This window comes from Falco rusticolus, chromosome 4 (genome assembly GCF_015220075.1).
Source record: "Falco rusticolus isolate bFalRus1 chromosome 4, bFalRus1.pri, whole genome shotgun sequence".
Lineage (NCBI taxonomy): Eukaryota > Metazoa > Chordata > Aves > Falconiformes > Falconidae > Falco > Falco rusticolus.
The window spans coordinates 21,923,891-21,995,979 of NC_051190.1; the positions used below are offsets into that span (position 1 = coordinate 21,923,891).

The 72,089-nt window shown below is 44.5% G+C and overlaps 1 protein-coding gene across 4 annotated transcripts; it reads left to right on the plus strand.

Moving 5' to 3' along the window:
* The first annotated feature begins 24,116 nt into the window (after positions 1-24,116).
* Positions 24,117-48,482, plus strand: LRRN1 (leucine rich repeat neuronal 1). 4 transcript variants are annotated; one of them, XR_005104033.1, is made up of 3 exons: positions 24,117-24,331; positions 40,626-48,042; positions 48,137-48,482. XR_005104033.1 is itself a non-coding variant. In XM_037386443.1 (2 exons), exon 2 carries the CDS (start codon positions 40,858-40,860, stop codon positions 43,006-43,008), a length of 2,151 nt encoding a protein of 716 aa, XP_037242340.1. In that variant the 5' UTR covers positions 24,117-24,331; positions 40,626-40,857; the 3' UTR covers positions 43,009-48,482. The 4 variants fall into 4 exon arrangements, 1 of the variants encoding a protein (XP_037242340.1); XR_005104034.1 differs by having other exon boundaries at positions 40,626-47,786; XR_005104035.1 differs by having other exon boundaries at positions 40,626-47,632.
* The last annotated feature ends 23,607 nt before the right edge of the window (positions 48,483-72,089 follow it).

Below are 72,089 nucleotides of genomic sequence, written 5' to 3' on the forward strand. Positions count from 1 at the left end.
AAGACACAGATATTGAAGGAAAATTTGTAAAACCCTATTATAACTCAGCAAAGAGACACAGGGTCAAGGAAGCAACACAGGAATGCAATAAAATAGACTAAGAATTAAATTACTGAAAGCAATTTCTGCTTCTCAAGAACTGATGTAATGACAAAATCATAGGCATGCACCAATATTACACAGAAGCTAAAGACTCTGATAATACATCTTCATCTTTAATTTCTCTTAGATTTACTAATCTGAATGAGGAAATTCTTGGAATTTGGCCCAGAATTTCAAGCCAAGAAAACCTCAGGCTGCAGAGATGAGCGGCTCTCAGCTGTGAACTGTGCATCCTCGAGGAGATGTGGAGCAACTGCAGGAGGTCAGGAAACATGAGAACCCCCCTGAAATTCCTTCTAGCCTTTGTTCTCATACTTCTCCTGTTTCCTCCCTCTTCCTTCTCCCCTCATTTCCTGCACCCAACTCCTCTGCTCAAACAAATGCAAAGCCCGTCATTACTGTGAGGCCCTGAGGATGAGCAGGAGTGAAGTTGCAGCACCAGCGAGCCATGGGGCAGTGGGCAGAAGGACATTCCCGGGGGAGCTTGGCAGGCTTGAGCTGCAGGGACCTTGGGCTTGGCTTAAGGCTCCGCTTCAGAAAGGGGCAATGCCAGCAGGATTATCACCCAGCCAGACAAGGCTCCCAGGGCTAGGATGCCTTCCAGAAGGAGAAAATGTATAGGGTGAACTCAAAAGAGAAAACAGATTTAAAATTGGGTTTGAGGTTTCAAAAAGAGAGTGGACTAGCTTGTTTTATTGGGCAATATCTGAAAGCCGGCAGGGTTGTAGGGCTAAAATATGTGCTGCTACCTTCCTTGACAAATGGTTCATATTTCCTTCTGAGTTGAGTTTATGCCAACAGTTCAGGTACCATAGAGTTAGGCTTCAAAACAAAGAGCTGAAAAAAATGGTTTCCTGGTGGTTCCTTGAAGACCTATAAAACGTGGGCCAAGATCCACCCATGAATCAAGTTCCTGAGCACTTTGTTCCTCTGAAAATTCATCTAACATATGCACCAAACCTGGGCTTAAAAACAGCTGAGGGAGCCATCGCTATCATTTGATAACTAACTATGAGCCTTTTATCCCCAGCAGGGATTTAGAGGATCAAGAGTTAAATGGGTTCCCGAGGATGCTAGTCTGAACCCTAACCCAAACCCTAACCTTAGCCCTAACAATAGCTCAGTGATTTACAGCTCACATAAAATCCAGTATAAGCCTTCTGTCTTTAGGGACACAAGATTTAATCTTAACTGAAGGCTTTCCATGGTCGGCCAAAAACCTGGTTTCTAAGCCTGGAGCTGTGACGATTGTACTGTCCCTAACACAGCCACACCACAGTACTGAGCATCACCCGCTCGCCCACGTGGGTATCATCCTTCGTCCTCTGTCACCAAACCCACATCCAAAATCCTCTATCTCCGGCCATGTGATTTCCCAACCAGAGGTCTGGTCCCCACTGAGCTGCAGGATTCCCTTACAGCAGAGGTTTACGCGTCAGCAGTCCGTGGGATGCAGCCCTGGCCGTGCCCCACAGCCCTGCCAGGGCTGGCTGGGAGCTGGAGGCATCCAGCTCCTCCTGGTACACCCCAGCCCCCTCCACCACTGCCACCGCTGCCCGGTGAGCCCCGTGTCCACAACTGACTGAAGACCTTCCTCCTCTGGACAGCCCAGCTTAGCCCAGCTCTGTGGTCCTCGAGGAACAGAGCTGCTTCCCTGCTCCCCGCCTCCTAAGCCCTGACTCCCACTGACCGGAGCACTAATCCTGACCCACAGCTGTGTCAGAACTGGCTACCAGCAGCCCTTCCCCAGTTAATCCCTGTGGCTCTGGAAAGAAGCAGTAATAAACATTACCCATCTATATGTGATCTTTTCCGAAAGAAATGTGTACGAATTCACAGAGCACTCTTCCAACAAATGTTTTCTGTGCCTTTGTGGTATTTTTATAACCTGCATCTCAAGTGCATTTCTAGTGCATCATCCCATATATAACGAAGAAATACCAGACAAGGATATAACACTGCAACAGATGCTTCTACTACCCAAATGAATAATTTCAACATTAATTCAAAAATCTTTGAAGCAGTCATGAGACAACATGCAGAGTCTTATCAGCCAAGCAAAGAGAAATTTAATGTATGCAGGTGAAAGCTTTTTTTTCTTTTTTTTCATGAGCACAACATACTAAACTGAGTTTTTATAGGTCTAATATACAGTCGGTATTTCTTATTACAGGTGTGGTGGATACTGTGTCACACTTAGGTTTTGGTATCTGAAGCTAATTCATGTAAAAGTCATTAGATTTGGTGCCCTAACTAAATTAATCTGAGTTCAAATAATAAAATCTTTTTAATCAAATGCTGAAAGATAAATAGGTAAGCAAGCATTAGAACTAATGAAACTCATAGAGACTCCAAACCACGAAGGATGGAGCCCTTGCAGCCAGCCTGGTGGCTTACGGAGTTGCTCCCCTGGCTTCTCCTGAAATCTCTCAGCCAACACGTTCAGGAAGCCCAGGACTGATCTCTTTCCAGCAGTTTGCTTCCACCCCACTCAAGTTTTCAAGGAGATTATCACACTGAAATTTTGTTTAAGTCATCCCCTTTTCATTCTCCAGATCAGATAAAAAGCCTAGACAGATATTTGGGATACACATGTGCTCCTCCTCCAAAGGATGCCTTTTTTTCCTCTCCTTACCATCTTTCCCCAGCCAAGTACAAAACTATCATTAACTGCCCATTATCCCAGCACAAAATCAGGGGAAAATTACTGTCGGGTCCTTCAACGGGCTCGTGTTAGGTTCCAGGGAGAAAGGATTTCATTAAAACCAAAAGGATGGACAAAGGCGACGCTCTGCCACAGCACAGCCCTTCCATCACCATCCCCGCTGCATCCCCGCTCAATGCCAAGCAAAGTAACCCAGCAGACAACGGCCCTGAGGAATCATCCCAGCACCAGGGAAGAGCACGAGGCACAAGGATACTCCCTGCCCTCGGTATTTTGACAAGGGACCAGAATTACAAAGAAGCTTTTGATTATTGGCTGCTGTCAATCAATGACAGACACAATTATAATGATACCAATGATAGCATGTGGTTACCAATAAAAATTACAAGGATTGATTTTTACATACTAGTGCAGCAATAAATATAATATGGACCTCATATTCAAGGATACCTTATTACCTAGCTGGTCTACGCAGTAGTAAAACATGAAATTGCACTGAAACAGAAAAGCAATCTCCATGGATCTTCTCCTTCCCCACAAAATCCTAGATCAGCATTGATTTTTTCATGTTGAACAAACATATTGTGAGGCTGAAATAAGATAGGTGGATTCATTCTGAGCTTTTTTCTGCTAAAAAAAAACATTCTAGAAACAAGGTGAAAGCACCCTATCATTACAGACCCAGGACCAAGCAAGCTGGATCACCTGCCAGAGTGTCACCCATCCACCATGCGGGTCCCTCCTACTTTCCCCCATGCCAGCCGCACCAGCGTGCTGCAGGCAGCAGCTCGGTTACTCCGTCTCTGACGGGGCAGCAAGTTTCAACAGAGGCATGAACTGGAATTGGAGAACCTGCCGGGTTTTTTTTCTGGTGTCCCCTTTAAGCCATGACATGAGTGTGAAGACGTGGTTTCGCTCAGCCCCTGTGGCCTCCCCTCTCCCTCCCACCACACCGTCATCAAAGCACAGGCAACGGCCATTTGGCACCATGGGACCACGAGCTGGGTGAAGAAAGGGGCGCTGCGTTTCTCCCACAAAATCCTGAGCAGACGATGCAATACCGCATTTGACAGCACCTTTACACTGTTCTGCCGCCAGCAGCGAGAATGTGCTGCCTGATGTACCCCCACGGCCCGTGTCCGCACGGGGAGCAGGGTACACCATGCAGGGCTGTGCAAAGTCACTCCTTGGTGACTATAAAATGCACTTGGGTCCAGCTTACTGCTCTGCTCCCATTTTGCTTTCGCACTGCCCAGATGCCAGCAGTTACTGAAGGAAGAAGACGGGGGAGAGTGAAGCCCAAAGAGTCACAGCCAGCCTCCGAGCGCTGGTGCTCCAGATGCTGTACGTCTTCCACCAGCCAGAAGCAATCACTGACTAATTTCAGTGAGATAGGTCCCCAGGCTTTTTTTATTATTTTTTATACTCCAGTGAGTAAATTCATCAGGAAAAAGAAGCAAACCCTAGAAGGCACCACACATTTCTAACCTGAGGAGTGAAAAACCTTGAGCGCTGTGAAGGCTGTAATACAACCAGTGGGAAAAGGGTGCAGGGACGCAGCGCAGAGGAGCTGGTGGCCGGGAGCAGCCCTAATGTCACTGAAGGCTCTATGGGAAATTGGCTGGATTTCAACCAATGTTTACCTAATTTTGCAGTTTCAATTACTGCGAATTCTAGAGCAAGGCAAAGCCCTCGTTATTATTCATCCACAAACATATCTCCAGCTCGCTGATATACTGCACTTACAGTTGAACCAACAAAACCAGCTGGGCTGGAAGCACTGCCAGAGCTCTGCTCTCGCTGCCCCAGCTAGGTTTCAACCACTGACCATGACAGGAATGACCCCACCCCACTACAAAGCCCCCGCACCATCCCATCACCCCACCTATCTTAAAGTAAAGGCTCCAGCAGCAGCATCTTCCGCACACTCTGGGGGTGCAGAGCAGCCTGTGGGCGCAGGTGAGGATTGGGGATTCCGTCTCCCCCAACAAGCAAAGTGCAACCAGGCCAGGCATCACAACATGCCACTGAAGCATCCCCCTTCACCACCACAGACAGGCTCTATTTAAAGTAGAGCAAACCTTTCTTTTGCTATTGAACTGGAGTTTTCACACGTCTCTCTTGTAAACGTGCCAAAAATAAGAGCATAAATTATTAATTTCCTCTACATGCATTTTGTTCCTAGTTACCTTTCCAACTATTTGACTGCTGCAAAAAGTTAAAAAAGAAAAAAAAAAAAAAAGAAAAGGAAAAAGCATCTCTAAAGGTTAAAACTTTGAGCCAATTTCAATTTCAACATAACGTCAGAGTAGTGTATGTTTCATTCATTCCTCCTGGTGACATTTCAAGCTTTGTTACAAATCAATCAGCAATTCCAAAAGCATTTGGACAATCAGGAAACTATACTGGATACAAATCCTACAACATCTATTATTCTTGCTATTTCACTCATTTTGATGAAAAACATTTCAAAGGTTACTTTAAAAGAAGCAAAGATGTATCTGAAATTTCCGGACAGATAAAGGATTTATGTGCAATGTTTCAACAGCAGAATAAACTTTAGCGGTATACATGGGATTTTTTTTTATAATTAATTTGGTGTAAAAGGATAGAGCTTATAGTCAACCTGGTAAAAGATACATTTAATGCTGTGTAACACTACCCAGTATGATGTAGAAATACTGGGTAATATGTAAACTACACAAAAGTCATAAAAGATTTAAGGTGGTCATTCTGGAAGCTTCCTTTAATATGTTATTTATCACCCAAAGCCACGACGCTCTGTTGAGGCGAGTTAAAAACCCAAAGGGCTACTGTTTTGATGGAAGGCAGCTGCTTTGATTTGAGTACCAGGAGAACTGTACCTCTGCCTCATGACCCATGCTGACACCCAGCCCGTACATCCTGGGTGTTGTAACTTCAAAGTGATGGATCAAGCGGTGAAAACAACCAACTGGGGCCAACTGGTTCCTGTCCCATGAGCAGGTACCTGGCCAGCCCCGACACCTTCTGGGCTGCTGCAACCTAGACAGCATCGTCCTCTACAAGGTCCCAGAAGGTGAGAAGAAGTGGGGGTGTTTCTCAGACATTTATGTTGTCCTCCCCAGAGGCTCAGCAGCTGCATCACTTCTCCAGACACGAGGAAGATGAAAGCAGCAAGCACAGACCTGCCCTCTGCCACGCAGGGCAGCACCGCGTTGTCCTCAGGATGGGGCACTGATGGCACAGTCACCCCTGGGTTCCTGCTACAAACCCCAATGTTCACCTCCAAGAGCTCAGTCTTGTTTGAGAACAGATGGGGTTTGTATTCCAATCCATTCAGTCTTGCACTTTATATTAATCAAGGACATCTTTCCTGAGGCATGTAAATGCTGTGAAGGGTGTATGTGAGTTAAATGAGTACACACTGCCTCCCCAGCCTTCTTGCAGGGCCAGAGGAGAGCAGCAATTTTTAAGGGTGATACTGAAGATATTTTTCTTCTAGCCAAGTGTGCTCGCTAGTTTATTTTAGTGCCCAAGGAAGGAGTACTTCAGCTTCTGATAGCGCTGTTGATAGCCCCAGAAGTATTGTGTTAAGAGTGCTCCTCTTGAAATAAAACACTGACATCTGTTTTATCTTTCCAGCGCAATGAGGAGCAGTGGCAGGCGTCCTGTGGGATGGGACACAGGGAAGGGCAGTCTAGCACATGGGTTGCCCTCAGCTTGAAGCCAAATAATGCATCAGAGAGAAATGGTCGCTTTGGCTGTCATCGTTAACCTAGGCTCTGCAAAAGCACATTACGTGCAGGTGACAGGCCAGCGCTGCCCCTCTCCCTCCCAGTGCCTCAGCCCTTATCTCCTGTGGCAGACCCACAGGCATCCCCTGCCCTTGCCGCCCCCTCTCACCAGCCCACGCTGCTGCAAAAGCAAATACTCTGCAACCTGAATGGAGGCTGAGCCTAAGCCCCCATGGGCAGACAGGGAATAGTTGCAGATAAATGGTTATCTTGGTTTGCACACACCATGCTGCCCTGGCTTTTTAATCAGAGACCATTATTGCTCTTCTTTGTTTGGGAAACTCACAGGGATCAAGCATCAGTCAAGCTCAGTGAGAAAACTGTGCTGGGGAGATGACAAGAGGAAGAAAGAAACCCTCAAAACTGCACACTGCCAGCCCTGCCACACAGCACTTGCTGCCATGTACCCATCATGTACCCACCACATACCTGCCACACACCCATCATATACCAATCAGTCAGGTACCCACCACATAACCACCGTGTACCCACCACATATCCCCAACGCCGCGTGGGCACAGAGAGCTGCTCTGCAGCCAGGCTGATGCTGGGTGGGCAGAGCAAACCCAACAGTCCTGCAGAGTGGACAAGCCCTCCCAAATGGACATACCTCCTGATTTTCACCGCTTCAAGGCAAGCAGGAATCAATGCTCAGTTCCTGGGGGCACCCTGTGCCCAGGCTGACCAGCCGTGCACGGAGGTGCCACATGGTGGGTAACTGACAGCTCGCAGCTTGTCATGCCCAGTTACCATTATTCCAAATGATGAGAAAAATATGCACCTCTGAGCACCTCTGAGTAACATTGTTCTCTATCTGGGCTCACGCAGTGTCTGGGGAGCACAAGGGAGGTTTCACAGGAGAGCATTGCCCACGAACAACAAGCAACCCTTTCTTATTTTCCATTTGCCACCAATCTTCCCAACCCCGGCTGCACATAAAGCTTTCCTCAGCCCTCAGATGATGATTGATAATGAAGCATAAAGTGACACAAGATCATATATAATGATGCTTTAAGTTGGAAAATGGGAAAGCTATGCTTGTATTATTTTTCATGGCCTTCCTTGCCCTACGGCAGCTCCTTCAACCACTGCCCCGTGAATGGTTTTAAAAAATGGCATCAGAAGGGAAGGCAGGTAGATATTGCTGTGGAAATCGAAAAAATCCAAAGCTCTAAGCTTTCTTTAACCTCTCTGAATGTATGCTCTCATTTCCTAAGCTGTCTTTTCCCCTTATTCAAACTCAACGTGAGAAAGAAATTCAAAGTTCAGGCAGGGAAGCTCTCATTAATTTTCTTGGTGATGCCAGACCATTTTGAATTGGTAGGATGTTAATATGCGATGAATTTGACATTTAAATGGTTTTGTAAATATATCTTTTAGAAGAGATGTAAGATTATATTCCTTAAAGAACCTATATGGTCCTTAAGGAAACCATAAATGCTTTTAATCAGGGTACAAACGTTAAAGCCACTACCCTCACTTCATTTGCCTAATTACATACCTCCCTAAAATTCTCTTTATAGTTTTAACTGCATATGATAATTTCTTCCTATCCTTTCCTAAAAATGCTGTTAATTGTCCTTATGTGATGTTAATCAGCTGCGGCATCCAAGCCCAGCCTAATTTGTAGCAATCGTTTACTTATCTCAGAGAGGTGTTAATACTGCTACATTGAGAATTTAAGATGAAATTCAAATTTTTAATGTAAATTAAGCTACAAGGCAGAGATGAAAAAGCTCAGTAATTGTTAAAAGCTCATTTTAGAAATACCCAATACCTGAATTCAGCTATTTGAAATTTAGATTCAGTGACATCATACATTCGGTTAAATGAGATGTGGAACAAATCTCACATATATATTTTGAACACTCTGATTTCATTTGCAACAAATAAGGAAACGAAGCGAGGGTCTCTGCTCCCGTAAGAAGCCTGCTCTTCACCCAACAATGAGAAGAGCAGAAACAGGGCTCCAGCTTTCCGAGGAAGCATCTCAAATAACCCAGCACTCTTCTGGCAGGGCAAGGGCAAGGTACGGGCACGTGTGTGAGCAGCTCCACCACCACAACAGGTAACAGCTGTTCATGGTGTGGAATTAAGTGGATTCTTACTCTCTGCTAGGCGTGAACCCAAATTTAAAAACTCTGCACAGATGCCTCCAGCAAGCTCCTTCTTTGTCTTTATGGCTTCATCAGAGCTATTTCTGTTCCAGGATGTTATGTACATAATAATTTTTTTATTATGCAGGAAACAGCTTATTTGATCAATTTGCCCTATTTTTTCTGTTCATGAATTTAGTGAGACGTTTATCATTTTCCTGAGATTACTAGAAATTACCTGCCAGATATAATTGTAGTAAATAAAACTCGCTCAGGAGCTCAGGCTTGTATGGCTCAAAACAAATGCCTGCAATTACTGCATTTGTGGAGCATGAGCTCCAGAGAGGTAAGAGTGCAGTGGAGGAGATTAGTCCGGGATCTTCAAAGGCACCTAAGGGCTGCAAGCGCCTCTGTCCGCTGGGAGCTGACCACCAAATTCCCTAAGGCCACTCTAATAAATGCTGCCTTACTTTACCCTGTTCTGTCCTGGAGAAAAAGCAGTGGCTGTGATGCACAGGGGGTCTCAGCTGGCCTCTGCCTCCCCCCTGCAGGTCCCAGGCTGCTGGGGGCAGCAGGGGTGTCACTCCCCAGGGCTCTGTCAAGTGCTTGCCAGTCGGTTACTTACAGCAATGATATTTTCCCTTACATTTACTATTTTCTGTAATAGCTTGAACTGTCTTTGTCACGTCGTTAAATTGGGCGCATTCTCCCAAAAGCGGGATGCCTCTTCTACCTGGTGACAGTTCTGTCTCAGATAGGCTTGAAAAATACTCAAGGCGTGCATAAAACATCTTGCGAGCTGACCTGCAGCACTGTGGGGCAGGGGCTGCGATGCACAGCCGGCATCGGCACAGCAGCCAGAAATCAGGGAAGGGTCTGTAGCTGACAAGAGCCAGGCAGCGGCAGGGACCGGACCTGTAAAGGTGAGGCTACAGGGGATAAGTGGAGAAAGCCGGGACCCCCTGCTCGGGCGATGGGAAGCGTGCCCCGGCTCCCTGTCCGCCCAGACCCTGGAGCGACCATGCAGGCAGAGCACATGGAAGACAGAAATAAAGCCAGAAAGCTCGTGTGCCATTTTCCCAGTTATTCTGTGAACCATTGCAATAAGGCATTAATTATTAACAAGTTATTTAAAATAAGGGCTATATAAGTGTGCAAACCCATAGTTTCTATATAGTAATAAGCAGCAGTGAAAATCCATCTTTTCTAGTTAATAAACATGTCCAAACTCCTCACTCCAGCCTGTTTCTGTATTTGTTTTGCAGCACAATTTTAACACAGCAGAGGGAAATACCGAAGGGGACCACACACAGGCAGCACGGCAGTGCAGGCACTTAGGGGTGTGTTAGAGCTGCCCTCCACCACCAGCCCTGCGTACAACTCCCTGCGATGAACCTGCCTCGCAGTAACCTACACCGTGATGCCAAGAATTGCAGAGCATCCCATCTGCGGGATGTGACAGTGGCTGTGGCAGTGTGAATGTCCCGTGGGGAGGGGAGGCGTGCCCAGCCAGCACCGGAGGAGCACTGGACCTGCCATTGTCAGAGGGAGCTACCCAGGGCACTGCAACTGACGGCTTCGGTGCCAGGCAAACAACGAAGACACAGCAAATGGGTTTCCTTTTGGTGCTGCTTATTGTACCTGTGTTAGCAATAAGCAGGTTCCATGTCTTTTTTGTAGCTCTCTCACTGCTTGGATTACCTCCTTAGATATTGTGCCCCATTTCAAAGAAATTCTTTGCTGTGAGGGTGATGAGACACTGGCCTAAGCTGCCCAGAGCAGCTGTGGGTGCCCCATCCCTGGCAGTGCTCAGGGCCAGGCTGGATGGGGCTGGGAGCCACCTGGGCTGGTGGGGGGTGTCCCTGCCCACACAGGGCATTGGAAGTAGGGGATCTTTAAGGTCCCTTCCCACCCAAATGGTTCTGTGGTTCGATGATCCTACATCCTGGATCAGAAAGCCCCACTCCCAGGCAGCCAGACACACACGCAGCTGCCTTCATCTGCAGAAACACCGAAGTGCCTGGCGCTGTTACAGCAGGACCACGGCTTGACACCCAATAACATGATCCTATAAAGCAAATGCTAATTCACTGGGGGAAAAATTAACACGGGATTACTTGATTATCAGACTTCACTTTCCCTTAGGACCATGAGACCAACTATTGTGCATGGAGGCAGGAATGGATAACAATGAATCTTCTCTTATTAAGGAGAAGCTTTATTTTGAAAACGTGCCCCTGCATTTACCTCAACGCTGTAAAGTAAAATGCACACAAAAAGGATGGCAATTTCCTACAAGCCATGGTCTGCAATTAAAAAAAATAATAATCCCCTTTAGAGTTATTTCTAATAAATACTGCTTTTATATGCTGAACAGAATGACTGGGAAATACTGCATGTACTTTATTAGCTTCCTAAAGCAAAAGCCTCAATATATATCCCACAGCAAGACACGTATCTGAGGTTACATATCCCTGCACTAAGATCACAATAATCCTTTTTGCATTAAAAAATAATAAGCTTTATCTCATTTGCAGATTCTTAAGAGCACAGAATCCTATGGTCACTTGGCAATATGAATGCACATCTCATAAATAGTAAATGAAAACAGAGCTCTCTTACCTTCCCACAGAAGCAGGACTGAAAGCTGGGTAGTCCCACAGGGAAATACATTTCTTTCAGGAAGCCTTCATTTCAGAACAGCTAAAAATCCTGCCCATATAGGCTTGTTTAGGGGGAAGAGAGAGGATTAAACTGGACATTTAAAATGTTTGTTTCACTGCTCCCATCTTGATAAATCTCTCTACAAATGTAATCCTTTCTTACAATGGAGAAGTGCCAGAGTTCCTGGTAAAACCCAAATCAGTCACTTTTATGGGGAACCTGCACAAACGCCTGTTTCACTGAAGAACAAATTTGGGAAACATCTACAGTCAAATATAATATAGCAGCTCACTGAAACGGGTGCCTAAAGGCAGCTGCAACCACAGAAATGAGATCTGTAATACAAGGCTTTGCCAAAAAAGTAGTCCTCTCTGTCTTCCCCTTTTCTTCCTAATACACTTGTTCATTTTCTTTTGTAATAAAACCTCCACAGAACATGGAGTCCCTCATTATGGATGTGTGTGTTCTGCCAAAGCTGTGGTCCAAGGATGAGGTTATTGCAATAATGTGCCCAAGACATCAAGAATAAATCTAATATTTGATTTTTTAAAAATATCTCACAACTTTAAAGAAAGGTCTTTAGAATTTAATAGATATGAAACCAATTAGATTTTATAGGAGCAGGGTCTATAGGAGCTGCTCGTACAGCCATCTTAACATTCCTTAGCAAGAGAGATAATGCTCTATTAAGTTTTATTCAATGCTTAAAAAATCCACAGGAAAGCCAGCCTTTTCACTTGTATTTTCCTATTCTACTGGATTGCACCTTGGCCTGTGCTCCAGCACCCCTCATGGGTGGGAGGTCTCAGGAGGCTGCCGGTGTCCTCGCGTGAGTTTCCACAGCGAAGGCACAGGGCTGCGGTGCGGCACGGGGCCAGGTTTGGATGAGCACACGAGAACCTGATGTGTGGGCACTCGACGCCCCTCCCCGGGGCGATGGGCCATCACCCCGCTGCAGCACGGCATATAAACACAGCGGTTTGCTGGGGCCAGCAGCCGCCTCTTCTGGGCTGACACGATTTCCATGGGGAAGCGATGAACAGCCAGCCAGCCCAGGGGGAGGAAGCTCTGCTCATCCATCACCACCAGCATTAACAGCACGTTCCCACAGTACCATCTTAGAGCTAAAAAAACACCCGTATTTTGAAGACTAGCAGGGTCGGGTGATGAACCAGTCCTGGATTGGCAACTCAGTTTTGGGTGCAACTCTCAGCCCTGCCACAAACTTCTTAGCTGAAGCTGGACAAATACATGCTCTGCTCCAGAGGTGTTTGCTTCAACAAAACCAAGGCAATACCGCAGCCTCTGCCTCTAATGTGCGTGGTGGGATGCTGCAATGCAAATGACCAAGTCACTGATGGAGCACAAACTGTCTCTATCCCTTCAAATTAAAAAAATAGAAACTGAGATAAAGCGTTAAGACCTGCAGCAGCTGGAGGGGCTGTAGGAAGCTGCAGGAGTGCCACCTGGCCAGGGGGCAGAGGGAGAGCCAGGGCCCGTCGCAGCAAGCTGCGGTCAGAGGGTCCTGCTGCTCCAGGTTTGGGCATCGCAGCTCTCCAGCTCTGCTCTTTGCATTTACTCCTGGAACACTTACCGAACAAAGCAGCATATTCTCCTTGTTTGACTCCACCTTATGTAAAAATACCTTTTAAAAGTAGCAGCTGTTTTTACAGAATACTTGTATTTATTTAGTAAAATAATTGGAGAACTGCTCAGAGGTTAGGTACAAAGTAATTTCCTAAGGCAGATGTTTTTAAAGTCAGATGAGAACAGCCTGAGAACCTGTCACTCTCCCACAATTCCTACTGAATGTCAGGGACAGCAGAAAAACAGACCATTGTTTTAAATTATTATGGCTGAAAGAACCCATATTTTTGTTGTCAAAATCTTAAAATGACTTTACGTTGATGCTCCATATGTTCTCTTGCCCTAGATTAAAAGATCACATATATTCTACCTTCTCCATTTGGGGTTGCATCCTATAGCCGGTGTCTTGGGAGAGCCACGCTGAAGCCTGCGAGCAGCCCCAGAGCTGCTCCACATCACCCTGTGTTCCAACAGGGCCAGAAAGGCAGGAGGAGGTTCAGAAGGCTTTGCTCCTCCGTGGTTAACAACCCAGGGAGGAGGTTGTGTGCGCATTAAATAGCTACAATTTGCAGCCCTGAACTGCGTAAATAAATAGCAACAGCCTTGTTTTGCCCCAGAGGAGCGGTGGCAGGAGGGATGTGTGGCTGCACGTGTGGGTGCCCTGCCAGACAGACCTAAGGGGTGCTGGGGGGGTGCCATGGACCTGGCTGTCCCGGTGCCCTGCAGCAGCCAGATGGACCCGAGGGGTGCCGGGGGGGTGCCAAGGACCCAGCTGTCCCACCACACAGGTGAGATACGGGGTCGAGCAAAGCTCGGACCTTGTGGTGCTTCTGCAGAGCAGACAGCGCAATTCCTGATTCCAACAGGAATTCAATTATGCTTCAGCCTGTCGGAAAATCCTACCAGTCCCTTTTACTTCCTTGCGAGAGCAGGAGAGAAACACGCGATTTTTGATCTTGACAACAGTTCGAAGGATCGGGGGTGCCGCTGATTACATCCTAAAGCCATGACAAAGCGGTGGGTGCAAAGGTTCTGTCCTTGCTCGGCATCGGCCTGGCGGGCTGGCCTGACAATCGGTATGATTTACTTTAGGAGATGATTTACTTTAGGAGAGCACTGTTGCAGTTATTACTCACGCAAATCTTTTATAGATAGCACTGCACTCTGTGCAAGTTCATCTCCAAATGTTCCCTTTCAAAATGCACACACAAGATACATGTTAAAACATTCCTATGAAATATTTCCCCTTTCCCAAACACTAGGCACATCACATCTTGCTTTCACTACAGCTACCATAAGCCCTTCTTGTGCACTTTAACTAAATCCATTCTCACCCTTGTAGTACAAATAATCTCAAACAGTGCCATGATCAGCCAACTTCCAGGGCTCCCTGACCTTTCAGCCTAAGAGGATGTAGCTCAGCTGATTACATTTGTACTACAGACAGGAGGATGCTTTAATGTGAAGATGAAGGAAGCAACCATGCACCTGAAAATTTCTAGATGCCCTCCAGACATTCGAGCTCAATTCTACTGTCTAAGCATGTTCTGAGTGTTGATGCAGGAAAAACAATGCAAAAGAAATAAAATTAAAGGCTTGAGGTCAGGTGCTATATAACATGCAGTACACAGCTCATTTCTATACCTGGGCAGGCACTTGGGTGGTCCCCACTCTTCCTAAACTAGTCCAGTTAAACTTTTCTGCCTAACTCTAATTAGAAGATCAGACATTGATACCAAGACAGCACGTATAACGAGGTTAGCCCGAAGAGGTATAATACTCGGTGGAGTATTGGTAAGTTATTTTTATTTATGTAGGACACATAGCACTAACATTGACACTTATAATGTGTTTGGAGTATTATACAAACAGAAGGATTTTTGCCTGCTTAGCATTACATATTATGCATCTGTCCTACACTGTGCCAGCTTTCCCTGCCACTGGATTTTCACAGTGGTAGGAAATAACAGGGATAAAGGGATTAAAAAGCAATGATTTTCAGTAAAGCCTTACAGGACATGTCTGCTATGATCTCAGCTTACTTGCCTCATCTACACCAGTAAAACACCATCGTAGTAGACAGATTTTTGGATTAAACACAGATAAGTGTGTAAAATAAATATTTTGCTTATAGCTTCTACACACTTTAAAATACTCTGTGATTATAATAGCTTCTGAAGGCTCTTACCGACGGGGTGATTTGCAGTTCAGAAGTTAAAATCAGGGACCTCCTCTGGCTTCGGTGCAATCTAAAGGTCACGACTGAAGTATGGTGTTTAGCAATTCCAAATAATTGCATCCAGACTTCAAATGTGCCATGCTTTGTCACAGATGCCACTTAAGGTCAAACTGAATTAAAATTATATTTGTCTTAGTATTAATAGAGCTACAGTTTAGGTTAAGCCATGCAAAATACAGTTCTCAGGCGACTCTCTGTGCTTCCTCGCAGTCTGCAGGGACTACAACCACCACAGGCAAGAGAGGGAAATTCAAAGTTCACGAATCCTCATTTTGCAGTAGAGGAACAGTTTAACCACTCAGCTGAGGCTGTGCCCATGTCTGTAACAGACCCAGCAATTGAATCAACACCTCCTGAATCCTAACTTCCTAACTCTCCAGGAAAAATGCATCTTCTTCTGTGTTCATCCTTTGCCCTGTTACCAAACCCAGGAGCCTGAGGCATCAGACGCTGCCCTGCCTGAGCACGAGGCGGCCACGTGCGCCCCTTGGTGCAGCACCCATCGCTGTGCTCCCCTCAGCGCCAGGCACAGCCCCAGCGGGCTGACAAGGGAGCAACTCTCTGCTGTGGAGATGCAGCAGCACAGTAACAGCAACGGGCAGCGACCACCTGCCCAGGGGCAGCAGAAATGCTGTTACTGGCCTTTTTATACCTTACATACCTTTCAGACCTATATGCCTTTCCTGTGCATCTTTTTGCTAGTAGTAGTGATGCAGCCACAGCACCTTTGCCAGCATCATCTCAGGAACATTCTTTTCATTTTGACATGCAAGGTTGAAACATTAACTGATCTCTGCAGGCACCTCAGCATCATGGTCTGGCTTTAGGGAAGCTGAATCTCCAGGATTTAGTTAGGTTAGTCAACATATGCTCAACACAAAACAACGCAGCATCTTTATTTCTACCTATCTTTCTCCTCTCCTTTTGTCATGAAGAACATACAGCTTTACACCATGCTGGTAATCAAGTCTTTTAACATTAAAAACATATGACATTTGAATTTAAGATTATTTCTATTAAAAATAGAAGTATCACTGTACCTGCTATAAAAGAATGCTGCCCAGCCCCCCCGTACACACACACACACAAGATCATAACTCATTAATACAGCATATCGGTCTCCAAATTGCCGTTCTATCAGTTGGCCGTGAGTACAGTATTTTTGTTGCGCATCACTGATTCACTGAGTAAAATGCAGCCTGTAATTTACAGCAGCTTCAGATCCTTCCCCACACGTGGGAAGGATAGAGCGACCTGCTTTACCTTCACGCTTCCCAAGCAGACCAAGCACTCACTCTTACTAAAAAGTGCCAGACAGACGCGTGCAACTTCTCCCTGCAGGATGCGAAGGTGGCGCTGGGCTCAGTCTCCCCTGGCAGCTTGCAGAGCCCCACTCCTCCCACGGCTCCATCCCCTGGGCACCACATGTCGGCTCACCCCTGCCCAGGGCACCGGTGTGGGCACCAGCCACAAATAACTGCACGCTGCTAAACAGAAACCTCTGTCTTAGAGCTAGATGGAGAGCAATAAACGATGGTTTCGGTCTTCAGGGTTTTTTTAAATGTGCCACTATATAGCAAACATACAATCAAGATCTTGTATCACTACCCACTTGCAAGTCAAAGGGTTCCCCTACAGTTTACATACTACAGAGTATTTTCATTTATTTCATACAGAATCAGGAACAAAAAAACCAAACTGCAATAATAGAGATGCTATTTTCAGATGTCAATACACAGAAATATTGAGGAAAAAAGGTCTCGGTTCTGGCCAAGTAACATCCCATTGGGGATTCCTCTCTAACAGAGAAGGTCTTTAGATCTGCAGATGTCAGCTCAATACCTCATCAGGTCCATGAATTTCAAAGTTAATTTCACACTAAGAAGATCTTCAACAGACTAGCCACAAGAAAAAATACACTTTAAAAGAAATACTGAATTCTTTGGCATGGCCAAAATGTTCTCAGTAGAGAACTAGGGGTGGAGAAAAGTGGGAAAGGAGATGGTTTTTAAGTGGGATGTACTGAAAGCAGCAGCTAAACTAGGTGGGAAGAAATATTTCATTATTTCATTTGGTATGGAAACAGCTCTGAAATCGGCCCAGATGTTATTTCTGCTACGGTGGTGCTGCAGACAGGCCTGGCAAACCCAAGTCAGTGGCATTAATGGGAGCTGGAACGCGCACGGGGGCTGCATGTCTCCTCGCCCTCAGGCTGCAACTCAGCAACTCGGTTGCAGTAACTGGAGCCAAAGAGCAGCATCACCCCATGAGTACTTACAGGACAGCTCGTATCGCTAGTCCTTGAATGGCTCAGCTACTGGGCTGGGGTTCGAACACAGCATCTCTTCTGTCCCATGCCCTGAGCTGGGTCACTGCCACTCACCCTTTAGCAACAGGTCCCCTGCCCTGGCAGCAGCGGAGCTGTGCCTGGAACGCCGGCAAGGTGCTCCTCTTCCGCACCCAACCCCACTGCGTGCCACGTCTGAGGCAGCCCTTCACTTGGGTATTTCTGCGGAGTGCGTAATAGGTTGCCCTGTGCAAGTCCTTTTGTAATAATTTTATTATCCTGGTAAAGGAAAACTGCATCTTAAACATGCCTGAGACTGCATAAAATGAACCGTCAACCTATTCAGGTCCTTGAGACAATGGGACTCCAGCTTTTCTCCCAGAGACAGAAACAAGTACTTCATGTCCTGTCCATGAGGAACTGCAAATGCAACTCTTAAGACCCAAGTTAAGCCTACCTCTCTGAGACCTGCACGCTCAGCCCTGTCTGTACATGACCTCTACACCAGAAGAGCTGAGAGCTGTGAGCTGCGGGTTTCTGACTGACCGAAGGCAGCACATCAGTTCTTGTATCACCAGATGCAAAGAAATATTTTCATGGATGTTTATCCATTAGCACATGTCGGCAATCCAGCAGGCAGGAGTTTCATGCTCTGTGTCTTACCACTTTTACTCTTGGAGTAAATAAAAATTATATGCTTGCAATGAAACTCTACAATTGCCTTCAAGGCGCTGTGGCTTTCTAAGAAGCTTCGGGGGGTTCCTAGCAAAATGATGAAATGAGATTAGAGTCCCTCCTCATGAAACATTCACGCGACAGATCATTTGGGAAAAGATACATCAACCAAAAGAAAAAGCTTCACAATTAATAATATATAAGAGAAGTGAGATGGAATAGTGTGTGAAGTGACTGACCTGCTTTAAAAACACTGCCTGGCATCATTTTAGCTCCTTATTATAGAATTCTACATAAAGACATCCAGATGTTCTCATCTGCCTACACATAGACGATTGTCAATAAAAGGAAGGGTGAACCACAATAATCCTCGCCACTGAAGAGCTGGTTTATTTCTCATGAAAAAAACCCCATGCAATTCCAATCAGCAGGTAGAAGGATCCCTCCAGGTCAAAACAAAGACTTAAATTCTCAGGTTTTGTGTAGCAGCACCATGGTGACTGGTGCAATTGCTGTTCACACCGAGCTGCTTTTTGTAGCCCATATACACGTGATCACATCCACACTTTTGCACCTGCAATCACTTACACCATTTGTGCATGCAATTATTATATCTGCATGCATAATTGGGAATACATTATGCAAATAACCAGTTATTGATGTAATTGGTCATTGGCTTACACAGTTACTCGCTGGTAATTTGCGTGTGCAGTGCCGGTACCTTTCTGAATAAATCCAGCACAGTCATGCAATTTTGAAAATAAATGCACAGCATCTGAAACACCGGGTGAAAAGAAAACCTAGCAGTGCTTCACCTGGGTAACAAAAAGTGTCATCTAGCCAAGAAACCTGTTGGCACAAAACACAACCTGTAATACCTCTTTCTCTAAAATACCTCTTTCTCTACTTAATTCACAAATAAGACTTCGTCAATAATTGTACTTCTCTTCCAAAAATTCCAGCTAACTGCTGCCTGCATTTACAGATTTACTTCAGCCTTCTATCAATTACGAGCTATTACTGTTGGGACACAGGCAACAGATTTTCACCTAGCCAGTAGCAAGTCTCTTTTCTTTTTGGTGGTGCCCCTTCTACCAGTCATTCCCATTTGATATCACTTCCCTGTTTATACATTTTTATAGAAAGGCGCATTAGAATCTCACAGCATAGTTCAGGGTCATGGATTATGCATACACTCAGGACGTTAAGCAGCTTAATGGTAGGAATGCCTGCTTCAGAGAAGAAAGGTGCTGACATGCATGACAGGTCATGGAGAGCTGTATTGTTTTATTATTATCCAGTGTAAGTTATTTAGACCTTTTTAAAGGTTTAAAAGCCTGGACCCCAAAACGCAGGCACTGCACAGACACAAAGCAGCAAACAGGTCTCTGCCCCAGAGCTGCCGGTGCAGAGAGGGACGGTATGGGGCAGGAACTGGGGGAGCAAACACAGCAATGGCAGCAAACATCAGGCTTGTTTCACACCACCTTTGGAGACGGAGATGAACCAGGGAAGCAGCTGAATGCAAAGAGAACTGAGGCATAAGGGGACGAAGCCAGAGGGCATGAAAGGAGAGAGGATGAGAACAAAGAGGCAATCAGAAAGGACAATGTTCAGCCCAAATACTGGGAAATCTCATTTTTTCCTGGGAGCTTCTTTTTTATAGGGCCACTTGAGCAGGAGTGTTTGGGAGAGCACTCGGTTCTCCCTGAATACTGCTGACAGGAACGTATTTGCGGAAACTGTACCTCAAGCCGTTCATGGGAGAAAACACAGAGAGGAAAATCTGCTCCCCTTCTCTGTCAGTGTAAACCTTCCCCTTAGTCCAAGAGGTCCTGCATCAGCTGCTGCTGGAGCTGTGTCTGCCTTACAGACACCAGGCTGGGGGGAAAAACAACTACTGCTACTCTTTACTGCACGAAAATACTCATTTGTAGTCTGCAGGAATGAGAGATACTTTAATTTCCATCTCAACGTTATTCTCGTTCCCAACATTTTAATGTTGTGAAAACTGCCTAGAAACGAAGACACCAGCTTCAGATTGTAAAATTTTAATGCTTACTATATTTTGCCTCCTTTTTGTTCGCATGTAGGTTTTAGGTCCATCAGGTTTATGCCTTTCAAGCTTTTCTACACAATCAGAAGGAATACAACCTTTTTCTTTTTATTTTTTTTAAATGGAGCTGGCATTTGCTTAGTATCATTCTAGAAACTTGAATTTTAAGAGATGAACTACCAGTCAGCATCCCTACAAAACCGTTAAGTTTAGCAGCAGTCCGAAAACACTGACCCCATCAGGCAGCCTGAGGAGGTGGTCAGTGCATCTGGGAGTTAATTAGTTACACTAATTAACTCCAACCAGCCTCACAGCCAGGTAAGCATGTGCTGCAGATGAAGTGTGCATGCTTCAGAACTGCACAGCCCCCTACAGCCTCTGCAAATCCTGCCTGGCTTCCCTACGGGAGGCGAAGTGTCCCAGCTGCACTGCAAGAAAAACCCTGAAGGTCAAGGATGGGGAACGGGATTTAACTGCTGATGAACAACCCCTGTAATGAGACAAACTGCACAGGGCCGAAGACTGGAGCGTAGCACGTGGCTTGTGTGGTGCTGGGGTAATTGTACCTGATACTCTCCTTGTCCCAGATGCTCTCCCAAACCAGGCAGTTCAGTGGATGTTTTGCTTTGGCCAACATCTGGGCACAGCTGTACATCCCCAGCGCCACAGGGCTGCTTGCTGCTGGGTTGCACCTCTGCTCCCCGGCTGCATCTGGCATCCCACAGCCAAGTGCCAGGAGAGGTGTCAGTGGGGAACAGGGTCCGGATGCTCTGCCCAGCTCCGTGCAGGACGGATGCTCCACAGAGAGCCAGGGGACCGTTGGCCATGGCACAACCATAACGGCTGCTCAGCACTTTAAATCCACCTACAGAACTTGTCTCGCTTGGAAAAAAATGAGGATTTCAGAGACCGTAAATCTCTCAAACATAATTTCCCCTCACCTTCTCATGACACTAACCCCCACCTCCTCTCCCTCACTCACTGCAGCCACTGTCAGCCACCCCAGGGCTCAACCTGCAGCTGCACCACAGACCCCTGCCTCTGCCCCTGCCCCCAGACTGCATCTCCTTGAGTCCGTGCTTGCACAGGGCACTTCAGCAACCCCAGCCCTCCGGTCCCCCCAGCAGGGACACCCCGAACCTCCTGGCCAGCAAAGGACGGTTTCCCTTCTGTGGTCCTGCCATGTTTTGGGAGCTTGGCAAGCAGCGCTGGCACTGCTGCAGCTGCTGGGGCTGATGTGTGTGGGGCCATGCAGGCAGGGAGGGCTGGCAGCCTGGCAGCTGCCACTCCATGCACTCCAGCCACAGCCAGGGCTGCGCTGCCCAGGCCATGCCCACTGCTCCCCATTGCTCCCCGGCTGTGCCCACCGCTCCCCACCACTCCCCGGGTGCAACAGCCCCATCCCTGCCCCACGGGGGGAGGCAGCGTGGGTAATGCTCGCCCCGAAAGGGGCCATGCAGGCACCACTCAGCAACCGCCAAGTGCAAGCAGGCAGTGACCAGTCCTGCTTACGCTGGGGCTCAGGAGGTGTGAGCTCGGTTTGGAAGCTTATTTGTGATAGTTTCACAAGTTCCTGATGAATCTTGGCAGAGAGGGGCCTGTTGTGCACGTAATTTAAAATAGTGAAAGCCTGGAATAGAGACAACATCGCCCGCAATGACAGACAAGTGTTTAGCCGCTCACGAAAATTAAATACAGAAAACACTTTCCCCCTAGCAAGCCTCACGTACCTACAGCTCTCTTCTGCTGCTGTACATATACAGGACGGGATCAGCAGCTCTCCTAATACACCCAGAAAAGCCTCATGACCAATGACATTGTTAGTGTGTGTGAAAAACAAAGCACAGGCAGTTCCCTCAAAACGCTCGTGCCTGCTAAAGGACCATGAGGGACCCAGCTGCGTGGGGGCTGCCCATCCTCCCTCTCGGTGGGGCAGAAGTCATTTCTGCAGAGAGGTGCAGGGTGATTGCACGTAACTGGTACTATGCGAGAGGATGGATCTGCTCCACCAAGAAAGTGAAAATAAATTCCCTGTCCTGAAACAGAGAAGAACTGAAGCCATTAAAAACACAGTGGATTTTCCAAGAAGCATCCACTATTGCATTACTTCCACATCAGAAATAAGTAATAGATGGGAAAAGTAACATCTGGACTGATGAGAACAGACTATGTGGAAGGAAAAGCGGCTTTTTGGACGACATTGATGAGTTCTTTCCGAAAATTCAATTTCCTTAAATATGAAAAACTTCACTTTTAATGTTACCCAAATGACCTTTTAGGCTTTCAGAAAAAAATTCATTGCCTCAGGAGGAAATCAGATGCATTAACTAAAAATCGTATTTGCTACATATTTAACTTACTGTTAACTCATATTAAGGGTCTTTCTCACCAAAAATTGTTAAACCAATTTTTCAGATCATTTCGTGAGAAGTTATCGCTTCGGTGGTACATGCCAGGAGTTCAGCCTGCCTTGGAGAGCAGCACCTTTCATCCAGGCTGTGCTCAGCAAACTGTCTGTGCGACTGCAACGGCTTCGTGCTGGGCATGAGGGACGGAATGACCCCAGGCACGTGCAGGCTGCTTGGCAGTGGAAGCATTAGGGGTGCCTGTTGAGGGATGCAGGATTCCTGTTACCCTGTGTCAACAAAGGGCACAAGAGACGAGGCAGCACAGCACCCTCTGGCAAACAATGTCAATAATGAAAAGCCAGGAAATAAAGATGTAAAGGTAGGCAGAAAAGCTGACGTTTATACCATGGCCAAAACTTCAGCCGGCCTTTGGTGTTGAGCCAGCCAGAGACTCCTTGCTAACACAGACTGATCGTTCTTAAGATCTGACTTGAGGCTTCAGACAGAGGATACGTCCTTGGAGCGCCCTTGTCTCTGGACATCGGGCACTGCACCACCACACCTGGGGAAGCCCCCGAAGGCAGCACCGGAGGCTTTACGCTGGGTGGGGACAGCACCCCAACAGCTGGCGGCAGACCCCCCAGCACACGGGGAACTTGGCCAGCCGAGTGTAAGACTGAGGTCAGGACGAGAAAACATAGGGAAACGCACAAGTCAGTAAATCCAAACTAAGATAACTGGAAAAAAGAGATGAGAAGGAAAACTGAGAGTGAGGGGGAAGCCGAACACATCCCAGGGCTTACACGGACAACTTTAAATCCTTGAATTTCAGGGTCAAATGACTCTTAGGGCTGAAGTCGTAGCCTATTTATCTCCCAGCTAATTCATCAAGCTCTCATGCAAGCAGCCATCAAGGACATGCAGATGTAATCTCAGTGAGTAATGCTGCTTTACTTATCTATGTAGGAAAATTTACCCTACACATGCCTCAACAGGTAGTGCCTGGTGCTGAGCCTCGGGGCACAGGGAGATCGCAGCACGTGGTGACCATCACACTGCCCTGCCTCCATGGCCAGAGCTTTGCCTTTCTGCAGAGAACAAAAAATCAAATATTTTTACATTCTGGAAGGCAACTACAACACACGCTACTTTGGCGCTACACCTAGATCCTTTCCATCATTTTGGATGAAGCCTGTAAACCATTTAGAAACAGGATTCCAAGGGCAAGCGGCAGTGCTTCCCGGCAGGTCTGTGCTCTCCTTTAGGGTACAGCATTAATTATAAGGATGGGGATGGTTTTCTTCATTCACTCAGCCCTTGTGGTACATGTGTCGGGGATGCTGTCCCTTCCGGAGCACGTGAATGACTTTCAATAGGCAGTGGGAATGAGGGGGCGGGGGGGATGTGCGGGCAACTTCTTCTTGGAGCTGTTAACTCTGAAACCTAATGGTGGAGCTCACCCGTAAGGCTGGGGGCGGAGCGTGGGGGGCGGAGCGTGAAGGGGAGGGGTCCCGCCCCGCCCCGCCCCTCCACGCTCCGCCCCCCCTCACGCCCCGCCCCTCGCAGATGGTGCCGGGGCAGCCAATGGGAGCGCAGCCCATCAGCTGACCGGCAGCGCCTACCCAGGTGCGCGCTGGCGGCGGCTCAGAGCGGGCGGTGGGCACCGGGCACTGGCACCGCAGCCTCCCGCCGCCGCTGCCCGCCCCTTAGCGGAGCAAGAGGAGGAAGAGGAAGGGCTCCATCCCTACCCCGTTCTCTAAGGCACCGCCAGCCCGCCCGCGGGGGGAAGCAGCAGCCCATGTGCCGCCCCCCGTAGCCCCCGGGGAGCGGCCGCCGGTAAGTGCCTCCGCCGAGCTCTCCAGGGAGGGAGCCGGATTTGCGGGACCCTCGCGGGGCGTTCCGCACCCCACCGCCACCCCCGGGTGGGGGCGGCCCGGCGAGAGGAAAGTTTGCGGTGGCGGCCGTGCCCCCGGGGGAGCCGCTCCCCCCCCCGGGCCGCTGCCGGGACGGTCGCGGCGGGGTTCCCCGCCCGGCGGCGATGCCCACCCGCAAGCAGGACACCCCCTCCGCAAACGCGGGGGTCGGGGGGCACCGGGCCCCGCACCTGCGGCCGCTGGGGCGGGTGGATGCGGTGTAGCGGCGGCACAGCGGGGGCTGCCGCATCGCCCGCTCCGGCCGCTCCGCTTCCCCCTGCTTTAGTTCTGCTGTCAATCGCGCCTTTTTAAATTATTATTTTTAATTATAATTTTGATTTTTTTTTTTTGTGCTGACCGCGTGGCTCGGTCCCCCGGCGGCGGCCGCGTTACCTGCGCGGGGGGGGGGGGGGGGGGGGCGCGGGGCCGCCTGTGCGGCAGCGCTGCCAGCATCCCCCAGCCCGGATTTGCATGCGAATGGGCGCGTATCCCGGCAGATGTCTTGCCTCATCCATTCACACGGGGGAATGTGAAAAGACACGGAGTCTTCAGTGTAACAATAGCCCTTAAGAAAATGGCATAAAGGCGCAGTGTGAGCGGGGCTGCCCGGCACCGGCGGCTCCGCCGCCCTCCCCCGCGGCCCGAGCGGCTGCCGGCGGGGCCACGGGGCCGAGCGGCCGCCCCGCACCTCGGGCACCGCGCTGCGGGGGCACTGCGGCCGCTGGGTGCTGCGCGGCGGGGCTGGGTGCTGCAGGGTTCCTCTGCCCGAGCCGCCTCCGCCGCCCGCGCCCGCAGCGAGGCTTTTTTATCGTTATTTTCATTTCGGAAATCGGTTGCCTAGAAGATGCACGGGGCAGGCGGCGGGGCGGCGCAGCCCCGGGCCCTCCCTGCGCGGGCGCGCAGCGGGACAAAGGGCCCTGCTGGCCTCCCCTTTGTTGGGGGCTGCCGGCTGTCAGGGGCCATTGAGCGCCGGGGGCTCGCCCCCGCCCCGTAAAGCCCCTTTGAGGGCGGGCGAGTGCGCATTGTGCCGGCGGTTCTGTCCTGCCGGGGAGACACAACAGATGTTGGCCTGCTCTTTTACCTCCTTCCCCAAGTTACTTAGTGCTGGTTCGGTGCGTTTTTCCCACTGGGCGATGGAAGGAAAAGTGACAGAATCCAACTCAAAGTACAGAATACTGTCGTGCGAAGGCGAGAGATCACACGCAGGATGCTCACGCATCCATCCTGGAGCTGCACGGTAGCTCCCAAGCTCCTCTCTGTACAAACTAGTTTGTGAACCTTTAAGTCTTTTTCCTTGCAGGCTTAAAAGGATCCCTATAAAACACACTTGGTATTTCTGAGCAAGACTGTAAACCTCAGAATAGTTCAGATGTGCGCAAGGTGATCTCACGGGTGCTTCAAATGCCCAACGTCACGTACCACATTGGTCCCAACCATACTCTGAAGGGTCCTACCAAAGTATATCCAAAAGTCTGACAAGTTGAAATTTAAATTAAAGGACTGACACACTGACAGAAAGAGAGCAGAACCAACGCACACAGCCCCCCTGATGACCAAGTGTTTAGGGGTAGGGTGTTTGCTATGTCAGGTCATAGTGGGGGCTCCTTCCCCTGGCCCAGCCGGGGCGTGCAGTGTCCACACGCCTGCGCTGCAGCCCCCTGCCCTGCCCTGGCCCAGGAGGGTGAGACCCAGGCTTTGCAAGAGCTGAAGTTTAACTTCTGCTGTAAAAGTTAAAGTGTTATCCGAATAAAATTTTATGTAGTCCCTCCCTACAAAATTATATCTCACTGTAGGCATTTTGGACTTTAACAAACCAGTTACTGTGATGACTAGAAAGTATTTTCCATTTACCTAGAACAGACATGAATACTACTACTGATTATTAAAGGAAATAGGTTTTTGTATCAAGTTGTACCAATCGTAAAAGGATAAAAACTTTTCAACATTAACTGTGAAAGACCTTCTTTTAATTGACATGAATAATGCTGAGCGCATCCAAACTTAACGCTGCAAAAAGAAACTTCTGTTCAGTCTGGTTCACCAGGGCTCAGACAACTGTGCAGGCGCGGATCCAGCTTGGAGGCTAGGAAGCCCTGGTTTCAAACCAGTCCTATATGCGTTTCATTCCAAATGTGATCGCTGAAATAAGCATTAGTTAAAGCTTTCATCAGCATATCATAAATAAACACTTAAGTACCCCTTGGTAGGTGAAGAGCTGCTCCTTGCTGCTGGGACGCGCAGCACAGCGGCAGAGGCGGCAGCCCACGCGGAGGTGATGCTGCAGCCTTTTGTTTTACTTCGATACAGTATCGTGGCACTGCAGAAGCCAGAAAAACTTTTGCTAATCGGCGTGCTGTATTCCTGCTGCATCTGTCTGTCAGCAGGCTGCCGCCGCCAAGGCAGGCGGCAGCCACCAGCTCTTGATTATTTTTTTGTAGGGACACTTAAAGCACCTTGGATGAATCATAACCCCAGTCAAGTATTACTGCTACTGCAGCTTGCGTAGTTTAATATTTACTGAAAAGGTGATTTATTTGCGTTATTGAGTCTACAGCGGTTCTTTTTCTTGCTGTTAGGGATGATATAAACTCCAAGTTAATTTCAACAATATTTTTTTTTTTAATTTTTTGTACAAATTGTTTTGAAGCTATTATTTCTCTTAATGATATCAGTGAGTAAAAAAAGTTTTTTTTCACTTTGGTAGATGGGTTGGAGCTCTATGCTACATTATTTCTGCCTCTTCTGGATCTGCCACTTCCCCAGGCAAGCACCTTGGAACATGCCTGGTCCCAGGTCAGGCTTTGTGTCAGGCTCAGACTAGGATCAGGCAGCAGAAAAAGGCAAAACCAAAGAAAAAAAAAGTTGTGATGTTTATAGAAAGACACTGGTTGTTACCAGCATTTATTTTTTTTTTTTTTCAACCAGTAAAGTAGCAAGATGCTGAAAATGTTTACTGAAGAGCCAAACGTTTTCAGAAATAAAAATAATTTTCTTTTATGGCACATTTTCTAACTATGGAGGTGACTGTTCTTTGAAGCCCTGATTAATATAAATGAGTTGTAATTTTCTGACCAAGCCATCCTAGTTCACATATATTATTCCATTGGCAGACATGTGGTCTCCACAGCTGTCCCCTCATTTGTGTATGAAATGGAAACACTGGTGGCATTTGTAGGTTACCATAGTTACACGAACAATACACGTGTGAGGCTTCATCCTGCCAAGCTCCAGATTTTTTCCTGGCAGACATTTTGCAGACACAGAACTGAAGAAAATCTATGTAAAGTTTTTGGAAGCACATAAATCCGTTTCTCCTCCTCTCTGTTTGTGTAATGTTATTTGACAGGGAACCTGCATTTCAGGCTCAGGACAGCTCAGTTCTGCATCTTCTCCCAGTTGGGGAGGCCATTGTGGGAGATGCATGATGCTCCCAGGAATCATAAATTCTAGGCTTCAGTCAAAAGCAGTTAAGTAATTAGCAGGGTCGGGCCTTAAATGCTCTGAGAAATACAAAACACATCTTTCTTAAAAATAACTTTCAGCACAGCAAGGTCTATGCAAAACAGAACATCTGAGTTGCAATAGCTTTTCTCCCAGTTGTGTTACGCGGGTTAGCAATGCCTGTTGGGCTCCTGGGGGAGTGGAGGGGTGGGGAGGAGCCAGCCCCCACCACCCGCTCCATTGGGAGCATCTGCAGAAATCCAGGAAAGGGCACTGAAAAATATTCCCTCGCTCAGTTTTGCTCTGTGGTTACCATGTACCTGCTAGGGGAAGAAAGATGGGCAAGAATAAAGAAAATCACCAAGTTGGCTTAGGAACGGGTTGTGTCAGTATATCATAAAACTAGTAAATAATGGGGTTTCTCTAAGACTCGGAGTGCTTAAATTCGGCATGGAGAACGCAGAAGACTACCTTGATAAGAAACAGTCTACAGAGGGTGTGCTTGAGTTAGTCAATGATTTTTCCAGTCTGATTCTCATCCTGTAGCTGTTACTAATGGACTTCGTAAGGTCAGGAACAGAACGTGCCTCCATACGAGTTTAAGAGGTACCGGATTAAAGTTCTTGTCGACCACATTCTCCTATTCATTGCTGCTTAAAGCCCTACAATTTTATTTAAATTTTGTTTTGCTATTTATATGTCATCTTTCATTTTCCTACATATGGCACTGAAGGAAAATACTGGGTTGGCCTGTTTTGGATTGGCCTAATTCTTCTCCTGTTGAAGACCGCAGAAGTCTTTGGCATCAGTGGGAAGAGAATTAGTCTCTGCTCTTAAATTCTGCTGCAAAATGTTCTTATAACTTCACCTTCTAATTCATAAGATCATAATGTGGTGCTACAAGCCAGCATTTTCTCAACTTTCCAGCTGGCTGAATCAAAAGAACAGGACCTGGTTTTTACCTGGAGCACAGTTTCTAAAGATCAAGTATTTGAGATGGAGTAGATACCTACTGCTTTTTTCTTCTCTTCTCTTTTCTTTTCAACTTAAAGAACAACAGGGCAAAGCAATTGTAAGTAACGGTCTTGAAATATTTAACAAGGTGCTGTACTGAGAATGCACAGAAGTTATAAAAGTGCCATAGAGAAACAGCTCTTTCCTTTATTTTATTGGCTACTGTGGTCTTGCTACATAACTCTCTCTGCTGAGGTGCCGCCCTTTGGTCCTCGGTGGTGACACAGCCCAGTATTTTCCCCAGGCACTTACCAAACAGAAGCAGTGCCGTTAGTGCCGGAGGCAAAGATTACTGTTGGGGCTGGGGTTCTTTTAGACATTTTAGGGATTAAAACCTTCTTGTTTCCAGGTATTTAATTTAACAAACTCTAGTGGTTCCAGCAATTTCGGCATCTGTCAGCTTTGATTAGAGCAGGAGTCCTGACCGCTTTTTGAAGCCAAGTCCCCTGCAAGGTATCTGGCAGGGTTTGCCTCTCGCTGGTTACTCCGGCGTTACCGAACACCCGTGGGGCTGCTCCCACCAGTGGCTCAACTGGTCCTGGTGTGGTACAGCCTCTCTCCACATCCAGCGGTGCCTGGCCAGGCAGGGGTGGGCAGCACCAGCCCCTGTGCAGGGGGGGGCCTTCTCACAAGGGAAGGGAGTAAAACCCCAGGGGGGTGTTGGGGTGGCTGGGGCTCTGCATGCCGTGGGGCTCCAGGAGCAGGAATAGAGCAGGATCTACCCACCAGCTTGTTCTTCCAGCGCTGCGGGTGGGAGCCATCGCTGCCCCATCCCGCTGGCAGCCTGAGTCCCAGCTGGATGGGGCAGCCCCGTGTCCCTGGGGACTACCAGCGGGGAGATCGGCATCGTCAGCTGAGAGGCACTTGCTTCACCTACAGGGTCACTTTTGTAGACAAGCAAGGAGGTCTGACAGTCAAGTGCAGGACTGAAAAATGGCACAGCTGGCACTGGGAAGCTGTGTCCAGCACGTCCATTTGATGCTGCTTGTGCACATATTGAATATTATCCTCTAGAAATGCCAAGTTCTGGTTTCACATACACATACTCAGTACCAAAGACAGCAGAAGGTTCAGGCTGACACCAAACCCAGACTCCCCTGTTTTCAATAAACACCCATCAAAGCTGGAGGAACTCCACCGCTGACAATGCAGTTAACCCAGATCTCCATCTCTAGCTGCTGTCTTTGTCCTTTTCACTGCAGTGCTTCACCAGAGGTCACTAGTCCTTATTTTATCAGTCAGGTTTTAAAGATAACATTAATGGTGTGGAGACAACTAGGGGCTGTTTCAGTTCATGGAAAATGTTGTCGGGGTTTCTCCTCCATCCTGGAGTCAGACCTATCGCGTACTCCTCAATGCCTGATTTTGTTTCACTTATAACTACTTTTGTACAGTCAATGTAACTCGAGTTGTCAAGCAAAATGCAGCCTGGAGTTTGTCTTTATGTAAAAGCTGGATTCACGCTAAACTCATGACTAACCCCCACCTGCAGCAGCACTACGGTGGGGTGGGGGGCCTCCAGGACATGCACTGCGACGCCAGCCCAGCTCCCAGGCAGCCACAGCTCCCAGGTTTGCATACGGTCCAAAAGGCTTGGTCTACCTGGACTAGCCCAGGATTTCTGTGGGTTTGAGGGCTTGGTTGGCCAGCAACATGGTGAAAGATCAGACTAGCTTCTAAGAAACACATAAAAGTTCAGAGAGAATTCTTGAGCCTGTCCAGAATTTGGTAGAAGAGCATTTTATGGGTGTTTTTTTTATAAAATATCAATCAAAGCTTGGATTATCTTTTTGTAATTTGAAAGTGTTTGTCACTGATATAATGAATCCTACATTTTCTGTTATTTCATGCATCATACAATTTATTTGATTAAGCAAGTCCAAAAATACCTAGTAAATGCACACCTTGCTAATGTGCTGCATATAATTACTAGGATGCAGATGAGCTACTGATTGGCCTTGCTAAATGTTTAAATTACAAATGATCCATCACTCTAACAGAAATAGAGTAAATATTGATAGTTACGGAGCTCCACCACTCATAATAGGCATTGCAAAATAACTTATTTTACCCATAGATGAAACCAGTTAAGTGAACCAGCTGCAAAAAAGTTTTTAAACAGGTGATTGAAAACAGGTCTTTAAAATGGTTTCATCTATAAGGCAATGAGTAAAACCAGATAAGTGTTCTTTATAAATTCACTGGCAAATGTTTTCCTCTATCCTTCTGCCCACTTCAAGTGAAAGAAGTCCAGGATATACAAATATTACTGTCCCTGAATGAATCAGCTTCATTGGGTAAAGAACTTATCTGTAAAGCATCAATAACTCAACATTTTGAGAGAAATAACTTCTATGCTTTCTGCAATAGGCAGCTATTTTAGTACCTCCAAGATTTGCAAAAACTTATGAAATAAACCTATCCGGGGAAAACCTGCTGACTTTGCCATGACAAGACTGAGGACTGAAGCTAAAGGAACAATTTATAGGTCTCTTCTTAAACATACAAATACATTAAATATGACATATTTTATCTCTCTATCTCATAAACATCTCAAAACAAGATTGTGATCTCTGAGCATGAAACAAAGTCTCAAAATATAGGTGATACTTGAGATAACGAGAAATAGCTAAATGTAGGCTATTAACATTTCCACCATTCTCAGCTGAATGAGCCCTCCTTTCTTGATGACATGGCAGACGACCTGCTCTACGTTCCAAGCAATACTCCTTGAACAATTTTGGAATGAAATACTGATTGAAAGCATATGCTCCATAGAACGTGTATTTTCTCAGGACAGTGTAATGGTACGTTGGGTATCAGTTGTGAACGAAAGAAGGAGGTCTTCAGAAAAAATGGCAAAAAATTTGTGTAGAAGCCCATTTGAAACCACAAAAAGACTTATAACAAAATGCAGGGGACAGCCATGTAATACAGCTATCTAACTGGAGAGAAAATAACTTTTTTTCTTAGATCAGAGTAAAGCCTTAGTTCAGAGTAGTACCAAAACCAAATCTGTGGCCACTTAATGGAATTACTTCCATCCCATCTCGACTTGGTTGAGTTCCAAATCTTTGTCTTGGTGCTGACAGCCTTTGTATTAGATCTCAGCACCTCCTATGATAAATATGTTTATTTTGTTATTGGTATGTTCAGAGTCTTGAGTGAACAGCAAGGTGTTGCTTATATGTAAATACAGCTCAGAAATAGTGGATTTGATCTTGCAAGCATGTAACTCCTAGGGAAAAAAAATAATAAAAGCCTATTTTATTCTAAGGGCTGAAGTCTGTGTAAGCACGTTACATGTATAAACTGTGCAGATACAGAAGTAGGCTAACAGTAAAATACAGTTTAATACTTAACCACTAATAATTGAAAACTAAACGCATAGTACAGCCACAAGAAATGGAATTATCAAAGTATAGAGTGTAATGAGGACCAGAAAAAGAACTCTCTTTCTTGCTTGAAGATAAACAGTTGAAGCTACAGATGGCTGGCTTATTACATAGACTTGTGCACGCATGCGTACATACAATTTTTTAATAAGTTCAATGCATTTCCTACAGCCAGTGTTATGATGTTGATTTTATAAATACCTACTGCGATACCGACTCATTTCAGTTTTTATTTATTGGCTACCATTTCTAGCACGGGATTTTTTGGCATCCTTTATGGTAGTAGCAACTACTTACACACCGGGGTCTTTCCCAACTGTGGGGGATCCTGAATGACTCATAAAACTGGAGTTTGATCTAGAACTGTGTAGGAAGCAAAATAATCACACTGCCAGAAAGCTAGTCAGCAAAAAGAGAGGAAGAGGATTTTTCTGTTGCTTCGTGAAAATCCTCTGGAGTTCTGGCATCCATATTTCTCACGGTTAAAAATATTTCTCATGTGCTCCTTATTTCATTATTATTAATACTTAACCTCCACTAGCCAAGCTGCCTTCGCTCTCAAGAGTAGTTAAAAAAAAAAAACAAAACAGGAAATTCTACTCCAATATCCAACCCAATCTCTTAATGCCCTTGTTCCTCTTCTACAGCTCATTTTCTTTAAAACAAACAAACAAAAACAACACAAAAACATACAAACAAAAAAAAAAAACCCAACAATTTTCACTTGCACTGTACTGATTTTGAGAGACAGTAAGAAGCAGAGATTATCTGAGTTGCTCTGGTATGAAATCCTCGTGAGGTAGGTGCCCCCATGGCTAAGAAGATGTTCTGATCCTTCCATGTCATTCTGAGATCCCAGATACGCCAAGACTGAATTCTATTTCTTCAAATGTGATTAGAAGACAAAGCAGTGTGTCTCCAGTCTTGGTCCTCTTCCATTCTTCACCCAGCAGATACACTACATGCAAAAAATAGTTGGAACGGGTCTTCCTAAATTAGTTATGCTCCGTAAACTTTAGACACTGTGCAAGCTAAAGCCAATTAGGTTTAAATTCTCTCTGGCATCTAATATATACGGAAGGCGGTGAATGCATTACAGCATGTACAGGTGGAAATGGAATCATTTCTCCTGTGGTTTGTCCCCCATCAGCTGCAGGTATCACCCTGCATTTCAGTGCAGAAGGGAAGAGCTGCAAGGAAGGTCTCGTGAAACCGGCTCCTAACCTGACAGTGGAAGTTATTTGGTTAGCTGTCCGAAAAGGTGATCTCGTAAAATAATTTTATCTGGTAATTATGTGGAATGAAGATAATAATCACAGACATGATTCTTCTCCGTCAAATGAAATAAAAGCCTTACTACTGCCTTCGTATCAAGCCGGAGTAGACCCTGCGTAGCAGGACATGGAAACTAGAGTCATGGGCAATAAAAGACCAGCCCAAGTTGTCCCAAGATTGATCTATTTTATGATAGTCAACATAGTAAGGAAGTAGATAATAAATTGGGTTTCTAATGTAAGATTATTACTACCGTACAAACTTACCTGGCCTTTCAGGTTTTCAGGGCTTTTGAATGGGTTTATGAGGTGGGTTTTTTTTCTTCTCTAAAGAAAAAGCAAATGAAACTATATAATTTGACAACCCATTGTTTGGAAAGCACTTATTATTCCTGATGTTTCTAATATGACTTGTTAATGGTAATTTGTACAAGATTTTCAAACAGATGACAGAAGCTGGGTTGCAATTCCATGGTTGATTTGATGGGCCATCAATATACAGTAGCTGTACTCTGCACAGTATCTAGCTCCTTCTACTCAAGATCAGTGTATGAATGAAAATAATTTTTCTTTCTCCTGCATATTTACATCAATATTTTAATGAAGAAGTCTTAGGAATATTTACATCAATATTTTAATGAAGAAGTCTTAGGAATAAACCCCAATAAATTACAAATTTTAAAGATTTAATATGCTGTTTCTACAGTGCAGGCATTATGAATAGGATGCTCTTCGCGTTTTTTCTGTGGAGATAAGACTAGTATTTTTCAAAAGAACACAGATAAAGCATGCTAAGGTCATCTTGAAATACAGCAAACTGCCTTCTCAACAGAGCTTTCCCTAAAATTAAACACTGACTTTATTTTGACGAAATGTGTGCACAGACAAGAAGACAAAGTAGGCATTATTTGCAAGGAAAAAAAAAGCCCAAACCTTAAATATTACAAAACCCTGAGGATGTGTTTTGAAGCTTTATACCATTATTCACATCCTACAGGCCCTTGGTTTTGTCTTTGCTTTTAGTAACCAGCTCCCATTTTCACTTTTTGGTATGCTCTTTCAGCTGACTCACATCATTTCCAGCTTGACTCTTCTGTATTTTGCTTATTATTGTAAATAGCTTATTTCCTGATGGTATCAGAGACTAAAAACCTCAGTGTAAAAGACTTACTATCAGGCATGTTTCCGCAATATTTTTCTAAATAGAGAGGACTGGACTTACAAATCTGATTCCTGGGAAAGGAGCCCGTTCCATAGGTTAGCTGGAAGTATCCTGGTTATTAAACTCAATGGCCAAGTCCAGTCTCTTTCTCTAGGATGATCAGGGTCACTGATGCTTTTGACTGCAGTAAGCCCCAATTTTAGTGACACAACGCTTCAGACCAGCTTTCGCATTGCGCTTACTCATGTGCTTTAGTGGGTGCACAGACATATTCACCTGGCGCTGCTGAAATGCCTGTCCCTCCTAAAGCACGACCAAGGGTTATTGCTCACCTGTGGCACGGCACCTATAGCTCAGGTCTTCTCTATAGAAAATGGGCAGGTAAAGAACTGCCAAGGCCCTTCTGAAGCTCAAAGCAAGGCAAGGCACTTTGTACCTCCGACACACACGCAGTACCCTTTCCTTAAACTTGTCAAACTGTCTTAACCCGACTGCAATGAACTAAGCCTGAGCTCGTTACGGGCCAGCTCATCTCCAGTGTTGCTTCTACCATGAGTAGCTCTTCAGGCTAGAGCTTTGCCAGGCCAGCCAAGCCAGGCTCGTTCAGCATCCCCTCTCTGAACAGGCTCTCCCATTCCCCGGCTGTGGAGCAAGCCTTGTGCTGATCCCCGCCTGAATTCAGTTTTCTCGAGCACCACGTTCTAGCTGAAGCTTCACCAGTTCTTACACCTTGGCACTAATACTGGGTCACTGCAGCATGCCCCAGATTCCTGGGCACAGGTGCTGGGCTGTCTAACCCGCTTCTTCCTGACGTACCTGAATCCAGGACACAGCAGCCCAAGGACAAGTTTTCCCAAACTGACTGATGATGAGGGCTGTTTAGATGGCAGTAGTTTCACAAACGATGATGATGGGGAACAAGAAAGCTGCACGAGTCATTAGCAGAACATTAGCACAACAGACAATTTTCCGAAAGACTAGCTACATTACTTAGGCTCAATATATGAAAATGTTTCTGTGGAGAGATGGGTAGGTACTGCAGATCAGGCTGTTCTTCTGGCTCACAGCAAGTGCAAAATAAATTGCTTGTCTTAGCCCGAGGTAATTTTCTTCATGTATCTGATCCCTCAAACTTTTACCTAGGCACATTTAGCACATGTGGCTGCCAACCAAAACCTGTGCCGATGCTGCTTGCAATATAAAAGAAATTCTGCAAGAATGAACCACTTAACTGTGGAGAGAGAAGATTTTCTGTGGTAGTATCACTGTTTCAAAACAGGCATCCAAATATCCATGTGCAAAATGTGTTGGGGTTTTTTTCCATTAATTTCTAATGGTGATCATTAATACTGTTGTCAAGACAGTGGCAACACTTTGTCTTCATATTACCAAGAAAAAATTGTTTAGTATCTGGGTTTTTTTAGTTGGCAAGTTAGCTATGCACACTTAATGAACAGTAATTTCATGATTGTCCCTTCATGTTCTCCTCTTACTGCATTGTGGACTTAAACGTACTTTTTCTATGGATCACCTGAAAAACGAGACAAACTCTTAAAAGCCATCAGCAAGGCTGTGGTGCCGGCACACACCTCTTTCCACCCCACAGGAAAGCTGAAATGAAGGATCTTCTGCTCCATAATACCAAATACCCACCTTACAGTTCCTTGGGCCAAACAAATTTTCAATATTAAACAGTTTTCACAACCTCCCTGGCAAGGGAACAATGCTTATGTTTTCTGCCCCCAAGAAACACGACCAAGCCCACAGCCCAGGCAGCCAGGGTTTGCTGGCTGGCAGGAACATGGGTTCTTAATGTACTGGGTGCCAAGAGTGCTTTGGAAAATGCATTTATTTAGCCCTTACTAAAATAATTCCCTCCATATCTCCTGTATAAAATTAACCATTATTCCTGTTGATACCAAGTTAACAGCCGTTATGACCGTTGTGGTTTGCTACAGCAGGAAATATGAATTTAATAAATGAGAGGGAAGGCAGAGAATGCTAAAAGCTATCCTTCACCTAAGCTCGGTTTCTCCTGAAAGAAAGTATAATACCCTCTTACTCTTTAGGGAAATTTTTCCTCACCCGGTATTTTTAAAAGAAATTATTAACACATAATTAGAAGTGCCTTCAATCACGTGACCCATATTAAATACCATTTTCAGAAAAAGGAAAAAAAAAAGATTTTGTGATATGATTCTGTCCTAAGGGTGGTTTTGAGGACTGGTATTCTCCCTGACTCCGAAAAGCCTGGAGCCAGCTACCAGGGATGTACTGTATTAGTTTTATGTTAAAAAAATAACAACTTCATACAAAAAGGATCTCAGTGGGCAGAATGCTGAGATGTCTGGCAGAAAAGGGGCAGACACCAGCACTCCAATTCTTCTCAATTCAGTCTCACTGATTCCAGTGAGAGTTGGGAACTTTCCCAGGAGCCGTCCCCGGTTTCTCCACAGGGACTTGGTGATTATTCATTGGCAGCTATTTAGAACTGCATACTGTCATACTGTCACAGGTTTTCTTTTCAAAACCTGGTTGTTCTCCAGCTTATAAAAAAAAATAAAAAATAAAATCCTACATACATCTCTCCTGTCTTGCGTTTATGTGGAAAGATGTGATTATAATTCTAGATAGGGCTTCAGAACCTGAGTAAGAGTCTAACATTGCAGGAGCATAGTCTTGTAGCAAAAAAAATCATGCTATTCCATTCCTTTGGACAGTACCCATCACAGCAGTGTCTGGGACTAGTCCTGCCGATGCTGCCGAGTCTGCTGGGGCGCAGGGACAGCTGTCGGTGACCCTTCGGCAGGGGCAGAGAGCTGGCAGCTGCCTCTTACAAACATGAGAGCTGAGATGGTCAAGCGTATCCTATATAAACAGCAGAACAGAAGCAGCTATTGCTATTTAGTTATATAAAAAACTGCAGTGCGCTTTTTCGCCGATAACGGCTGCCTCTCTGTTTTTTATCAGAGCGACGGATGGGGTTTTATAGCATAAGCAGTAGCTAAAGCAAAAGTCCATGACTTGGGTTTTCCCTCATGTGGTGGCCTCTGGGCTGCCATTCACATAAGCACAGCACTAAAATGGACTGGGGCGTGTGTAGCCCATCAGAATTTACTTCTTGATTACACTTTTTCATTTATAGCTTCATCCAAGCTGCCGTGGGCTGGGGGAGATTGGAGACAGTAATGTGCAGGTCATTTCTAAAGAACATTTTCCAGTTAAAGAAAATTAAATCTATTTGCAGCAGAAAATAGCTAGAGAAGAGAAAGTGTCACTAATAACTTGTAAAATCATATGTTTACAGTGATCATAAACCCAGAACTCTATTCAATAAAACCAGAAATGCCTTCTTACCAAGGATGAGCAATAACTGTAATGTGCAAATAAAAGGATATAAATATTCAACAAAGCAAGGATCAAATTTGATTATTATTTTTTTCCCCAAAAATCTAGATGTGCTCCAACATATTTTAGAAGCAGCTTTGAAGTCTTTTTCGGGCACTTTAATTTTAAAGTATTACATGATTCATATAACTACATCAGTACTAAAACATCATTAGGGCCCACAGCTTTCTAAGGCGTGGACTTTTCATCTACTTAGAAAAAAGTTATGGGAGAGACTCTGGGGGCTTGACTGCCGGGAGCAGCATCGTCTCTCGTAGTGGCGTGGGGTTTGGTGCAGGCTGCTGACCGCCGTGCCCCGCGGAGCCAGGCTGGACCAGAGGCATCTCCCTGCACAAGGCGGGGTGGCAGCTTGGCACCTCCCGCACATCTTTACCAGCTGAAATCACTGCCTGCATTATTAACAGACAAATACTGTAATTTGAAAAATTTGAAAAATCTGGAATTAAATCAATTAAACTTCAGATGTCATCAGTGTTCCTAGAACTGCCTAGCTTGGGTCAGCAACAGATGTATTGTTATTGAGAGGAGCATTCATTAAAGTCAGCATAACGCAGTTTATGCCAGCCTCCTCGTTGCTCTATGTTAATATATTCCTTACTATTACAGTGCAGCTAGGATTTTTTTTCTAAACGCAGTTAATGACTTATTCAATTCTTCCATCAGTTGAAAGTTACTTGAGAAGGAGTATTTTTCTTGTGTTCTATATCTGTTTCCCACCCTTCAGCATCATCTCCTCAGCTCTCACTGAAGTCTCAAGCTACCGGAGAGAAAAATCTAACTTAACACAGTCAAATGCTTTCTGGCTAACACTCCTGTTCCACTTCCTCCAAAACACAACCACAGAACAAGTAACAGCTTGCCAAAATCAAAATGTTACATGGTGTGTTCTACTTGCAGCACTGTATCATAATAGCAAATAAAATACTGTCATTTCATTTTTAATATGCTGATCAGATTTTGAAGTAAAAGTGTTGTATAAACGGCATTCCTGTCACCACTATTTAGATGACTATTTTAAAACTGTTTTTAAAAGCTGTACTTAGTTTTATTATTTTATATAGCAGTATCTTTTCTGTGCTTTGACTAGATTGAGGCTTCACTACGTTCTAATTGAAAAAGATGCCATTTCCCGCTTTCTGCCATTACAATTTATCACTGTTACATACTCCATCTCAGCCATAGCACAACTTGATTATTTTAGTTACATAAAAAGAAAAAAACCACTTGTTTGAGAAGTCTGAACTGCAATCATTAGAGCATGAGATTTACAGCGTTGCCTCGAATTTCAAGAGGTCTGCTCTTTACAGCCTTATGCAGATCTGTCACATGCCTTGCTTGCACATGCTTTTATTTAATTCCAAGGTCACTGAACACATGCACTAACCTGGTTAACCTTCACTGTGACTTATGGTGTGCTTTATCTGCCAATATCGATGTGCATACAGCTGGGCATGTGAAATGGCCACCACAAGCACTAGCTGGGAGAAAATCACTTCATGCAGCATCACCATCGCCAAAGCAACATACTTGGGAGCTGAAAGACGGGCAGCCAGGGTATTTACTGGCACAGGCCCTAGATTTCAAATTTGTACACATACACACAGAGAAACTCTCAAAGCTGTACCCATGCTTCTTAAAACAGCAGTAATACATAAGTTCGCAGGTAACAAACTCTTTCCTGGAGCTTACTTTTTCAATAAAGTGAAAAGGGGAAAGATTTTACTAAGAGCTTAGATTTTGCTTGAGTACGTCGCAACACAACGGATTTTCTGAGGTACTTTGGACCCTGTTGGGTTAATTTAAACATATTTGCATGAATAACTGCAGGCTCAAAAGATGTAAACGGTGTGGTTTACACAGCAATTTCGAGTCGTGGTGAGCAGTTTGCATATGATGCACAGTGTGGTACAAACCACTACAATAAGGACACTACATCCACTTAATCAAATTCACTGTTATTGTTTGGTGCTTAGTGGCATTAAATCTAAGCTGTTATCTGGAACCGATTTGATTAGCTCGGATGGATTTTGGCAAAGGTCACATGCATTTAGCTAGAAACTTATAAACCACCGTCTTCCTGAGCCTAATTTCCACAGACCTGAGCTCCGAGCCTCGGGCACGGCTCTGGCACCCCAATTCCCACCGGCATTACGCTCTGAACACTCGCTGGAGACCTCGCTGTGCTTGCAAGCGCATCCCCCATCCTTAGCATTCCTCAAGCCATTCAAACAAATATTGCGGAGTAAAACTGAAAGGTATCTGAAAGTTTTATGTTCCGATGATTGCATACATTGTTGCAGTCACTCACTTGGGAACTATCAAAGAGCTTTCTCATGTAAATCCCAAGCAGGATAGAGTTCCAAACCCTACATCACCTAACAATACCAGATCAGGATTTTTGTGAGAGATGAATGTTAAAATAATTATTGTTTTCAGATATTTATTCTTTAAGGGATGAAGAAATTAAATAATGTATGAAGTGTATATGAGATGAGCGTAACATATTCCTTAATCTGTTTTCAGGAACGTCTTCAGACACTAATTTGCAGAAGATTCTGGGACATAGAGTTGCAGCTGAGAGTCTTCAGACAATTTCTTGCCTTCTCTGAGCTCAGCAAATTATCCTTCACCTTCTGGATGTCCAATCCTTTCACCTTAACCACTAAGCTTTACATTTTCTGCCTGACAACAAATCACCCTCTCGGTCTGCTGCCGTTTTAAGGGGCTGGGGAGCTGAACTCAGTAGGTGACCAGCATGGCGAAGGTTAGAGTTGTCTTAACTGTTTGCCAGTTGGTGCTAGAATTGTTAATGAATTCATTAACTGAGTCTTCCATACAGAGTAATGAATGTCCACAGCTTTGTGTATGTGAAATCAGGCCATGGTTTACACCACAGTCAACATACAGGGAAGCCACAACAGTTGACTGCAATGACCTTCGATTAACAAAAATCCCCAGCAACCTTTCCAGTGACACTCAAGTCCTCCTGTTACAAAGCAACAATATTGCAAAGACCACAGACGAACTCCAACAGCTGTTTAATTTAACAGAATTGGATTTTTCACAAAATAACTTCACAAGTATCAAAGATGTGGGGCTCTCAAATCTCACTCAACTTACTACTTTGCACCTGGAGGAAAACCAGATCACAGAGATGACTGACTACTGCTTGCAAGACCTTTGCAATCTTCAGGAGCTATATATAAATCACAACCAGATCAGCAGCATTTCTGCAAATGCCTTCTCTGGCCTGAAGAATCTTTTGAGATTACATCTCAACTCCAACAAATTGAAGGTTATTGACAGCCGCTGGTTTGATTCTACTCCTAACTTAGAGATTCTCATGATCGGTGAAAATCCAGTGATTGGAATACTAGATATGAATTTCAAACCACTCTCAAATTTAAGGAGCCTGGTTTTGGCAGGTATGTATCTCACAGACATTCCTGGCAATGCCTTGGTAGGCTTGGATAGTCTTGAAAGTCTTTCCTTCTATGACAACAAATTGGTAAAAGTTCCTCAGCTTGCACTTGAGAAAGTTCCAAATTTAAAATTCCTGGATCTGAACAAAAATCCGATTCATAAAATCCAAGAAGGTGATTTTAAAAACATGCTCAGATTGAAAGAGCTTGGAATCAATAATATGGGAGAACTCGTTTCTGTTGATAGGTATGCGCTTGACAACCTGCCTGAACTTACAAAGCTTGAAGCCACCAACAACCCAAAGCTGTCTTACATACATCGCCTGGCCTTTCGCAACGTTCCTGCCCTGGAGAGCCTGATGCTGAACAACAACGCCTTGAATGCAGTCTACCAAAAGACAGTGGAATCCCTTCCAAACCTGCGCGAGATCAGTATCCACAGTAACCCGCTCAGGTGCGACTGCGTCATTCACTGGATCAACTCCAACAAAACCAATATCCGTTTCATGGAACCTCTCTCCATGTTTTGCGCTATGCCTCCAGAATACAGAGGACAGCAGGTGAAGGAAGTGTTAATACAGGACTCAAATGAACAGTGTCTTCCAATGATCTCTCATGAGACCTTTCCAAATCACTTAAACTTGGACATCGGCATGACAGTGTTTTTAGATTGTCGGGCCATGGCTGAACCTGAGCCAGAAATTTACTGGGTCACTCCTCTCGGCAATAAAGTGACTGTCGAAAGTCTCTCTGACAAATACAAGCTGAGTAGTGAAGGCACCTTGGAAATCTCCAACATCCAGGTTGAAGACTCCGGGAGATACACCTGTGTTGCGCAAAACATAGAAGGGGCTGACACGAGGGTCGCTACTATCCGGGTGAACGGAACCCTTTTGGATGGGACCCAGGTTCTGAAAATCTATGTTAAGCAAGCCGAATCGCATTCCATCTTAGTTTCTTGGAAAGTTAATTCCAACGTCATGACTTCCAATTTAAAATGGTCATCAGCCACTATGAAGATCGACAACCCTCACATCACGTACACTGCTAGGGTCCCAGTTGACGTACATGAATACAACCTCACGCATCTACAACCATCTACGGATTATGAAGTGTGTCTAACCGTGTCAAACATCCATCAGCAAACACAGAAGTCCTGCGTCAATGTTACAACAAAAACCGCAGCTTTTGCACTAGACATTTCAGACCAAGAAACCAGCACTGCCCTCGCAGCGGTAATGGGATCCATGTTTGCTGTCATCAGCCTTGCCTCCATTTCTGTTTATATTGCAAAAAGATTTAAGAGAAAAAACTACCACCACTCATTGAAAAAATATATGCAAAAGACCTCATCAATCCCACTGAATGAGCTCTACCCTCCACTTATTAATCTCTGGGAAGGTGACAGTGAAAAAGACAAGGATGGTTCTGCAGAGACCAAGCCAACCCAAGTTGACACATCCAGAAGCTATTACATGTGGTAACTCAGAGGATATTTTGCTTCTGGTAGTAAGGAGCACAAAGACTTTTTTGCTTTATTCTGCAAAAACGAGAAGTTGAAGACTTTTGTATTTTTGACTTTGCTAGTTTGTGGCAGAGCGGTGAGGACAGGTGGATATTTCAGAATTTTTTAGTATAGCGTATCGCAATTGTTTGACACAAATGGCAGCTTCACCTAGCTTCCAATTCTTTTTTTATTTTCTTCTTTTTTTTTTTTTAGTTATTGTGCTAAACTTAATGCTGTTCTAACTACAGTGCTGAATAAAATTAATGAGAGGCTGGGGTTGCCCTGTGATTCAAAAGTAGCACAACCCCATTCTTCTGAAGCCATCAGTAGAGTACAGGATCTTGCAAAGCTAACATACAGTTTTGAAACTGCATTGAACTAGGTTTGTAACACTGGTCTAAGGACTCATACTCGGAGAAAAGGAGACCTTGAATGATGTTAGTTGACTGTACCGTAATGTTGTATCAACTGATTTGAATGTTTTTGACTTTGAACAATGAGTTTTCTTTTTTTCTTTTTATTTTTGTAGTAGTTGAAAAGGCTTAGGTAAAGCTAACAGGCAATAGAAATATGTACATCCAATTTTTTAATGTAACAGACTAAATGTTAATTGTTCTCTTATTCTTTTTATTATATTTAGTAGACACTTTTGGAGAATACTAGAGTTTTGTTGTGTTTAAATCACCAACACATGGTGTATAAGGCAGGCAGAGTTATAATAAATTTAGTTTTGTTCTGATTTTTTATTTTAGAAGTCACAATAATGTACTGGGTTTAGATGTCACTAGTTTGACTGGTGATCATGTTTTGACATAAAATATATCCAAAATGTTATATAAAAATATTGTGGGGTTTTTTTTCTTGATGGAATTACGTTTCAACAATGTTCCTTTTTTTTTTTTTTTCCTTTTGTATGCATTTATTTTAATAGCAGTGCTTTCTCTGCACTAGATGTGAAATACTGAAAATCATTTAATCAGAAAAATGTATTGGTATGGCTTTTGGACTACTTTTGGACTGTAAGTCACATGCAGAATCAAAACTGTTTGGCATAAGGTACCCAGCAAAAATAATGCAGAGTGTGTAACAAAAACATTTTCCTTTTTGTATATTTTCTGTTTATATTTTGAGCTAAGATATAAATGAAGCTGACATTTAGCTGTCATTACGATCAGTTAGGACAAAAAAAACCCCAACTCTGTGCTACCAAACTGAAATAAAACAGTTGAACCCTGGCATATAATTAAAATAAAAAACAACAACAAAACAAAATCCAATCTATTTGGATTAACATTCCTTCAAAAGCAGAAATTAAGATAGCTAAAACTAACAAGAAAGTAGTATGTTTGGGTCCAGTACTGAACTGTATTTTTCACAGGCTTAAAATTAACCAGTACTCTTAAGTATTTTACTGAATTAATCTGGTAAAAGTGCAAAACCTCAGCAAGCAATGGTGTTTCTGTGTGTGCACTGGGTATAATATAAATGCATAATTTATAGTTGAACCTACAGAAGCTTTGTACGTTGTCTTTTCTGAATCCATGGAAGTTCTCTGCAGGGACTGCACACGAGTCATGAGCAGGGTGGGTTTCTGGTGAAGTACGTGGCAACACTTATACTAGATACCTAATCAGTAAGCACAAAATTTTCTACACTGTATGACCATTATCAGTGTGCAATTTTTAAATGTTTTTACATACCAAATATGTTCTTGGTAAGTAAAAGTTAATTGTTAAAATAATGGATGTGCCTGGGTTTTAGGGTTGTTTGAAGTTTTTTAACTCACTAGCTTCTCAACTATATCAAAGACACACACACACCAGAATTTACAGATAGCTTCAAACTTCTTTTTCCCCTTCAACCAACTGTTTAAAAGTGAAAAAGTTATCACCATAGTTTCACTAATAAGCTGCTTTGGTGTAAAAACTTCAGTACGTCTCTCAGATACATGCCTTGTTGATCTTGCTTTTCAGCGTAAAGCTGAGTGAAGCTATTAATTGCGCGTTTAAATCAAGCACTTATGCAGCTAAAAGCCACCTTTTATATGTTCATCGGATCTCACACACTTTTAATTGTGTGACGATTTGATGTTGGGATTAGGCAAGTGTCTTGATCGTGGAGAAGTAACATGGTGGAAGCATTTATTGGTCACCTTCTCTGTATTTGTTTTTAATGTTAATGGAAAATTTCGTCTTGCCTTCTTCTCCAGAAGAGCTTCAGAGCAATAATTATCATCTCGTCTATGTGCTATTCTAACCTTAAAACTCCTTCTATTATTATAGCAGGCATGGTGAATTAAAACTGAGATCGCTTTTGCGTTGACGATTCACTACTTTTTCCAGAGGAAAGGACACTGAGGACAAGGTTGACAACAAAATTACAGCTTCCAACTCGCATGACATCATAAAACTGTCTTTAGAAAATCATTAATTGAACCGGTGTCAGATGGTGCAGAGCAAGCCCCTCTCTCGATCACCTCCCCGGCCTCCCGCAGCACTCGTACAGCTATACCATAAACACTCGGTAACGCAGGTCACGCGAAGCGCACGGCCCTCCACCCGAGCCTCCCACCCAGCCTGCGGATGAACACATCACTGGGTCCACGGCGCCAGCTCTCCAGCCGCCGTAAGCTCGCCGAGCATGGGGCTGCCGTCCCACAGAGCGTCCCGCTCCTCCTCGCGGCCCCCGCCGCCCCCGTCACACACAGCGCAGAGATCCCTCTGCCCTGGGAACACGCGCGCAGCGGCCCGGCTCTGCTGGTGCAGGCAGAGCAAGCGAGAGCTTTGCTCCGTGTGTGTGGCCAGATTTGTTTTCACCTGGCTGTTTCCTGCACTTGGGGCAGTTTCAGAACCAAGTGCCTGGCAAAAAGGAAGGCGGCAGGGACTCGTGGCCATGGAGGAGGACACAGCAGCACTCAATGGCGTGATCAGCAATTGCTAACAGCAGCTGGGGCTACGGGAGGGAAAGCAATGCTTAACATGCTCCTTTGCACTGGGGAAATAACGGGCCTTTTGTTCCCTGCAGACCTATTTGGCAGTTTTATGTCACTTGTTATCTTTTTAGAGCAATGCTGTTGAACAACAGCAGGAGAAAATGGCCTTATGACAGCCGTGCGCTTCTCCAGGCTGTGCTGATCTGCAGTACTGCAGGGTAGCTGATGCTGCTGGGACTCCGGGAGAGGGATGCAGGTTACCTGAGAACAGCTGAGCAGCAAGAAGCACCTAGTTAACGCGGTATATCCTGCACACACAGCCACCAGTGATCAGTATTTTCAGCCCTGTAATCTGACCCCTTAGGATTCTGTACAGATCCCCCAGAAATTTAAAATTTTGCTAATAAAGGAAAAGCAGCAGCTAAAAGATTAATCACATGTGGCATATAATCTTAGTAATAACCTTCAACCTTGTGCTAGCAATTTTGTGCTTGCAGTTTATTGTAAGCAAAAATAAAAATACTCAGCCTAATTGCCTTCAAAATGTATTTGCATCTGCTATTCACTGAAGACAAAAACACAACCCCTGTTTGCTCAGAATCAGAGACTGAGACTGGCCACTTTAAAAACAGTATGGGAAAAAACACTGTTATCTTTCATTTGGCTAACAGTTTAGAAACGCTGTGTAAAAGTAGGTATTTCATACCCAACTAAACTTCTGCAGTGTTACTTCCACTTGGTTGCCCAATAATAAAGTATTTCAGTCCCCTGAAGAGTAAATAGATCACTCAAGTGTGGTATGCAGCAGTCAAGCTAAATCCACTTTTCATTTCCTCACCTAAATCATAATATCCTATTGGATCAAGAGAGGCTATTTTCAACCATGAACCAAGACTCATACTGGACGTGGTCTTGGAATAAAGTGCACAAACACACGGATGCTTTCACAGAGCTGTGGTCCGCCCTCCAGCCCTGCCTCATGAGCACGTGCTCGGTTAGTTACTGAAAGAAGGTCATGAAGAAAAAAGACCAACAGTTTGGACCATTGGTTTCATAAATGGGTTTAAACAGGGAATAGATCGGCAAATCTGAGATCCAGGGAGAACTGCATGAACTTGCCCTACTGCCACTGACAAGACAGGACGTACACTACAAAATGAGCATCTTTTTGAGTTCAGATTAGGCAACTCCTTTTGCTTTGTGCTGGCAACCTTGAAAACAAGACTCAAGACTGAGGACAAACCACTGCAATGAAATTCCTGAAATTAAGTGGGATGAGCTGCTGGGGGCTACTTCTGCAACATCTCCACCAGAGCCAACGCACCCTGTTATGGGAACAGGACAATGCACTTGGGGCATATCTCTTTCTAATCATCCTGCACAACATCATGATGGACACGTGCACAATGGGCAAGTTGTGGTGGAAAAGCACATGGGCGTATGGGACCAATGCTGGAGGGAGTCGTTTCACAGTCCACCCAACACACTAGGAGTAGCTGTTTGTCACACTGTGATCCTGTTCCACGACCCACGACCAAAATGCATGCCATGAATTTCTGCTGCAACTGGAATCTGCCTTCTCACGCTCACCGTGCTGACAGCATAGCCGCTGCAGCCCCAGCGCCCACCGCTACGAAAGCCCAGGACTGAAGGGCAACTGAAGGGCAAGGTGAACGTGCTACCACTGAACTTCTTTTTTCAGGAAAACCCAGAGTGCCTGAGCTGGAGATATCAAATGCTGTTACGCATAGCCCTCATTAAAATACTGGCACTGTATCCCTGAAAAAAAAAAAAAAAGACAGTACTGCTACCAAAACCCCTAGGTAACAATTCTTTGCAGTGTCATACAGAAGTGAATGTTTTCTCTTTCCTCTGAACTGTCAACCTTTTAATCTTCTCCTTTTCTGCTCTTTCCAACTATTGCAGTCTTTTGTATTTGAGAACTTATATCCACCCAACTCTCTCGTACGTTTGCTGTGCAGTCAGCCTTTCTCCAGTCTCCTCCTGCCCCATCCCCTTCTGCCATTCAAGGGCAAATCCTCTACAGCCTTGGTCACCACGAGCTCTTGAGATATTACAGTAAAGGACTTTTAATTTGTATTTAACTTTGCAGCTACCCGTTTTCTCCACCAGCCTTTTTCCCTTCACCTAATTCCTGCCGTTTTCCTTTCAGCCGTTTCCCTGCGGAGACCCCAGCGCTGTGGAGGGGTAGGAAGAGGCAGTGAAGGATGCGCCTGCAGCAGGCAGTGCGGGGGGCTGCCCGGCTGCGCCCACTCCGGCTTCCACTTAGCAAACACCCTCCGTGTCTTCCCACATCTCTGCTCCAGTTCTCTGTCTGCCCGCATTCATCAGGTCATTCTGACCCTCTGTTATGTTTTCTACTGGTATTAAAGCAACAAAAGACTGATTTTTTCTTTTTAGTAAGGTAAAGGTGATTTACCGGAAAATTTGTACTATTGTATATTTATGTCAAGTAGACCAAAGGAATGCTGAATCATAATAAAAGCATCACAACAACAGTTTTCGGAATACATGACAATAAATACTTTGGAAAATCTGGAATTGATCGTTAAGTAAAATTTTCAAAAGCAACTAAATGATTTAAGAGCTTACATCTCTTAGTTACGTTAGATTCAAAATGAGATTTTTCTCAAGTGCATCTGGAAGTATTAACTCTCCTTCAATTCTGAGCATCTGTGAAACATTTTCTGTGAAACTTTATAACTTCCCTTCCCCCAAAAAATCACTTGTACATACATACGGGGTGGGGGGGGTGGGGGGGGGGGTGGGGGATGGGATTTAAATCCTGTCACCCTCAGTGGAGTTACTGATTTACAGTGATTTTACTAGACTGTCTACATCTTTAAAAACCGCAATTCCAGGTTTCTGCTCACAACTGGAATAAAAGTTCTTGGCAAATTTTTTAAACGGTAGCTTTTCCTACTGTGGCTGATTCTGCAGGACTTGATTCCAAGCAAGAATTAATGTTATCAGAAAAGATCAGGGTGGGCAACAAAGAGAGATCACTGGAGTATTGACTACTTTCAGTTTTGAACAAGATCTTTTTGTGTGAACAACCCCAAAGACCCTGCAGTGTGTTTAAGGACTACGTGCAACCTAGTAATGCAGGTCATTTACAAATCCACTGCTCTAAAACGTGAACAAGAGAAAATGTTCAGAACTATTTTTTTTGTTTGTTTCAGGTATAAAATTACCCTTTTATCGCTCACATTCCATTTGAAGATTAAAAAGGATTCTACATCCTATACTCAGTTACATGTTTGTTTTTCAATGTAAATCACAGCGCACCCAGAGAATGCAGACACACAGCCAGCTGCTGCAGCATGGCATGAATGCTTTCAGCAAGACTAGGAAGAAACAGCCCCAGCCCACATATCTGAGGTTTAAATGGCAACACTTCATTCACACAGCTACATATTGAAGCTGCCACACCACATACTCCGCAAGTCAGTCAGTAACAGGAACAGAGAATGGATGTGCTACCCTTTTGCTAAAAAATAAACACATTGCCACCTATTTCTGTCCAAAGGCACAACAGTTTTTGTTGGGGTGGCTCTTAGAGATCTGTGCTGTGCCCTGATGCCAAATACTCTCATTACTGCTAAAAATCATGGTGTCTTAAAATTAAGCAGTTGGGCAAAGCAGTGCCTCAAGTCAGCATTCCCATGGGAGGAAAGAGCCACCTTCCTCCTAACAGAGCAACACGAGCATCCTCAGCCTTTGCCTTTGTTATCATGTCACCAAAAGAGAAGATTTACCCCATTTCCTCTGAATTTGACCAGGAGCACACTAACACAGCTGGACAGCCCCCTGTGAGCAGGGGTGGATGCAGTCACACTGCTAGCAGAGGCTGCTCAGCATCTCTCTCCACATACGACACGATGTTGGGGCGGGGGGGGTGGGTGCTCTGCTCATGTATGTCCTTGGTGTGACATCCCCTTGGCCTTCAATGAAGCTGCATGTACCTGCTGCATCCAGGCGCTGGCACGGTGCTTAGCTGACATTTTCCAGAGGACAAGCACAGGGAGCTCCAGTTCACTTCAGCAATCAGCTGCTCGATATTCTGTTCCCTCCTTGCTACTCCGTAGAGCTGCCCAGTCCCTCATCTGCAGCAAACCATGCCTTGAGGGGCTGCTGCTCTTCACTGTTAAAACACTGCAAATGTGCAACCAAATTCAGCTTCAAAATATTACCACAGGAAAAGGAGAACTAAGTAAGCAGACTAAGGCCAAGAGGTTTGGGTGCCCAATTTAATTTCTCTGGACCCCGAGTTTTCCAGGGTATTTTAGGTTTAAACACAGCTGCCGTGACACCTCTGTGTAGCCCATGAGAAGGATGTAATTCATACTGTTCATAAATAAAGACCAAGTTTTTGTGACTTGCCTCACATCCCAGAGGAGCTCTTGTTGGTGGGAGGCCAGGACCCATTCCTAGAGAGCAGCATCCACCTGCCTGAAACTGCACAGCATCCTTCTCCTGTGCTTTCCAGCCTCCCTCTCTGCGCACCTCTCAGATTTGAGACATGAAGTGGAGGCCCAGCTGACATAGCAGCAGCCCCCTTTTTCCATGCAGACTTGATTTATACCCTGGGCACGTCTACTGGGAACAAACCCATCTGAAAAAGTTGTGATGCAACGCTGTAATGGGGTGGCCACATACAGCACGCGTGCACTAGTGAACGGTGGAGAAACGATGCTTACACAGACCGCTCCCAGCATTTTCTTCCAGTGCAACTCTGGTAATTCAATAATTCTCCTTTTTTTGTTTGAGTTCTGTGTACTACAGGGTTTATATATAATATATGTACAACGGCTTATACAAAACTGCAAAACAGACTTTTCATCCGTATCAGTATTGGCAGGAGTCACAGCAGACTGAGACATCTGCGCCTGCACGAAAGCTGATGCAGTACCTGCATGCTTTAGGGACCGCTTTTACATGCTGTCCCATCCCAGCCACAGGCCACCCCTGTCCTTCCTAAGCCTTTCCTCTTCTCTCGTACCACTCCAAGTCACTGTTCGGCACACACAGGTCCAGCCTCCTTACCCAGCCCGCTGCTTTTCACCCAAGTCACCGTTCATGGTCTCTCCCCTGCTCTGCCCTCCCTCCCCTATGTCAGGCACTCTCTCCCTAGGATGATCCATAGCACAGAAATATATCTTTTGTTTAAATGGGCGTGGGTTGGGAACACTGCTGACATTGCCCTGTCGATGGGCTGGCCAGAAGGATGTAGCTCCTGCACCACAAGTAATAAGCTAGCAAGCCTGGAAATAAGCTGAAGATTAAGGTCACAGAACTTGGACAAAACATTTAATGTTCCATAAATGGAATAACAAAATGCTCCTGGTTTCTAAGAAGAAAACATCTCTAGAAGAAACCTTCCTCAGTTTCTAGAGAAATACTCTAGATATTTCCAGTAGGTTTGTTAACGGAAATAATGAACTTCTGTTCAAGGAGTTGGTCCTAAACCAAAGCAGCACCTACAGCAATCCCTTGGTACACCCCAGCCATTTGTGACACACAGATGTTACACTGGGTGGTGACTACTTTATAAAGCCCTTTAGGACTTACGAGCATATCTCTGTGTGTGTAGGCAAGCATCCATTCTGATGCAAACAAGCAGAAACAAAAAATAGTACTAAAGTGGTTACAGAGCTGTCTTCCACCATGTATTCACCAGCAGCAAAACCAAAAAGCAAGTGGGAGGACACCTCTAGTTCCACTCTGCCTTACCAGTTTCTATCTCCCCAGAATGGATTACGTACATACAGCACATCACTATCAGTTTTTCTGCTTCTCTGTCCTTTGCTGAAACAAAAACGTGGTTGTTTTGACATGGCTTTGTAGAAAAGGCATTAATAAATCCATTACCAAAAATATCGTCTCACTGGTTTGACTCATAGCATCAGTTCAGCCAACTTCTGCCGTTTTTTGCAAGAAACAGAGCTGAATGCCTGTACAACATTTCAGGAGACCGAATCATAGCCTATATAAACCGCAAACTAAACCACAGCCCAATATTCTGCTGATCAAAGTACACAAGGAGGGAAATCAGAGTATGGAGCATCTGCACAGCCTCCTATTTGTACAGTCACTGAACAGCGCTTAGTCTGAGAGCGAAGCCCGGGAGTACACAGCTGTTCCTCCCCGAGTCCTCTGCTACTGAAGGGGGGAGCAGAAACATTAGACACAGCAACTTTTCAAGATTGACCTAAACATATCTTGGAGAACAATTAAATGTAGGTGCAGATGTTTAAGTGTGTTGCTGAACAGCACTTTCAATGAGCTTCTTCAGTGGCAAGAGCAATTTAAGGCCATTTGCAAGTCCCCAAGCAGCAGATTAAAATTGGTTTTGTGGAAAATGATGTCGTTAGCAGTTATTGTATTGCTCCCTATCCTCCCCTAGTGTGAAGTTTTGCTGTCACACGTCACATGGGACTAATGCTAGAGAAGTGGTTTCCGTGGCTTCCAAGTTCTTTCATATCAAGACAGAAGCTGATAGTGGAACTATGGATGTTCAAGGTTATCGGCCTCAATGAACTTTTTCTGAACTAAGTTTATCAGAAAAGACCAGGAGACTTATGCTCCAGCTTCAGTTATATTTTAATGGAGTTTGGACACCTAATTTCCTTTGGAACAATTTGAAAATCTCAACTCGAAAGAGTTTTCAGTTAGTTTGCCTTCCCCAGTGATTCATTCTCCTTCACATAATTGTATAAATTGAACTTACACAACGTCTCAGATCCTTATCTTCCTAGAGTCAATAAGAACCGTACTGTTTCTATAGGTAATAGGTCATTTCCACAGCCTTCTTGAGCTGTCTTTGAGAATTTATATAGGAGGCTGCCCTGACAGACAGAGACTAGGAGAAAGGCAGCAAAAAACATACCGAAGAAAGACATCACAAACCATGTACAAGTGCACCTTTTTTCTTTCTAGTCCTTTCCTGTTCTCTCCTGTTTCTTTCTCCCATTTTCAAAATTTTAATCCGAGTATTTATTTTATATTCCCTGGGATGAAGCAATGCCTATTTTTTCCTTCCGTCAAGATCTAAGCTGACCTTTGGCTATCAAGTAGAAGCAAAAAGCTAAATGGAAACATTGTAACTCCTTTGCACTGATAGCCTATTTTTTAAATGTAATTACAATAAAAATTCATACACTGAGCAAAGGACTTCTATAAAAGCATTCTGAATATGTCTCAGACAAGGACTGTGTGAATAAATTTTTTATATCATTCCCAAATTCTGTTCATTGCCCCATTCCCTGCGTTTGATCAAAATATATTTTGACTACTGGACAGCTACTGCACGTTGACTCCGATTCCCTCTAGGAGACAGCGCAGAGTTCAAAGTCAGCTCGGCACAGGGGAGCGTCAGGCTAAAGGCACAGCTCTGTCCTTCCTCGCCTGTTGTGGTAAAAAGCATCTGATCCTTGTCTCTATTAAAGATCCGCAGCAAGACAAACACTCTCACTATCCCAGCATAAAGAACATGACCTTGTATCAATAAAGGCAAGGAGCCTTTGTCTCCTCTGACACACAGAAAACGAAGCAGCTTTGCAAATCTTTCACTTGATTCTACACTCACATTTTGTCCAGTAAGCAAACACAAGCCTAATAGTACAGGTCAAATGACCATCACAGATAAAATGCATATTTTGACTATTTTACCAATACCAAATAATCAAAAAGTATTTAATAATTCAAATCATGTGCAAACCCAGACTAATCTAGTATTTAAGATCAAGTTTTCTTGTCTATATAGTGAAGTCTGCATAGAAACCATCAGCACTGGGTGGCAGAGGCCATGGTATTAATGGGTTAATAATATTTCAGGTCTCCTCACCTAAAGAGCCCCAATCTTCTCCAATACCTTAATTTAAGCCAAAGTTTTCCTTTCCTTTCCTCAGCATGTACTTTTCCATGACCCCAGAGGTAAGCGTGTGACCTTCCTGCCCTTCTGAAGCTCCCACAACACAACCATCTACAATGCTCACAGCACAAGCTGGTTCAGGCCCTCAGGTCTTCTGGAAACCACCTCCATTCCTTTGCAGAGAAACAGGCGAGATCTCCAAGGTCTCGCCTCCTCAAAGAGCAGAACTGCTTCATTTTCTTATCCCTTAATGGTCTGAGGGAGGAAAAATAGTTTACACATAAAATCATCTATCTTAATATTTTTTCAAGTAGTTCTGTGTAATTATGACCCCTGCCATGAATGAAAGCAATAGTTGTCAAGAAATAAAAGGGCAAATAAATACTCCACAATTCATCCAGAAGATGAAGTCTGGAAAACCTCCAGCCTCTCAGTCTTCAGCAAGTGCATGCACGTCCCTGATAGACTCCAACTACACTGAGCTAAACACGTTTCTTACCATTTTATTTGAAAAGCTAACTGATTGATAGATGGGGGGCAGGAGCTTATATTATTAACGATGTAGAGTTCTGCCGGTGAAGAACCATGGCTGTCTCGCAGCGATGACTACCTCTCCATTTAGCAGAAATACGACTCTGCCAAGCACACAACACGAACAGGCGCAGTGGGGATGAAAAGACAGGAGTCGAGCTGCTGTTAGAGAGCAAACTTGCACCTCAAGAAAATTTTGTGACAGTTTCCAGATCAATTAAATATAGCAAAGAGCCAATAGCACAGCACGTGGAAAAATGTCAGCGCTTTTGTTTAAGCACCTTGGGCAGGGGCTTTACCCCGTCCCTGCGGGTGTGATGGCACCACTGCTGCCCTGGCTGCAGCCCCCGCAGGCTCTGCTGCGCCCTGTCCCTCCACGCCACACCCCAAGCACAAACCACCGGGCCGGGTGAGGACCACTCTCGGGGGCTTCCTCCCTCCCCCCCGCAGGTGCCCTGAGCAGTGCCCGCCAGCCTGGCGGTGTGGGCAACGCTTGCGGAACAAAGAGCGTGTTATTTGGGAGGAGGCTTTCCAACCTGACACACAGTAGCATCGTACTGTACATTTCTTTTAAAAAAATATTTATTTAAAGGAAACCATAACCATCTGCTCATCTCCCTTGTGCCGATAGCTCTAACTTGTTTTTGTTTGAACCACAGCATTGAAAGTATTCAGGCTTGATCAGAAGGTATCAAGAAATGGAGCATTTCCCATATTCCTCGGTAATTTGTTCCAGTTATTAATCATTACACCATTAAAACTTGTGTCTTGGTTCAATTACAGTGGCTTTAACTGCAGCCACTCGGCACACTGATTTATACTTTCCTCCTCTAGATCAAAGAGCCCTTCAGTCCCCAACAGTCATATACTGCAATCGAATCACATCTTGATCTTTTTGGTAAATTAGACAGATTGTGTTCTTCAACACTTTTGCTTCCCCAGTCCTCACCTCTTTCTTTCCTTTAATCTCTCCAGATAAGAAGTTGGCACACAAACAAAAAGTAAAAAACTGATTTCAGTTGTTTCCTGCCGAGGATTTGCTACATCTATGCAGACAGAGTTTTGGGAGAAAACATTGTTTTCTCATGGCAAGGTTTATTCAACGTGACATGCTCTACGGCAGAACCAATTAATACTGACCCAGAGTTTGGTAATGCTACCCAGATTGGTCAATACACAAGGAAAGCAATCTCCTTGTTTAGCTACCAATGAATACATAAACAGGAGGGTATTACTGCCTGAACCATTTACCACCCAAGAATAACGTGACTACTGACAAGACAACAGCGTTTCCTGCGGCTGAATTCTGAGAGAGCAGAAATTACATCTCTAACCAGCATAATTCTTTGCAGGTTCAGTACATGCCACACCTATTAGAGACAGGATCACAAAGAAAATTACATGGGGATACTGGCTCAAGCCTCAACACATGCCTGCAGACACCTGTCTGTACAGAGCACAAGGGGAGGAAGACACATTTCCCTGACTAAGGTACATAATAAAGAGCACTTTCACCAGTGGCTTGGCATGTCACAGAAAGGACTATGAAGACAAATGAAATGGCCAAAAGCTCAGGAGTTATCAAAACTGTGTTTTCTCGTTCTGCGGTCCTGGGATTTATTGTACATGAGGACTGTGGGACATCTCACGAGTGGATTCAAGAACAAACCACTACCCTAATTCCTGCCCCCTTGCATTCGTAGCCAACAGAACTAAGACACCCAAGAGCTTTTCAGATCCCATTCATATATCATTATAATTACAATAAATATTGTATAATTTAATATAAAACAAAACATGATGTTCTATATGGTATAAATCCCAGACACTCTGATATATCCTGAATATACTAGAGCATTTGGGAAAGGTTGCTACAAAATGCTGCGTATGTGACACAAGGAACTCCAGAGACAAAAGCAGTCATGGAAAGGGAGCTGCAAGTGACAGTGAATAGAAAAAAAAGCCAGCATGAGGGTGCAGAAAGACATTAAATTTCAGCAACCCTTATCTATCTACCCCTGCATATGTACCTGGAGCCCTCTGCAGTTTTGATCCCCCAAGCAAAAAACGCATGAGGTAATGTGAACCCCTTTCCTGTAAAGAAAAGGAATCAAAACAAGAAAAGGAGTAGAGAACGATCAGAGAAAGGCTGAGGAAAGGGATCGTATTCTGGTCAAAGACATTAAAGTGGGGTTAGCTATGGTTCAGTACTAAGAGTGACAACTTAAAGGAGGAATAGGTACCATTTTTTCTGGGCATTAACAGCAAACTGAAGAACAGATTAGTATGTATTAATGGAAGTTAGGGCCAGAAGGGCTAGGACCTTCTTGTCCATCTTTCTGCACAGCAGCAGGCATATATTTCAGCCACTTCTTCCTGTATTAGGTTCAAATTAAATGCAACTAAGCGAGGCTTGAAGAAATTCTGAAAGATGTAAAACCTGAATTAGAGAGTATGTGTTGCTAGAGTCCTTGGTGAAGCAGCTCCAGTCCATCTATTTTTTTTTAAATGTCCATGAGTTATAAACCTCATTTTTAATATTAATTTTCCTAGGTTTTTTTCACTGTTCAGACATTAATAGTATAGATTCACTGTGACAAACTCGTAGTGGAGTGGGCTGCACACCTGTATGGTCAGAATACCAATGTTTGCTACAAATTAAACACCCACCAAAATTTAAAATCATGCTGATGCCAGTCCTACTGTGATAGCTTCTACCCTAATATTGCACCTCATTAGAACTGGAAACTGTGCAATTAACTCCTTACTCACACACAATTTGTACTGTGACAAAGGAAAATTTTGCTTAAATAAAGATTTCGGTGTTTGACTTGCAAGTTGTACGTGTCGTGGAAACATGGCCAGATGACTGATGAGATTCTTTCTGCTTTAATTGCAATTCTACACGGGAAGATGGTGTTCTGCCATGCAAAATAGCAATAAATCACAGATATGTATTCCTGTCATGTGAGGTAGAAGGAAAAGTGCTCTCAGTACAGTAATACCAGTTTGACTTTGCATATTTTTCTTCCTTTCCTCTTTTGCATGTGCCACTTACACTGTGACAGAATGGAAGAAGAAAATGGAGAAAGTTATCAAGTTTGCTTATTAAATAGCACTTGCAGAAATGAGAATGACAGTTTTAGCCACCATCCGATACACAGAAATTAACAGGCATTCATTCCCTCACATTTGTAGACGTATTCATCCTTCCCTTCTATTCACCCGAAGTCTGAAACCCAAGCAGAGAGACACAGCCCTGCATCTGCCATACGCTGAGCAAGGCAGGGCAGAAGTGGTCCATACCCTGAAGAGCTCCCTCCCCTTCTGGGCAGAGCTGAAGAGGGAAACGGTGGCACAGCCAAGCAAGGTGGAAACCAAACTGGAAACCAACATCCCCAAACAAAGTGATATTCAAAGTTACAAAAAAAAAATTAACAAAATAATTACAACAAATCAGTCAATTTCTAACGATAGCCTTTCTACACATTAAAACATACAAATATGGAGGAGGAGAAAGAAACATTAATGACATCAGAGAACTGGGGGGGAACCTGAGTTACTGTCACCTGTCACTCCCAGTTAGTTGTTCCTGTGCACCCCCTCCCCCTGACCCGCCGGGACTGAGGCAGTCGCTGTATCAGGACTGACCACCGTGGAAGGATGCTGGATGGATCATGAGGCAGTTCTCCCACAGCAAAGTCATCTCTTCCTATAATCTATACAGTGTTTCAGAAATGCTGAGCGCCACATTTTTCTGTGAAGCCCTGAAAGAACTATTTACAGGGGCTCCATAACATTTTGTAAAGACATCCATTGACATTATCCACACATCTTCCATAAAAAGTCCTCCCTTTTAAGTCTCTCTCCAGAGGAAAAAAATTACCTTTGTCACAGCCTTTTTTATCAGCTACAAAGGTCTCTCACTTTCAGCCAAATCTATGCAGAAGGCGAGTCTCTCTACACTCTGTGATACACTCCTGGTCGTCGTCTTCAGTCCATTAATTCATTTTATTCCGTGTGATTGTATCACCCCCGGTCTCAGAGCTGGAGGGTTTTGGAGGGGCTCAGGCAGATTTCCTACTCAGGGCACTATTATCTGTGTATGTGTGCAGAGTGACAAGAGAGCAGGGCATTACTAAAGTTTATGGTGTACACACTGCAGAATGCAGTAGTATAGATGATATACCATGTGTATTTTTTATATAATACATATATAGCTCAGCACTGTATACACACACTATATATAGTGCTATATACTTACACTACACATAGAACATAGTGCTACAGAATATATAATCAGTCTATACCTATCACTAAAGTCTAATTTAATAGATAGCTTGGACAAAGACAAATCGGTCACCAAAGGAGAGAGACATACCAGGAGAAAAGCAGATATCATCATAACTTTCAAATGTTTAATGATCGATGTGTAAGAAAATCTGCAATCTGAGATGACAAACAACTCTTCGCATATTATATATACCTGTATGTATACACATTGTCACACACAAAAACTCAAAAACATTGCTGCTTCTAAGCAAGCTTTCTGTGCAGCATTTTTATCAGATTTTCCATTAAGTAACATCTAAAAATCACAAAAAGATCTAAATGTTATATATCGAGTTGGCATTTTAGAAAAAGAGCTAGAATGTATAAATATCATTAAGCTTCAGTGCCCTAGGTACAAAATGGCTTTTACAAAAAAAAATCCATTACAATTACACAGGAAAATAGGGAACAAAGTCTACACTGGAAATTAGACATGTAATAGGCAGGTTCTTACTTAACTGAAAATCATATCAGCAATTAACATCTCCTGGAGACAAATGACCAGTAAACCCCACAGCTGAAGTGAGTTATAAAGTTTCATTATACCACTTACAAGACATTTAACCACACCATAAATTAAAAACATTTTCCATCCCTATAAATGTTTAAGTAAAAAAAAACCTAGAGAGAAATAAAAAATGTACAAAAAATCCCTGCTGGACACCAGTGTTAGGAATCCCACACTTAGACAAAGGAATTAGCAGAGCTGCACAGTTCTGGGAACAGCCTAAATTGGGATTTACATACACACACCGACGGCATTTTTTCAATTGACAAAGGGATGAAGGTAGCACGTTTTGATCATGATGGATCTGCAAGGAAAATTTCATGGACGGATTTGCAGTCTGCTGGATTTCTTGCATTTATACAAGCTGGACAATAACTCCAGCTGCCAGGAGGCACCCGCTCTGTGGTGCCCGGCTGGCAGAGAAACAGACAGAACTCAAGGGCACCCTATGCCTAACGAGCCTGAATTTTGATTTGCAAAGCTGCCCGCTATCTCAGCCACAGTCTTGCACAAATCAGCCCTTGCCATTTCCAAGAAAATGTCATCTTAGAGATACTGAAAAAATATTCACTAGAGGCTAGGTTAATGCCAGCAAACCAGCCGCTGCCCGAAATGGCATTTGTCCACAGATCTGCAGACAAAGCAAAGCAAATCATTGTATCAAATGTGTTGGAGCAGATCCACTCAGATCTCACTTCCACAGCACCCTCGTCTTCTGCAGCACATTCTTCTTCTTACCTCTCACTTCTTATTGACAAAAGAAAAATCATTCTGCTTTTGGCTGCTAAAAATATTAACACTACAAGAAACTGAATTAAAAATCTGCCAGATGGCAAGTAACTCCTAATTCAGTAACTGCAACCAGAAAGGAGGAACAAGGCTAAAATTAATGCAGCTGGCAGAAAGGGGGTGACTGAGCATTCAGCGCAGTCCAGTGAGAGTCTGGATACCCAACACTGTCCTGCATCGCACTTCCACGTGCCCACAGAGAGCGAGTCTTGCCCGTGACCGAGGCTCCGGCTCGCTTTTGACACACTCCACATCTCAACCTTTTTAAAAAAAGTTTTGGGTTTTTTTGTTTTGTGGGTTTTTTTAAAAAAAAATATTCCATTTTTCGTGAAATGTAATGCTCCTGTTCAGAATAAAGAATAAGCTTTCGTCCTGCACGCAGTCTGGGCTGTCACAGGTATTCATACACAAAATTAGTACGCAACTAGGAGTACATCCACAGTGGTACTGAATTCATATGGAAACCTCTGACAAATGGCTGTCAGCTCACCCAGGAGGCAGACAGGACCCAACTTTGATGTACTTTTGCATATTGCCCTTCTACAGTTTTTAGGTCACTTCAAGACAGAAAGAGTCATTATCTTTTCAATAAATATAAAACAATATAAAGGTTTCTAAGTGTTTCCAATATGTCCAATTACCTAACCCCTGGCATCCCCTCCCGGAAGGAATCTGAGTGAAAAGCTACCTGCTGCATTAGAACCATGGCTGCACTAGAACGGTCACCCTGGCAGGAGCAACTCAGCAAAACACTTGCTGCTTTTTAATGATACCGCCCCCCCCCCGACTTTCTCTATCTATACCAATTAAATAAAATATATGAAAGATGTTAGGCATTAATTAGAAAAACACAGTTGCTGCATGTGAACATGCAGGAGGAGGAAAGTTTAGGAGGAGACCAAAACAATGCTTGCTATAAAAAACCAGGGGGGCGGATTTATTTATACCCTTTATCTCATTTTCCCAAGCTAACAGTGGCGCTGGGGTCAGCAGAGCTGACAGCAGGTTGTTATTACTGCTCCACAGAAGTTGAGATAAAAGCTTTCAGCTCTTCCATAAAGAAAGACAGCACAATACAGGACACAAACAGCCCATGTTAAGTGTTACAGTTTCAGATCTCCCTAGGTGTAACTGCAACTTCATGTACAAACATAAAATTTATTTTGATGACAGAAGACACAAATCCACAGTGCTGCTAACGGGGTGCCTGGGCACTGTGAGCCGCGGGTCCCCCTGAGGACGGGGAGGGGGAACCAGCCCCCCAGTGCCTCCGCTTGTGAGCAGGTCCCTGGCCACCAGGTCTACAAGGTACAACCACCCCTTTGCCCCCGCCAAGCTGAGGTCCTTTGGAGACCCTCACTGTCACGGCCTCAACCCTGCAAATGTGTATACCTGATTTAAGTCCTGCACAGGGATGCTGAGCCACAGGCAAACAGCACTTGGAACCGCACCAGTTCAGAGACTGCTGTATGCCAGCATTCACTGGTTTCAGGGATAACACAGGAACAACAGACAAGGCCAATTAGTCCACAATTCCTGTTGCAAAAAACATATATTCTTCTCTTCAGGTTTCTGAGCTTTCAAACAGAAAATAAGAGGAAAAGAATATTCATGATGCATCTAAACAAGTTATCGCTAATTCCTGCAAAACCCATGGGACTGCCTGCACCCTTCCCAGCTGCCGGCAGCTGCTGCACCTCCAAAGAACAGTCAGTGATGTTTGAATCAAAAAGAAATATTTACTTTGTCCTCACATTGATCTAATGTGTTTCTATACTGTTGTTCCCACGCAGGCTGTGCAATGCCTGCGGGTGCACCAACGCACCAGCAATGCAGAGCATGCAGGCACTGCACTGGGAGGTGGCTGCAGCGTCCCCGGGGTGTCACACCAGCCCCCACTGGTGCAGGAGCCCAGGGTATCCATCACAGGGGTCTGCCGCAACTGGTAAGCGCTGAAAAAAAATTGTTCCACCTTCTATAAGGTTATAAAGGTCCCACCCTGTATTCACCTGGGCAGGACAGATGGGAGGGCAAAGGTTTTTTCCCTCCCTGTGGAGCACGACCGATGCCCCTGCAGCAGGGTGGGACTCCGCAGCCCTCGCTAACAGCAGCTGGCAGGAGAAAGCATAAGGGCTTACTGTAATGCATCTACTGCAGCAGACACGGAAACAATTTGCTTCTGGAGACAAGAACAACCATGGTTTGGGGTTTTTTTTTGTTTAGTATTTTTTTAATGCAGAGAAAGAAGAACAGCAAGGGAACCAGGGTGCAATTCACGGCTCCTTCACTGAGCTGCTCTTGGGACAACACAATAAAATCCTGCTGCTCTCTGCAGTCAAGCTGACACATTTTCCAATCTCCCCTGAATCATTTCTGAACATCTAAATGAAACTTTGTATTGAATATAAATGGGAAAGAGTACTCGTTTAGCTCAAATATGTATTTTTATTTAGTCTTCGGGGTGGGGGTTGGTATGGGAAAAATGATTTCAGGACAATATGAACAGATAAGGCAGTATCCTGCAAACTGAGGTTCTGCAAAACTGTCTCCAGGCTTCAAAGTATTCAAATTACTAATTAGCTTCAAATAAAACTGGGATAAAAGATGTGCAAGAAAAAGGCACAGACCTTCCCCATTTCTTGTACATAAGGAGGCAAGAGTCAGGAAACTTACTGATGCTAGGGTAAGAGCAGAGAAGGACAGTAAGCATAACCACAGAGGCAGCGTCACCGATACTATTTTTTCCATTTTTCTCCAATTAAATGTGCCACAGTATAATTGTAAGTTGTGCATAATATAAAGTATACACTGTGCTCAGCACCGCCAAGTCAATATTGCTTTTGGTGTATACATAATTGCATTTCCTAATTTTGCGTGCTTCTGCCTGTAGAACCCTAGTGTTATATTCTCTTCTTCACAGTTAATACCTTGGAGCTTATGCAAACTAGTTAAGCAGCCTCTAAGATATCAAGTCTTTTATGGTATTTTCACAAAACAGATATTGTAATAACAGCCTGAACTTATATGAGGACTATCTTTGAACAATCTTGTTTTTTTAAGTCAACACAAAATGACATTTGCTTCTGCTGCTTAGTTGCCATCAGTATATAGTATACATATTTGTTAGATTTGTTGAAATGCAGTTGACTGAATGAGAATACCATGCAAAGTGAATTGCTTTCCCTTCAGGCATTAATTATCAGTGTTTTCTCAACTGTTCCCTTCCACTCTTTACATTCTCTGACGTTTCATCTCTTCCCTTGATTGGGTGCAACCATCCTATAAATAGATTTTTTTGGCAGTAATTGGGAATAAAACTGACTAGCGTGGACTGTAATAATTTGGAAAATTTAGCCTCCAACTGAGTAATTGTACAGTTTTGGGATGCCTGATATACTCCCTTGCTGCCTTTTTTAAAGGTTATTTTGCAAGTAATGAGTCTTTGTCGGTTTAAGGTAAGAAAAAAATAATATTAAAAAGCTTCATAACAGAGTAGCAAGGCTTTGGAGAAGATATGCTGGTTTACTGGCCCAGTATTCCGGAGCCTACGCGGCTGCTACAGAAATGAACCAAGCGTTAGGAGGGCTGACTGGGACACGTATGTGTGGGCCAGCGCTCCACTGGGGACAGAGCCCGGCATGGGGCCCTGCGACCAGCGTCCTGCCGGGGCTGCGCGCCACCCTCTGCGCTGCCGCCCCCATCACTGCGGCCACCAGGAAGGCTCTGCAAGGCACAAAAAAATTTAAATAAATCAGGGGTTATAACGATCAGCTGTGAGATAGAAGGCATTATGTGAGTACCTAAGGAGACACTGCTAGCTTTAGCAACATGGCATTTTTGAAGACAAGGTAAATTCTTCTCGCTGGTGTGCCAACAGCCCGGGAACCCCTTCCCACCTCCCAAAGGCGGGTCAGCATCCACGCTCCCATCCGCCCAGGGCAAGCCTGGCGCACGCACCGGCCCTTTACCAGTCCTTTACAAGAAATACCTTTTGGAGATAATCTTATTTGATATACAAAAATCATTTAAATGATGATAACCAAAGTAGAGAGTAGTTATTTTAAAGCTGAAGTAAATTAAGTTTTAATTTAAATACCACCTCTTTTTTTTATACAGGAACCAAGTGTGATGATAAGAACAGTTATTTGCCCACATTGTCTAAAAGAAGTTTTTCAGCATTTAAGTAATTGTTCAGATTCCTTTTTCAAAGAAAATTCAACATACCAAGTTTCAAAAATCTCTGCAAAGGTGCCGTCAAGTCACTCAGACACTTTTGCCTAATGTAATGTAATCTCGCCAATAAAAACGTACGAGTAGCATGGCCTACCACAGAGGAAACAGACTTCCAGAGACATCATAAATTCATTTTTGGACCAAGTAAGCACATCTTGTTCATGCAAGTCCATCAGTAAGAGTGTATTTTTGAATATCCTGTTACATTTTGCATTTTAGGGTCCACAGTATTGTTGTCTTGGGACTACAACAGGATTATCTCCCTTGCAAGCCCCATTTGAAGACAAGTGGCGATTAATCCTGGGAAAATGGGATTTTTGTAATATTTTTTTTTTTTAAAAAAGATAAATACAATGGCAGAATCTATCAGGACTTCAATATTTCACCCCCTCCTTCATTTCCCAGCTGTACCAGAGCTATTCTGTATGTTGCTCTTCATGAAAGAAAAGGATTTATAGATATTATTTTCTTAGTCTTACAAAGCAATAATCCAAGCAGGAAAAAAGTGCAAATCCCAGCATATGTTGGCCTCAATTTTTCCAGACATTTTAAAGTCAGGAATAACATCGCAGCAATCATCCAGACATATCCCAGCAGAAGAACATCTGCATAAGAAAAACAGCCCTTTGGAACTGGGGGCTCTTACAAGTATTCATAAATACTAAATATCACATACCACTTTTGGAAGGGCTTAATCCACTACGGGATTATATCAAGAGCTGGAAAAAACAATAAAAGACCTCAGCACAACAAAACCACTGCTCACGTATGAGTATTATGAAGCCTCTCCTGACAAGCTGTGGCCCCTCCGAGGTGGGACCCTGATGCTTGCCATTGAGCTGCTACGGGGGGCAGCAACCGGGCTCTGATCTGACCTGCCAAAAAATTCTTCCCCAGGTCACAGCCAAGAGAGGAAGCAATGAAAAACGGAGAAACACGACGGGAAAGCAGAGCAATCACAGCACAGTTCTGCCCGGCACGAATGCAAGCCTGAGGCCGAAGCCGGGCAGGGGAGCAGCTCCCAGCGTGGCACGCATGGCCCCGGCAGTGGCACGCGGAGCAGGCAGAGCCTATCCACACTTCTTCATCCTTACCAAGTTTCAGGCTTTTGCTTAATTTTACTCCCCAAACCCTCTGCAATGAGCCGCTGTATGACTCCCTGCATCCCAAAGGCCCCAGGACAGTCTCTGCTGGGAATCTCCAGCACGCCGGACAGACACAGCCCAGCCCAGGGAGGTGGGTTTTGTGGAGCCAGCCTGCACCGATGCCCACTGCCCGGCCCGCCTCGGGGGCTGCAGCCCGGAGAGCCCACAGGCGTGCAGCGCACATGCGTGTTTGTGTCACTGCTTGAAGCTTCATCCTTTAATTAACCTGCAGAGGGAAACTGCCCATGTCTCAGCTGTGGTGCAAGGGAAACAAAGATTCTACAGCTCATAACCTACAGAAACAGTGGCAAAAACACATAATTTACAGCCTACCATACAGGAAACAGGAAAATAAAATCAAAATGCTCAGGCACCTAAATTTTCACTGTTTACTTTGAGGACACAGCCTAGCCACGATTTTAGCAAAATCTCTAGCAGACCCAAAATGTGCACCTACATTTTGATTATGATGATGTACAGCTTCACTTCTGTGTCAGATTCCTGCAACACTTAACATCCAAATTAATAAAAAATTCTGACTATTCATCGGTGCTATGGAGTCAATCAAACTGACACATAGTATTTCTTGCAGCCCTGCAGAATAAAGATTTTGCCAAAAACCCCCTATTCCTAATCACATTGTTTTGAATCATTAGTTCATTGACATTCCTGTGCTAAAGAAAATATCATTAGTAATTTATACAAGTTGCATGAAAAGCAATAGTTCAGAAAAGCCCAGTGTGAGATAAAATTAAGCCTACACCTTCAAGAAAATCATTAAAAGGTAGCTATAATGATACATCCCAGAATTATCATTCAGATAGGGTAAGCAGGAGCCCTGCCAGATGTCAAGCCACCGTTATCTCAAATACTTAATACTATAGCAGCATATAAGGATTGTGCTTTGGTTTTGGAGAGGTGCCAGCAAGTCTGCTGGGACTCCTGTTTTGGAGCGTCTGCTGCAATCCAGAATAATGGGGAAAATGAAATTCCAAAACTCCTGCAGAAAGAATCATTTTGCTTCCCTTCACCAGAGGCCCCTCTGTGCTTTCTCTCCCGTGCTGCTTTCCATCGCTGCCTGCAGACCCATATCACTGGCCTCAAAACACTCAAACACTCGGTGGGGTACGCCTGCCCCACGGGACTGCAGAGCAGCCGGCTGGGGGTCTCTGAGATCAGGGACATGGTCACTACCACTTTCTCCATGGGGAATTTTTTTGGCCACCTTCCATCCCCCCAGGTGAGCTTGTGTCCCACCTCCTTTCATCCTCCGGTCACGAGTACATCCATGGCAGCTTTTTGTTGCCAAGCCTGTACGTTAGGGAGGGCTGATGCTCTCTCTATCCTTCAGCACCCAAATCCTTTGTATTTCAGATATTTCCACATTATCATACACCCCGGAGACGTGACCTTGCACCATGATGCTATCATTTACTTCATCTGTTTGCTCTCATCACTCTATTTGCATGTCCTTATCATATTATTATTACAGAGTTCCACAGCCAAGAAATGTATGAATTAAGTAACGTACATGAAGGAGCGTTACCAAATGAAGGCACATCATCCTCAGTTGTTCACATTAGCAATACAAATGATGGCAGGAAAGTGGTCTGTGGCAGCCTAATTAATTTCCTGCTATCTTTCAACCAATTACTAGGGGCTTGGGGATTTTTTTTAAACTTCATAATAGGAAGCAATATTATTTGTAGATTTACTTAGTGAGGAAAAAATAAACAGTGTGAATTAGAGTGATGAACTTAAAATTATACACATTTTACACAGATACAACCTCAGCTACCTGAAAGAGTATTGATTAAACAGACTCACCACTTACAAATTAAATTCATTTTCAAAATATTTAAATGTAAAGGAGGCCTGCACAATGTACAGCAGTCCATACTCATACCTAAATGGGTTTAATATTGAAAAAATATTGAAATAGCACTCCTGTATCAACATGAGGATTCCAGAAAACAGCTACTGCCTTATGTCCTTTTTCAAAAATAGATAACAGCTCATCTTGTTTAGGAGAAGAACGATGATATCAGTCATTAAATATTCCAGTTTATTTTTAATCCTGATGATAGTAAATGTGAAAGGATCGGTGAAAACAAGCTCTAGCAATCAGCTATTTTTATACAAGTTCTCTGCCACATGGTAACGTTATTTGGCTGTGGTTTACTATCAGATTGACAGCCACCTCCTGAGGATCTTCACGAGTGTTACGAACATTTATGTTCGCTGTATTGGTTTGATTAACTTGAATCCAAAGCTGAGAAAAACTTTTTTGATTTGGTCCAATTGTTGCATTGCTCTGTTCTTAGTTTAGAGTGACGACAAATGAAGGCTGAGCATATTTTTCTTAACTTGTTTTTGTGTGTGACTCTAATTTATGAAAAAGATTTTGAGGCACAGCCCAAGTAATGGGGAATCTCAGCAAAAAGGAGGCGGCTGCTGAGGGATGCTGACACAGAGATAGGACCTTAGTCAGGAAAGCTCTTTGAAGATCATTTCCTTAGTGGTCAGTATCAAGCTGCTGTTTCTATTTACCACTGAACACAGAAGTCATGCCAGCATGCAATGAGATCTCGGCAGAGCTCCTGTCCTGCCAAGCAGGCTTCTGGGGGGAGCAGACAAAAGGCAGGGTCCCAGCCTTACGCAGCCCTCCCTGCCCCAGCCCCAAACGGTGCTGGCAGAGCTGGCTTTGAATTCAAGTGCTCCTGAGCATTTAAACTGCATCTGCCTTCAGGCTTTGCTCTTGCAAAGCCCTGACACTCTGTAGAGAAAAATGGTCAGTTCACCCATGCACATCGCTGGTTTCTGTCTGCAGTAGCCAGCAGCACAGATCAGGAGGAGATTTGCAGAGCGGCGCAGTTGGTGCTGAGGTCCTGCCATCCATAACACACACATTTCAAAAGGATTTTTCTTCAAACTAGTGCTACCTTTGACCTGCAGACTGACTGGCTGCAAGCAGTTACAGCACGTGAGCCGAGCTCCTGGAGCGCAGATCCTGTCTGGCTCCATCCGAAAGGCGCCCGGTCCACGTGCTGCCGATGCCCCCCGCAGCCACAGCGAGGTCAGCCATTCATTCCAGAAGCACACTCCTGCTCCGAACTGCAATGCTAATGCAGATGTACCAACTCAAAAATATATCCACGTCGGAGCTGGTTTTAGTTACTAAAATAGTCTTTTCAGAACGTGAGTCCTGATCAGCAGAACTTCAGAGCACTTTGGTAGCAATGCTGCCGAGTGCGGTCTAATTGCAGCAGTTTTGGCGAGGGCAGGAGCAGACGTCCAGCTGCTGGGACTGTCTCCCCATCTCTCACCCACCCAGGCAAGCTGCCAAGCCCACGGCTGCCGCCCTCCTTGCTTGCTGCCAGGCTCCCACCCTGCTCCCCTGCCCGCTGCTGCAGCACCAGCCCGCGGCGTTCCCTCTCCCTTGCTCACTCGGCTGTCCTGAAGCCAAGATTACTCACTTTGCTCGCTCAAAACGCTGCAGATCCCAATACATGCATATATGCAGCGTCTTTTGAACCTTCCTTATTCCATCCAAAACAGCTGGTGTTTATCTCCTTTTCATTAAAAAAAAAAAAATGGATGCTGCAGATATTTGGTAAGAGAGTGAGAGATTTCACTTAAAATTCAATTGCTTTACAGGGATGCAGCAGCAAATAAGTTGTATTTTTCTCTTCATCTTGTTTTCTGTAAGCTTTTTTTGCATACTTGCTAGAACTTTTATCTGATCAATAAAATAACAGTTAACCAATGGGAGATTTGGAACTACTGTTGCTTGGCTTTTCCTGCCAAAGCTCTTTTAGTTACCAACAAACGCAAAGGGGGAAAAGACTCACACTTGCTGTTTTGGAGAACTGCCAAGCTCCCAACAAAACCTCGCACGTGCTCCTGAATTCCACATCTCTCTCGCTGCTGTGCAGGCAATTGGCCCCTCTCTGTTATAAGTGGTACAGAGCTCAAAAGAGCCTGAAAGAAGAGATTTACAAAAGGAACGCGGCCCTGTGCAGCCCCCAGTACTATGTAACCGCCAACTTCCCTAACGGAAAGCTGAGTAGAGAAACCCCAATTCCTTCCTTTTACCTGTAAACATGCCCTTCAAGCACCATTAGTGGGTTGACAAAAAGGCATGCACTCTCGTAGCAACACAAATAAGCCTTCTCATATATTAAGGATTTATATGTCCCATCCATGAAGGATTGAATGTTTTTTGCCGAAGGAGGAAATAATTAATAGCCTCAGCGCACAAACACACAACATATGGGCAAGGTGGCAGCATGCATACGCACAGACCACCTGTACAGAATCCATATGATGCACGAACAAAAGTGCTGCCCATCACTGCCCTTGGCCTTATTGAAGGCACAGGATCCAGTAAACCAAACCACAGCTTGGTACAGGACAAGGGTTTGAAGATCAGCAGTTAACAAGGCAGCTGCTTCAAAGCTTACTGAATTCCAAAGCGGTCACACCGAGCTCCCTTGATGCCACTGACAAACGTTTGAATGACGGTGAAGATGGTGGCGTACAGATACCATATGCCACATGGTCATGCAGATGAAAGTAATAATAATCCATGTAAAGTCTGACCTTCAAACACACTAAAACAAAGCCACCACATTGCAGATCAGAGTGCTTTCACCTGCACCAGCATCAACTGACAGCTGAAGGGACCAGTAGCCTGGCTCTGCTGTTAATAACAATCCAGTAATAAAGCCAAAAGGCAATGGGTCAACACCAGACAGGATCTATTACCTGCAAAGTAAAATCAAAACTCTGTTGTCAAAACACTCGGAAGCATGTTTCCAGGTCTTGCATCTGCATCCTGGTTTTGGTGCCTTCTCATTTTGGCACTTCCAACAGCGATGGGAAGTTTGTGCATCATAAAGATCAGAAACTGTCCAACAGAAGAAATATTTTTGTGTCGCTTCACTATTTCATTTATTATGGCATTCATCTTCTGCTTGTATAACAAGAGGCAGGATTCCCTGCTGTCGTTGTGAATCAGGACAACACATCACTTGTTTCCATGCAAGAAATCCGCAGGGAAAAGGCACCTTACACTCACGTCAGTGTTCAGCGTGTGAGAGCTGGGCTTGGCACACCACAGGAACAGATGCTGGGATAACTTTCTAATTAAAGGGATGCACATTACTGACAGGTCCTTTTGGCCTCACTCATTCTTTCACACCTCAAAGATAACGACACGTGACAGCCTGCGTTACTGCACCAGTTTCGTAAATCTGCTGCACTGCCACTTCAAGGGACCGCCACGGTGGCCTGTGAGCTCCACAGATCTTCAAAACTGCAAAACCATTGCAATGAAGAGACACTGCTACATCCCAGTGGTTATTAAAACAATGTGAAAACAGAGATCATGTGGGGCAGGGGGGGAGGAGAAAGAGCTTTGCTTAAAGCTGGGTGCCTCTAATACAAGTATGTCATTTTCATGAAATCATAACATATGGCTTTTGTATAATCTTGCTGCACTTTTAACAGAGACTTACTGTCCCCGCTGCCCTGGAGCAGGCACAGCCACTGCAGCCTCCAGGTCCAGGTGCTTCACCACGAAGAACCGCCTTTCTGGCTGTATGTTAATGTATTATCACCACGCAGGACTCAACAGGTGGCCACTTACACCCTACAGGTATGGACCTGCCAAAGAGTAGCAATACATTTGAAGCCTAAAGGCAGGATCCTTCCTCCACAGATGTACTCCTCACGCTTTTCAATGCCTGCCCTCCCAGGAGTGGTAACAGCAGCTCCGGGTTGAACAAGAGCATCCTCCTGGGACTGGGTGTGAGATCAGCGAGCGCTGACCCAGCTCACAGTGCCAGGACAGCGTGGCGAAAGCCCGCAGCATTCAGCCTCCGAGATGCATAGGCATGGAAGATGTGGCACAACTGAGGTATTTTTTATTGTAGATTTCATTGCCTCCTCTTTAGCTCATGACTTTACAGGATCAGACCGTTTGGGAAGCAGGCGTGGACTTCGAGACATCTGTTTTCAGATAAAGTGAGAGCAAGTGAGAATTATGCTCAAATCAATTGACTTTTAGTGATTAAAGACCTATAGGAAAAGGAAGGTAGAGAACATGGTATTCACTTGCTGACTCATTGGGCGTCGGTAAAACAGGCTGTATTAAATGAATGCAAAGCTTCGTTAAACACGTGGCTTCCTAAGGAAGGAGCAGCAACCTTTTGTTTGTCCACTGGATCTGTGGCTTAATGAAACAGCAGATTGGAAATCTGCTGAAAACGCCAGAAATTCCCACAGGGAATTAATTTCAGTATGAACAGTTCTATAAATAATTCAGCATAATTGACAAGAATCCCATTTAAAAATACCCAAGTAATCTTAAACTTTTAGTTAGAATTTAAAATAAAAATTTCACCCAATCTGATGCAATCAATACAAAAGTCACTCCCAATAAAAAGCAAATACAGAACAAAAGAAAAAGGCAGATGAAAACGAGCAGCTGGTTGCCTGAGATCAGTGAACTGTGAAACTAAGCATTTAAATGTTTACAACTGTAATGGATTTTGCTCTGAAGTTTTCTGCATTGTCTACAACATGCTGAAGGCTGACTTGAGCTACAAGCAAATGAGCCACAGAAATGCCTGAAAGTCAATCATCAAAACTAGGTACATAACACCCAGCAATACATACGGCAAGTTTTTAG

Bases quoted from the DNA above. Each gene is read 5' to 3' on its own strand.
- LRRN1 (XM_037386443.1), top strand. From the start codon at position 40,858: ATGGCGAAGGTTAGAGTTGTCTTAACTGTTTGCCAGTTGGTGCTAGAA.